The sequence below is a fragment of the Corylus avellana genome, chromosome 5 (assembly GCF_965113065.1).
Source record: "Corylus avellana chromosome 5, dhCorAvel1.hap1.2, whole genome shotgun sequence".
In the NCBI taxonomy this organism is placed as follows: Eukaryota; Viridiplantae; Streptophyta; class Magnoliopsida; order Fagales; family Betulaceae; genus Corylus; species Corylus avellana.
The window spans coordinates 22,897,358-22,969,446 of NC_142494.1; the positions used below are offsets into that span (position 1 = coordinate 22,897,358).

Sequence of the window (72,089 nt, forward strand, 5' to 3'; positions counted from 1 at the left end):
CTATTCACAATTATTTCGTTTTTTATAATGATTATAAGCATTTTATATTCATATAAAAAATTATTCTTGTTACAAGCATGCATGTAGTTGGGGTACGTTGTTGATGTTAGCCCCACACTTAAAAAAAAAAAAAAAAAAAAAAAAAAAAAAAAAAAAAAAAACAGGGACGATTTAAGTGACTATTAGATTTGTGTTTAGTTTAACAGTGTTTTTACTATAAAAAAAAAAGGCTTGATTTTAAAATTAAATTATTAGAAGATATTTTCCTAAAAACGTTGCTTGCTTATAAGCATGTTTAAGGCCCAACCAGATATCAATTTATCCTAAGTTAAGGCCTAACTCAATATATTCTAAACGGTGCCGTCTTATTTTACGTGAAACAACATCGTCTTGGGATTTATTAAATATATTCTTTGCTTTCAAATCCTAACCTTACATTTTCTTCTCTCTCCAATACTTTTCTATTACTTCAACACATCTCTTTCTTTCTCACTATCTCCCCTCTCTCTCTCACACACACATTTTGTTCTTTGTTTGACACATCGATTTGGTCAAGATACGAAGAACAAGCAAAAGAAGAACAAAGAGACTATCGTCAAGTAACACGAATTATTTTAAAGATTAAATGCTTAATTAGTGCTTGAATTTTAATGATATATATATATATTTTCTCCTATGTTTCAACTTGTATCACATCTAATACCTTTGTTATTGATAAAGAAGAGTTAGTACCTCCATAAATGAAACTAACGGATCGTCACGTTAGCCCAATCAAAACATGACACGTGTTTTATGTCCCAAAAAAATAAAAAATTTAATTTTTTTAAATGAATAAAAAGAACTTAAAAGAAAAATAAAAATAAAAATTGAGGGGTGGTTTGAAGCCACCCCTTTGTGCCTAATGGCCACCCCCATTTTTGGCCAATGGGGGTGGCTGACCACCCCAAATTTGGCCATTGGGGGTGATTCGACTTGCAAAATGGGGGTGGATCAACTACCCTTTGTTTGGCCTGGGGTGGTCTGGCCACCCCCGAGGGTAATTCACAATTTGTTTTTTTTTTTGTTTTTTAGGGTTTAGACTTTTTTAGAGGTGATTAAATCACCATATGGCGTGGTTTCGGCCACCCCCAAATCGACCATGGGGTGGCTCAACGAGCCCCGATGGCCAAAACGTGCATCTCGCTACTCTAACCTTGACCTTTATGGCCTCTCTGTTTCCTCCCTTTTATATAGTCATTTAGGGATATGTCCAAATTATCCCTAGGCCTGTGTGGTTGACCCATTTCTCCATCTGCTCATGAGCACTATAGTTGGTCTCTCGAGAAACTCTATGGGTGTGCTCTTTATGGGGTTGGTTTCTAGCCTCGTGGCTAGTTTAGCAAGTTGATCCACCCGACTGATCTATATTCCCTCTGGACTTGTTCCATTTTGATTTTCTTGAATTGGTCCTTCAACTCCGTGCCAAGGCCTTGGTGAGGTTCCTTTTCATTCGATCTTCTTTGGCTTTGTAGTCACCCAACACTTGACCAACCACCAATTTTGAATCATTGTGGATGGCCAAAAAAAAAAAAAAAAGCTCCACCTTGTATGATGAGGTGAGGACCAAGCCAACTCTATTAGCCCCTTGTTCGATTCCCTTATATGGCACCAACTGATGGTCCAATTGATTGCACGACTAACCACAAACCACAAATACCTGCAAAGAGGAATATAAAATAAGCTTGGAGACTTACCTAGGGAGCACCGGTGGTGTAAATACCTCTAATACTTAAGTTTGATAGGGATTTTGTGAAGAGAATGCTTTCTAGATATAAGGAGAATGCCCGATTGCTTTCTCATTAAAACAAATCAACCGATGAGGAGCCTAAGAACCTAGGGCAGAAGGATTGTTTTCCAAGCTGTTGAATATGGCCATGGAAGTATTGTGATTGCTGTTTGGTGATGGACAAAGCGCAGATGGCGGACGGTCTCAACAGGATGTGGGGGAATTTCTCCCTCTCGGAGGTAGAGGGGACTAACATGGAAATCCAAAATCAGGCGTGGAAGGAAGGAACCAATCGAGGGAAAACCTGTTTGGTGGGGAAACTAATTGCGGATCATCTGGTGAGCAAGGAGATTATACGAGCCACCTTACTCCGGGGTTGGAAGCCGTCAGGGACACCCTCTTTCAAAGTGTTGGGGGCTAAAGATCACTGCCATCTCATGAATTGGATTTTTCTGGTGGATTTTGTGAATGAGATAGATAAGAAAAGAGAATTAGAAGGGAGGCTTTGGGTTTTTGAGGGTAACCTTTTTGCAATTGAGGATTATGATGGATTAACACCTCCAGCGAAGTACCTGTTTGATAAAGCCGCCTTTTGGGTCCGGATGATGAACCTCCTTTTGGCTTGTATGAGTTTGACTGTTGGTCACCAAATTGGGTCATTGATGGGTTATGTTGAAGAGGTGGATGTGGATGAAGGTGGTATGGGTTGGGGTGAAAGCCTGAGGGTCAAAATCACTCTTGATTTGCATAAACCACTGATGAGGGGAAAAGTAATAACAATTAACGGGGCTGCCATGTTGATTTCTTTTCAATATGAAAGGCTCCTCAAGTTTTGCTTTCGCTGTGGTGTGATCAAACATAGGGTAACGGGGTGCTCGGAGAGAATTGATGCTTGAAAACAAAATGCCCTAACTGAATTTAGGCCATGGCTTCGTGCGGCATCCCTAAAAAGGGTGTTCGGAGGAAGACTTGGACAGGGACCAGATAGAAGAGACCCTTCCCAGCCTAGACGTGACAACGCGGGAGGATATGGCAGACAAGATTTCGGTCGGCGTTATTCTCCTAGTAGGAAGAGACCGCCGAACCGAAGACAGGATGTGGGTGGAGAGTTTTCCGGGACGACGGAGAGTGGAGGGGGTTCACCGATGGAAAGGAATCTGTAGTCAAACTTTCCTTCCAAGCACAACTCGCCCACGACAGCTGGAGGCGTGAGGGAAGGAAATTTGAATTCCAAAAATCTTGGGGGCGTGATGGGAGGAGAAAAAGGAGCTAAATCGCATGGCGAAATAAATGAAAATCTTTCTAACTTAATGGCTGGTATTGTAACACCCCAGTCCCATATTTGGAAGATGAGAAGAAGCTCACATAGAGTGGATGGTTTATAAAGATAGTAATAGGTGCTAAGTCCCACATTGCCTAGTTACTAGGTGAAACTAGGCTTTATAATGAATTCTAGGAAAGCTCCAAATTGACTAGTCATTTTGGGATAATAGCCCAGATGTGGCTAGTGATTTTACCTGGGTCGTTACAAGTAGTATTAGAGTCACCTAGTAACGCTAGGTCATGTGGTACTAAAGCACTACATGACGTGGCCCTGACGAGGACGTCAAGTATAGAGGAAAGAGATCCCCCGCACTCTTTTAGTTCGATTTCTAATTAAACCCATAAAGGAATTCATGGATGAGCTGGCAAGAAAAGAATCTCAACTAAAAGAGCAAGAGGAGGGGGAAGGGCAAGCTGGTAATTCTGCTGCATGGAAAGGAGGGAGTGGGAAAAGGTCCTCTTCAAGTAATAATTTTTTGGGAAAACTTCAGAAAACCCCCCTGAACTTCCAGCCAATTTGAAAAACCCCCCCTGAATTTTCAAAACTCTCATTTAGACCCTCTGAACTTTAGTTTTCTCCCACTTTGGACCCTTTTAACATTAAACTACGCCGTTTTGGATGTTTTATACCCATTTTACCCTTCCCCAAAACTATGTTGTTTTGTGTCCTAAAATTACAACACCTACCCAGCCCAAAACGTCTTCGTTTTAGACATTAATTTTTATTTTTTTTACAAAAAGCAAAAAAAAAAAATGAAAAAAAAAAGAAAAAAACCAGGGTGGCTGAGCCACCCCCTGGCCTGTCTGGGGGTGGCCGGACCACCCCCTTGGCCATGGGGGTGGCCGGACCACCCCCAAAAGGCCAAAAAAAAAAAAAAAAAAAAACAGGGGATGGGGTGCATTTGGGGTGGCCGGACCACCCCCAAATGCACCCCATCCCCCTTTTTGTTTTTTTTTTGGCCAAGGGGGTGGCCGGACCACCCCCTTGGCCATGGGGGTGGTTCGACCACCCCCAGATTGGCCAGGGGGCCACCCCATTTTGGCTAAGGGGGTGGCTGAAGCCACCGCCGATTTCCCCCCCCCCCCCCCCCCCCCTTTTTTTTTTTTTTTTAATTTTTAATTTTTAATTTTGCTTTTTAAAAAAAAATAAAAATAAAAGATTAATGCCTAAAACGACATCGTTTTGGGCTGGGTAGGTGTTGTAGTTTTAGGACACAAAACAACGTAGTTTTAGGGAAGGGCAAAATGGGCATAAAAAGTCAAATTATTTGACTTTAACGTTAAAAGGGTCTAAAGTGAGAGAAAACCAAAGTTCAGGGGGCCTAAGTGAAAGTTTTGAAAATTCAGGGGGGGTTTTTCAAAACAGCTGGAAGTTCAGAGGGGTTTTCTGAAGTTTTCCCTAATTTTTTTTACCTTGACGGAGGTGGAGAAAAAAAATGAAAAGTGCTACTTCCACTGAAACTCAAGTAACAAGACGTGCCAATGATGATACATGGAAAAACAGTGTAAGAATGAAGCCTCTTGCAGGCTCTAGTGGGGACAATCTTGGAAAAAAGAAAGATGAGGGATTTTAAGGGTGGGGAGGGGATGATGTGGCGAAAAAAGGACGGTTAAAAGGAGGGCGTTTTTCGAAGCTGAGTAGTGGGGTGCAAAAAAATGACAAAGTTGGATAGGGAGAAGCGCAGGCTATTATTCAGCCCCGCCGACTGCAATGAGTATTTTTAGTTGGAACTGCTGAGGGCTTGAGAACCTTCGGACAATTCGGGAGCTTCACCATTTGGTGAAGGAAAAGAAACCTACTATAGTTTTCTTAATGGAAACTAAACTACGCACAAACAAGATGGAAAGGGTACGAAGTCAACTTGGAATTGAGCATATGTTGGTGGTTGATTGTGTGGGGAAAAGTGGTGGATTGGCTCAGTTATGGATGTCAAACTTCGGGGTCGAAATCCAAAATTATAGCTGTTGGCATATAAATGCTAAGGTCTCTTCTTCACCGATGAACCTGCCATGGGCATTGACAAGTTTCTATGGCCACCCCGACCCAAGCAAGAGACCTAAGACATGGAGTCTCCTTTGATACATCGCCTGGATGGATCCCTCTCCTTGGATTTGTTTAGGTGATTTTAATGAGATCCTTAGCCTAGATGAGAAATTTGAAGGGAACGGATGACAAAGGAGTTGATAGAAAATTTCCAACATACCTTAGAGGAGTGTGGACTGTTGGATTTAGGTTATAAGAGACCAAAATATACCTGGAACAATGAAAGAGAAGGGGCTGATTTTACGAAAGAAAGACTTGATAGAGCTGTGGCCAACCGGGGATGGTGTGAATTACATCAGGGGGTGGAGGTCGTCGTTGGGGTGTCTGTAATTGGTCGGACCACTCTCCACTTATGGTGTTATTAAAGGACCAACGTGTTGGACGGAGGGGACCACAAAATTTTAAGTTTGAGGCTGGCTGGGAGGTGGATGCAAGATGTCGTGATATTATAGAAAACGCATGGGTGGGGGGGTAAATATGCATCCGACTGACCCGTGGCTCAAGCTATCGTGGAACATGATTGCATGCAAAAGATCTCTGATGCGTTGGCAGCGTGAGGAGCTGGGCAGGTCAAACAGGTTTTTTGTGGAACAACGTCATAAGTTGGCTGCTTTACAAGGAGAAGATGGGGATCCGGACGTCGGGCATGCACTTGAACTCCAAAGGGAATTAAAAATCCTAATGGAGCAAGAGAATTTGAAATGGAGACAACGCGCAAAAATAGATTGGCTCAAGTTCGGTGATCGAAACTCCAAATTTTTCCATGCATGTGCGAACCAAAGATAAAAGGTAAACAAAATTAATCAAATCCGAGAGGAAAGTGGTGGATTGTGGGAGACTCAAGAGGAGATTGGGGAGCTCTTGAAAATTATTTTGTAAGATTATTTTCTACAAGAGGTGTTACAAATTATGATGGCTGCTTGGTGCCTTTGGCTAAGCGGGTTACGGGGACAATGAACGAGTCTCTTATGAAACCATTTGAGGAAGAGATTCGGGCGGTTCTTTTCCAAATGGCTCCTTTAAAAGCTCTTGGACCGGACCGTTTTAACGCTGGATTTTTTCAAAAAAATTGGGAACATTTAACGCTGGATTTCATGGGTCGGATAGGCTTTGTATTGTTAACCGGTTTGACTTTACAAGAGACCATAGAAACATTGAAAGGCTGCCAAGTGAACATATAAGATTTTGATGCATTGGTGTGTAAAAGCGTAAGTGAGATGTATTACCCATGGAGAGACATGGTAGCTGATGTGGACTATGAAACCCACGTGGAGTATAGATGGCCTGGTGAGTGAGTATGTGAAGTTGATAGTGACAAGGCTTGCTAGGATAGAAGGTGAGGCTGAGGATGACATGGTGGAGTATGTGGATGCATGCAGCTCTAGGTGATACTCTAATTAATTATGGTAATGTGAGACCGGGAGCCAAGGTGAGAAAACTTCTGATGACAAGAAACTTCCTAATAAATGGAAGGTATTACCTCAAATAAAGCGTTTTTATTTATCTCATAATATTTCTAACTATGATTCCAATGTATATTAATGGCAGACTCGAAGGATAGATGACCTCCGCTAGAGACTACGAATGAGAGGCTTCCGATGCAATCTTGTGTATATAAGCGCAACATCGAGGTTAAATGTGGTGCCATTGTTTGCAACAAGAATACAAGCAATAAGGTCAGCCTCCTACTACTGTACTATATAATGTTGAACGTGTATATATGTGTGTGTACATCTTAATGGCATTCTATATATAAAATATAGATAAATCAACTTAACAAAAAGTTTGTATTACCAAAATTAAAATCAAAAGAGAAAAAACTTCCCGTGATGCTTGTGTGTGTGCAGGTACCTTTCATCAAAGCAAGTAATTTATTGACATGCGTACATATTGTTGAGTCAGTACCAGTTAACTTCTTTATAATATTTAAAAAATATCACTTCAGGAAGAAGAAGAAAAAAAAAAAAAAAAAAGAGAAAGAGATACTAGATCTAAGTAAAAATTAATATCCATATATTCCACAAAAGTGCATTCAGGAGAAGACTTAGGGCCTGTTTGCGATTGCGTTTAAGGGACCTATTAACACCCAAAAAGTCTGTTTGAAAAAAAAATGCTGATTTGGTAAAAAAAATTAAAAGTGCTTTTAAGGGTTCAAAAAGCCTAAAAATAGCCAAAACGCACTTTTGGCAAAAGCTTAAAAATAAAGCTTTTGCCTAAAAGTGTTTTTTGACTTAAAAACTCTATTTCTCAAATGCAATCTCAAACAGACTCTTAGTAAAAGGCACAATTTAGGATAAGATACCAGGGAAATCAAGAACAGGCATTCAGCAAATACAGAATCACAAGATTTTGTGGGCTTGTGGATACAACTATATATGCACAGGTATCACCTAAAGGATGTCTATTTAGTAGTACTATTTCAATGGTCCTCAGCCTAGTCTTCAATTTAAGCTTTCCCAAAAATCAAAAAGTGAGGCAGACTGTACAAAATGCTACTAAAGCAATTTAGAAAGAACTCCAACAAACATACTAGCTTCAGCTCTTTATTGCCTTCTGCTGAGTCCAATTGGGATCATAGCGGCCAGCTGAAAGCTATCACAAATATGATATAAAAGGGAAAGCAGGGAAAAAGAAGCGAAAAAAGTCTGATGTAGAGGAAAGTACCAAATCATGCTCTTCCGGTTCTCTGCTAGGTTTTTTGGACTCGACCCAATCCTAACAAAAATTTAAGGAGACCATCAATTGAAGGTTGGAGTGTTGAAATAGAACATTAAAACTTACAAGAAGAGAACTATCAGAATCAAACCTGTTGTTGCTGTAATTTGGCATTCATATCCTCTGCAACCTTGGCGTAGTAAGTGCTGTTATTGTGAACAAATTGCATTGATAATTGTTAACAATATTTCATGCACTTCAATTGCTGCAGGTTGTGCTTCAAATTACCTCTTCTCCATTAATTTGGCAAATAAGTTGGCTCTTTCTTGTTGAATAAGCTCAAATGTCTGTTTATTAATGAATCAGGTTTAAAACTAAGAAGATAGCATATAGGTACCAAACTGTTTGTCCAGTGACTAATCAATCTCGTGAAATACATCCTTATTTGTCAAAAAAAGAAAAAGAAAAAGCCTGTATGTGGTACCCCTTATATGCAAACCATTTCTACCTCTCAAAGCCTAGTATAAGGTTATTGAGTCGTTAAGGATCATGATTCTCAAATCAGTTTCTCTTGTTTAACACCCCCATTTACCCCTCTCGAGGTAGTCCACTGAAAAGTAACAAAGTAACCTTCTGTGAAACATGTTTATTTTTCACGTACTTACAAGTTAATTTGGGCTTTAGAATGCCTTGAGTGGCGGGTTGTCCTTCTCGTACAAAATTAAAGGATCTCTTTTTTTTTTCTTTGTTCTTTTTTCTTTTGGTACAATTGTTAAGTTCTACGGTACTCAAATGAACCTTTTGCTCAGATTATACAATTAACAGCTAATTGATAACTCTTCAGTATCTGTACTACAAAGAATCTAACTATGTACAGAAGAAGCAAATAATGAAATAATGACATTAAGAAGTAGAATATTACACTTGCATAAACATACCAGGTAAAAAAGGAAGTATTATTATGACAATCTTTCTTCTGACTACCAATCTATGAGCATCTTATTGTACAGTTGGTACATTGAAGGAAGGGTAGCTACTGAGCAGGTGCCTATGTTGCTAGGCGTATTAGCTCTCCGTGTACAAGCATGGCACAGATATTAAGCAAGTTAGTGTGTACACAAAATGGACAGCATCCCTAGAATGCTAAGCATCACTTTTTCCAGGAAAAGAGACAAGTACGTCATCACAAAATAAGAGGCTTTCTTTCAAATATTAATTACTTCTTTGTATATGTTTCTGAGCTATCTTGAGCAACACATGGATTTACGACTAGAGGCTTGAACATAGACATGTGTGCGCGCACACAGGGGAGGGGGGCACCTGCGTAAGCGAGGATGAATCAGACTCCAGAGAGGCAAACTTTCTCTGTTTTTCCAAAATCTTTGAGCATATTTGACCCTTCGCCTTCATCATTAGCTCAGTATCTTCTTTAAGTTGCTTTGTTTCAGATTTTGCTGCAAAATAATGATAAAAAGCTTAGAATGTTAGCAAACAAGGATAAAAATTAGACAGCTTTAACAAAGAGATGCATTTCATATGCTTTTCATTCCAGAATTCAATAAATTTATCTAACTCGAATGCTGAAATAAAGAATGCAGAATAACAACAATAATATTGATGATGATAATAATAGCAACAACAACAACAACAATAAATACAATATTAACAATAATAAGCATCGGAAATAACTGCAAAATTATAAAAACGAAAAATAGTACTCATTCCAAACTACTCTGTAAATAATCATGGCTTGAAAACCTTAATCATTGAGAAATAAAACAAGAAGAAAAATAAAATAGCACGCAGAGAGTACAGAATCAAGAAGGCCTCTAACAGTTCCAAAGAAATTAAACCTCTCCGTATTCCCTAGATTAAACAAGCCAAAGGAAGAGATATAGGCCACTGGCAAATTTATGTTTATTTTTCAAGATCCATAATATTCCTTACAAATCTTCATTCATTTAACCAGACGAAATACTACAAAATGTTCAGCCTAATATGCATCAGAATTTTCCAGAAAAATCAGTATAAAACACATGCACATACATTGACACTGTACTACATACATGTAGGAAAACAATGTGAAGATAATTAAGCAGGCTAACCAGAATTGAGATCGTTTTCCATGGTTTGAATAGTGGTTAACTGCATTTGCTCTTCGACAGAAATCTTCGCCGCTTGATCCTCCACATCTGTCAACATTCATTTCAGTCATTGTTACAAATCGCTGTAACTCTATCGAATCCTTTTAATTACTCTTCTGATTTTGAGAGAGAGAGGGAGAGAGAGACAGAGACAGAGGTACCGTTCATCTGAGAGCGCAAAGTCTTCATGTACTGCAAGTACTCGTCCATCTGCGAATTCACAGAGAAATGCAATTCAGATCAAAATTCTGTTCTTCGAATTGGAACCAAAATAGGTTTTACTGAGAGAGAGAGGGAAATATTCTATTTAATTTGATCAAACCAACCTTACGATTGCTCCACAGAGAGAGAGAGAGTTTTTAGTCTTTTAGGTCTTCGGGAAATGAGTAATAGTAGAGTGGAGAAACTTTTGGTGGGGAAAGCAGTTATAGTAGATTCACTACCGCTGCGTTGTATGGGTTATCAAGCTCTCAACGAAGTATGATATGGGAACAATGACTGTGGGCTGAGGAACAGGCTTCCAGAAGTACCGCATCCGTTGGGCCATAAGCCTTCAACAATAGCACATCGACTGGGCTTCCAGTGGGATGGTTCAAAAGTGCATAGGCCTCTCTGCAACAGCCTTCCTCCATTCATTTTTATAAGATAAATTATTGCGGTCAATATTTTCATTTTTAGAGAATATTCTCAATTTCTTACACCGACTTCTCTACACTTATAAGTAGCTTTTAAAATTATTATTGAATTTTAAATAAATTTTTATTAAATTTTAATATAATTGTAATTTTAAAAGTCACGTATAAAATATAGAGAAGTTAATATAAATAAATAAAAATATGTATAACATTACTCTTTTTTCCGAGCTAATTAATTAGGTAAAAGGATACAACCTCATTAAAGAGAATATGCAAATATACATCAAATCTCTTGGACGTCACGTCATAGCATTTATATCTAGATTAAGCATATCAAAAGAAGGCATAAGTGGAATTTAAAAAATTGGTAAAAAAAAAAGAGGTGGAATTGAAATTGTACTTCAAGATTGTATCTAAAACCTTTTGATTCGGGATCCCCTATGTTAACCATAATGTTGTAAATGACGCTACAGTTGAAGCTACAATCTTGTCCTCACCCAAAATAAGAGAAGCTAAGCCAAAGGATAAGATAAAGCCAGAGAATAACATTGATCATTAGATTATTTGATTTTCCACAAACATGATCCATATACATTGTCTGGTAAGTAATTCATAAAATAAATTTTAGTCTCTATAATTAGGAATCTCGACAATTTTCATAGATTCTGTATGGGTAGGGGATAGATCAAGTTCCTTTTACAACCTCCTACATTCCCGTGCACCTACAGCTTAGTTTGGAGGAAATTTCGTTCAATCTACTCTACTAAATGACAAGTGTCATTTAACATTTTTAGGTTTTTAAAAAATTAATGTTTGGGTTCGTAAATTAGTGAAATGACAATAAATAACTGTTAAAAAAATTAAAGAAAACATATAAAATATGAAACTTGGCACTTATTAAAGTAGATTAGAAGAAATTGAAACCAGTTTAGAGGTTATGCTGCTTTCTTATCAAGCAAAGAATCTTCTTAGAAGTCATTAAACATCCTCAAAACATGGAGCAAACTTGCCTTTTCATTTTATTTCCTTGTATATATATCTTTTCATGTACGCTTCTCCTTGTATCTTTCCCCTTTTGTATATCTCTTTTTCGTCCACCCGTTCCTTCTAATAATCTTCTTGTTAGTCTGTTAGATATATTACGAGATTTTTTTTTTCTTTTCTTTTTTGGTTTGTTTTATTGTATCTTTTATTCAAACATCAAGTGGTCGCCTTGGACTTTGTAGAAATTTGGACTTATATACAAGTAGATCGACGTTGATTCCTCGTCAATTCAAACTCCTTTGTTTAAAGGAGTTACTGATACATGTGATTGAATATATATATATATATATATATATATATATATATAAAGCCTGGCATGACTCAGCTTTTGTCCATGAAGCTTGGTCCCCTCCGCACCAAAGTTTCTTGAAAGCTAATTTTGACGTTGTCATTCGCCCATGTTCAGTGTTGCATTTGTGGTCCTCAGTGATCACACGGGTCTGATCATGGCTGCATGTACCAAGAAGTTACTCCATCTAGATGCCACGGCAGGGGAAGCCAATGTTGCCCTCTTGGCAATTAATTTCGCTGCTAAATTTGGTTGTTCCTCTATTATCTTTGAAGGGAATTCTTAGCTCTTCATCATTGTCATCAATAAAGATCATTTCTTCTAGGATTGGCTATGTGCCCTGGTGATAGCTGATATTCGCTTGCATCTTCTGCGATTTGTTAATTAGACTGCATCGAAAGTTTCAAGATGTGCTAACTCGAGAATATACTCAGTTGCTAAATGAACTACCTTCTATAATGTGTTTTGAAGCATTCTCGCTTATCCCCCTTTTCTCTCCTCCATTAGGATTAAGAGTGGGAAGGACCCATTTTGTAATCATTTTCCCTTTTCCTCCTTTGATATATATATAACTGAAAATTAAAGACAGTTGATAAACTGGATAAACAAAGTTTGATAAAAGCTGAAATCGTTATAGATTTAGATAAAGCTTACAAAAGCAAGTGATAGTGCTTACTGAAGTAAGTGACAGAGAAGAAGAAATGATAAAGCAGGGGAATGGCTAGAGAGCAAAAGAGCTTCAGAGGATGAAAGGCTCTGGTAAATTGTTTCTCCCTTACAATGGGGGAGTGGAGCCCGTTATATAGGCCAATTACATTGAATAAAACAAAATACAATCATGAACTAAACAGTAAAAGCAGATGCCGCGTTAATACGGTCAAAGGTGAACAGTAAAGGCACGTTCGGCACCAATCTGGAACAGTAGTTGTCGGCACTATAGTGTCGGCAGACAAATCTTGAACAGTGAATAGTGCGTCTGAACAGTAATCCTGTACAGTGTCGTTCGTGACAATAAACAGTAAAAGTGAACAATGGTTTTGTATAGTAACTTCAAATAGTAATGAATAGTGATCCGTTGAAGATCTTTAGATAATTGCTGTTGTTATGAATAGTGAACTAAGAACCAGCCGTTAATGGAATGGTAGCAGCTCTTTTTCGTCAGAACTCTTGGGAAATTCGTGACCGTTAAGGGGCCATTGAATCACAAGTCTTCTATCCCTGGGTAGGGATAATATTCCTGTGTGTCTTCATAATATGGGGGAATTTGAAGGGGTTTCTGAGACGGTGCAGATTTTTCTTTTTCATCGTCGTTATCTGAATTATCTTCAAGGGCGGCAAAGAGAGCTTTGATTTTCTCTTTCTTCTTTGAAGAAGATTTCTTCTTGGAAGAACTAGATGAATTGGAGGGGGAAGAAACAGGGGATATTTCCTTTTCTTCTTTTGGGGAGGAGAAAATACTGTGAGTAATTAAAAGTGGGGATTTAGCCGTTAATGGCAAAGCATGAGCCTTGGGAGCTTGAAACATTTCTTTGACAGAGATGACAATGGAATCAACTAGTGAGCATTTATCCCACCATTTGACAAACCACTGTCGTTGGATCTTATCATTTGAAAGGTGATATTGCCATTTCGGAATCCAAGGAATTTTGTATTTTTTGACAAAATAAAGCATAGTTGAAAACTTAGAGCCATAAGAATCAACTTTGTAGTTGTTCTTGAACAATTGGAAAGCTTCAACTAGTTGGAAAGGGAGGATATCAGGAAGAAGGCCAAATTGGTTCCACCATCTGGAAAGCCAGAGAGGAAGGATACCAGAGAAATTTTTTGTCAAAATTAACAAACCAAGAATGATCAAAAATCGAGGTTTGATAAAGCAAGAATTTAAACCAGGCATCGATATAGTCATAATAAGTGCAAGGGATAGAAAATCCGTTAAGGGATTTTGCGACAGAGGGATGATTACCCTATTCCTTTTCAGTGATAATCATTTTGAAATAAACACTATGATAAAATATCTTCTGGGGATTATTTCTGTCAGGAATAGCTTTGAAAGAGACAGAGTCAGTTTATTTTAAGACAGCAGAATAATATGCCAAATTTTTCTGGAGATGTTCAGGAATCCAGTGAAAATTTGGGGGAAAGTAGGAGAGGGCAATATCTCCGGCAGATTTGGAAGAGGAAGAACAATTTAATTCAACAAAGAATAAGTTCTGAGAATAAGGGAGAGTCATATAGGCAGACGTTTTATCATACCTAATGAAGGGAAAAGGGATCATAAGAGGAGGCAAGTGTACTTGAGTACGACATTTGAGAATCAGGGTAAAAAGGAGAAAATCTGTTGGTTATGGCAACAGAAGAAATTGGCAAAGAAGAAGCAAGGGAAGACTCTGATTTTAAGGTCAGAGCCTTGGAGTCAACTTTCTCTTTATCCTTTTTGCTGGCCATTATGGCACTGCAAAAATTCATAAGGAAAGTAATCAGAACCAAAATGGTTAAAACTTTAATAAAATATATGCAAAATAATGTCAAAATTCTTTTTTACAAAGCAGAAATAATAATATGCGCCATGTGCTAGGGATTGGTATGAACAATGAATTCTGGGAAAACACGACCGTCAGGGGGGTGTTTAGGCAAGATAAAACTTTGATGGTAACAGGGTCCTTATTCAACTCTAGATCTAAGGACTGTCTAAACTTAAACCTATTAACATCAATTTCAAATTTTGAAGCAAAAGGTATTTGAATATTAACATCAAATTTAACAGTTGAAACACCAATTTCGTCAACAGAAAATGGATAAAGTAAAGCTAGAAAAGGCATTTCAAGAATTACCCTTTCACTTATATTTTTGACAAGAACAATAGGAATATGAAAATGAATATTATCAAAACAGACATAAGCATTGTTTAATTCAAAATCAATGTGCAACTTGTTTCCACTCGTAGAGTCAAGTTTCTGAGTGGATTTTTCAAAATATTTACTAGGAATAAATCCTTCTTGAATGCAATTTAAATCAGAACCAGAATCAATTAAAGCAAAGACATCAAAAGCATAATCAGGGGAAATGGTAATTCTGACTTTGGAATACCATCTGGGAGGAACAATTTTACTGATCACACTGACAATCTTAACTTCATTAGACAAAGTTTTATGACTGGATTCAGCCTCATTATCATGCTCAGTTGTTTCGTTATCAGAAACACTTCCAGGAAAACATTGGTTAAGATTTAAAACCAAAAGCTTTTGTTGTAAATCTTTGTTTTCAATATTAACATTTTGCAAGGCAATTTGCAAGTTAACAATATCTTTCTTGATGATACTAATCTCATGCTGCAAATCTGAGATAGTAACTACCTTGGATTTTTGTTTTGAAAATCGTTTCAAGCTATCTTCAAGAGAGATTTTAGTGCCAACAGGTTTTTCAACATCTTTGATCATGAGTTTCTTAAGTTTTTTAAGATACTCTTCTTTTAAATCAGGATTATCAATTTTTGAAATCAGGGTAAGAAGTAAATCTTCTTGTTCTTCTGATTTGGTTAGAGCAGAACAAGTTTTTGGATTGCAGCAAGATTCAGTACAACCAAAATTGACACAATTTGCAGAAATATCAGAGGCAGAGTGATAATCAGAATCAGAGGAAGATAGAAAATCATTATCAGAAGAATAATCAGAAAATGCATTGTTTTGAAAAATTCTAAAGATTTTTTGCTTTTCATCGTCATTGATGTTTAAAGCATTAATCTCTTTTTTAATCTTTTTGGGAGGTTTTGGGCACTTGTCAGCATAGTGTCCTATTTCTCCACAATTGAAACATCTATTTTAGAAAAATATTTTTCAAATTTAGATTCTTTATTCTTTTTGGGAGGTTTTGAAAATTTAGGTTTATTAAATTTTCTTTTCTTGTGGCTATTGTAATATGGAGGGGGTGATTTCATGAAAGCTTTAGATTTCTTCCTTTGCGTTCTGGAAGGAGCAATAGGAGGTAATCCAAACTGTTCACAGAAATTTCCCATTTCATACTTAGCTTTCTTGGCGTTCTTAAGCTGCTGTCTGATCATCTTTTGATCGATGCACATCTTAATACCAAGTTTTTTGACAGTAGAGAATAAATCGCCATAAGTCAAATTTTCAAAATCAATAAGACCAGTGTCAGAACTGATCAATTCATCTTTAACTTTGTGAGCAAATAATGAAAGCAACCCATCAATAATCTTTTCTTTCCAATAAGGTTTTTGACTGTCAGGTCTAACCATAACACGAGAAAGAAAAACATCTTGATACCATCTATAGTCAGACATAGTAGGGCATCGAAGATTATTCAAATAATCAGAAATACGAGAAGTAATATTAGAGGGAGTACCAACAAAATGTTTGATAATTGTATAGATCAAGGAGTTAACACCATCAGGCTCACCCATACCAATTTGTTCATTGAAAATGGGTATTCCTTCTTCATCACTTTTTACTGCTTTCCTGATCTAATCTCTTCTTAGTTCAGTGAGATAATTATCCCACCAATTTCTAAGAGTACCAGAAAAACCAGTAGCAAGTGAATCCACAATATCAGCTTGGCTTTTATTGTGATTCGTGAGATAGGCATTAGCAACCATGGACATATGATTCATCTTATTAAGCAGTTCTTGCTCAGACAAACCATCGATATTTCATTCATACAATTTATCAGCAGAGACAGAGAATTGGGATTGGAGAAACCTTTCCTCAAATTGTAAATCAGGAGGAGTGGGTTTTGAATAAAAATTCTTTGTAAGATTAAAGGGCTTAGATCCGTCAAAGATCCTTTGGAGTTTTGGCTCCATCTCAATCTTACCAAAGTTTTGTTCAAGGATTCTAATATCAAAATCAGTAAAATCCTGGAAAGAAGTTTCAGAATCAGAAGAGGAAACTTTCTTAATACCAAAATTCTGACCAGAAGAACTGGCACGAACATTAGTTAATTCAGAAAGCAATTTGTTGACTTTCTCAAGGTTCATTTGAGAAGTCGTTTTCAAACCAGAAGATTTTTTCAAATCAGGGAGAGAAATCAGGGATTTTTCAATTTTAGATGAAACTTTTGGATCAGAAGAAAGAGAGGGAATTTTCTCTTCGATACGGTCCAATTGTTGTCCTAAAATATGAAGAGAATGAGAAACAAAATTATTTTGTTCGATAATCTTCCTATCGTTATTAATAGGATTCTTATCATCATGGGTTTTGAAAGGGGAACATTTCACAACAATTTTATTGACATCAAGAAGAGGATGAGAATATCTGATGACAGATTTATCTTCTTTGGTAAAATTCTTTTTGACAACATTCAAAACATTATCGACAGGGAAATGTTTTTGAAGATAATCAAAAAACAAAATGTGTTTTTGGGACTTAATCATCATTTCAGTCCATTTGACCTTAATGAGATTTTGTTCATTTTCAGAATATTTGGCACGGTAAGCATGCCGTAAATCACGATTTTCAGAAGATTTAAAATCTTTGTTCGAAGCTGGCCAATCAATAATAGAAAATAAATCTTTGATGGGAGCAGTAGCAGTAAGAACATTACACTGATGATGAGCAGTGGGAAGAGGAGCATTAAAATCAGAAGCAGAAGGAGAAACAGATCCACCTTCGTCATCCGTTTGGGGATGATTTCTAGTAGAGTAAAAAGCAGAACAAACTTGGGAATCGGTAGAAATTCTTTTGAGTTTCAAATCAAGGTTAACAACAGGACAAAAAGGAGGAGGAGCGTTAAGGGACTCATCCACATCTTTATCACGACGTCGGAGTCCTTCTGAGGTTGTAGAACCAGCAAAAGAATTCCTTCGTTCGTTAACCAACAGAGGCCTTTCGATTCTACCCGAAAGTCCTAGATCAAAGAAATTGATTTTGACAGATCCATCCATATATTGTTGGATATAATCAAGGCTAGAGGCATCATTCACTACTCGAGAATTTTTTGTAACACCTTCCAAAAGTGTTACAAGGCAAAACCCTCCCTTTGTTTGAAAGGTTACAAGGCAATCCTCCCCCTTGGTCTGATATTCATACTTCTCTTGTTCAAGAAATTAAGCTTCATGTCAAAACCCTCCCTTGCTTAGGCATCCCTTCTGATAACTCTTTCAAGATTGTTAATACTAACGCCTCTGAAATTGGATTTGGAGGTATTCTGAAACAAATTGTTTCCCAAGGATCTTCTCCAAATCTCCCGAACAAATTGTTCGATTTCGTTCTGGATCCTGGAACAGTGTGCAGATTAATTACAGTACTATTAAGAAAGAAATTCTTTCTGTTGTTTTGTGTATTACTAAATTTCAGTCTGATTTACTTAATCAAAAATTTCTTTTACGTATTGATTGCAAATCTGCCAAATATATTTTGAAAAAATATGTTGAAAACATTGCATCAAAACAGATTTTTGCCAGATGGCAAGCTATTTTAAGTGTTTTTTATTTTGATATTGAATATATTAAAGGGGCCAACAATTCAATTCCTGATTTTCTTACTCGTGAATTTTTGCAGTGCCACAATAGCCAACAAAAAGGGCAAGAAAAAGGTTAATACTGTTTTAAGACCCAAACCTACCATTCCTCTTTCTCTTGATGATCCCCTGACTGCTCAATTCTCAAAACTCCCCCAAACTCACCCTCAAGTTTCTCAGTCAATTACTTCTGCCTTTAGTCATTTCACTAAACGTGAAACTATGGCTCCTCCTAAAGAACCTTGTCCTCCTCCTCCTGTCAATATTTCCTTTCCTTGGGTTACTCTCCCCTTTTTCCCAGTATTTATTCTCTTCTGAAGATCATTCTCAATCCCCAGAGCAACTGGCTCATTCTTACTTTCCTTGTCATTTTCATTGGATCGCTGAACATCCTTTGAAAGACTTGTCATTCTATACTGATATCTTGATTCAAACCAAATCAGTCCGATTTCGACCCATTCCCAACCATGGCAATCCTCAAACGACTGTGGGTACTATTGCATATTTTGTTAATTTCATCTCTGTCGATGATTGGGGCTCTCACCCTTCTACACTTGTGCCTTCTTCCAACTCTCACATTCCTTATTCTTATTATGACTATGTGAATGCTTGGTTCCAATTTTTACTGTTCCATAATCCTGACGGTAAAAACTTTTGGTTTATCAGCTTTGATAAAAAATTTAATAGTTTTCTCCCAGCTTGGTTTAATCAGTGGTGGGCCCAGTTTGGTCTTACCCTAGATGTTCTCCCTCCTCTGCTTGTTTATGCCTATCACCTATTTTCATCCCATATCACCTGTGACGGTTGCTGTGATGATTATAACCCTATTTTTCCCACAATGCTTCATTTTGCCAAAAAATTCAGAGTTCCATGGTTTCTAAAATGGAAATATGTTAGGAACAATGAAAAAATTGAAAGACATTGGTTTTTAGCTAAAACTTGGGAAATGTCCCCCAAGATTGACCCCATTGTCAAAAAAGTTGAAATATTAACTCAAAGAGTTGCTGCTGCCATGCCAATTTTAGCACCTCCTCCTCCTCCAGTGCCAAAATTCTCTCCTACAACTGTTTCTAAAAAGAAACAATGGATTGAAGCCTTTCTCAATCCCACCTCTGATAATGAAGACTCTTAACGAGTCCGGGATAGAAGTCTTTTGATGCAATGGCCCCTTGATGGCCAAATTTCCCTGTTCTCAGTTCTGACCCATAACGGCCACGAATTTCTCTAGAGTTCCAACGAAAAAGAGCTGCTACCATTCCATTAACGGCTGGTTCTCAGTGTTCATAACAACAGCAATTAACTAAAAGATCTTCAATGGATCACTGTTCATCACTATTTGAAGTTACTGTGCAAAATCACTGTTCACTTTTACTGTTCATTGTCACGGACGACATTGTACAAGATTACTGTTCAGACGCACTATATATATATATATATATATATATATATATATATATATATATATATATATAATGTGTTTTTATAGTGTTTTCTTCGTTATAAATATATATTATTTTATAAAAAAATAAAAAAGAAACTGACTTTTATTTCTCTCATCTGATTTTAAAAAAATAATATATACCTAGGACTAGTAAAATACGTAACAATTCTCATAATATATATATATATATATATATATATATATATATATACACACACACACACACACAAACAAGTGGAACACTACAAGCCACCCACTCTCCGAGTAATGCTAATAGCTCCCAAATTGACTTAGTTTTTAAAATTGCTCATAGATCAAAATTCAATAATAATATTTTCAAATTTAATTGTAATTTTAAAAGTCAAATCATACTTATATGACGTAAAGATGACTCTAATCTTTCTACTAGCATTACCCTTTCTTTTCTTTTTTTCCTCCTATTCATAATTTTACTCATCAAGTGCATTTCACAACCTCCTATGATCTCATGCTATGTTTGAATTGGACAAAAATTTCATCCAAATCAATTTGGATGAAATATCTCCCAACCTATTTAAAATAGTGTCAAGTATCTATAAACATTTAAAAGAAACATTAAATTCGTAACATCGTTAATAACAGTTTGCTTACTTAGACTAAATTTAATGTGTCTTTTAAATGTTTATAGACACTTGGCACTATTTTCAATGGGTTTGAGGATATTTCCTCCATTATGGTTTGAATTTCTGTCCATTTGAATTATAGGGATCTAAATTGAAACCTTTTCATCTAACTTTTTATTGACTTGCGTGATTAGAGCATCTCCAGTAGTGTATTTAAAAGGGATATATTAGCTACATTTAGCTATTTTTGTCATTTTTTTTGCTCCAATAGAATAGCTTCATATTAGTTATTATACCTTAACTGCTGCAGTGAATAGCTTCATATTGTTATTCACCATAGCACACTAGATTGTTGAATATAATATTATTTCCACATTATTTTCTCTCTCCCTCAATGTGTCTCTCTCTTCTCTCTTCTCTCTTATCCATTAATGAATTTATGATACAAATTCAAGTCTTTTGAATTACTAAAAACTCAAAAAAAAAAAAAAATATTGAATAGCATGCATATAATTGACAAACTAAAAGTAGAAAAATAAAAATAACACACAGGTATGCTTCGTGAATCAATTCTATTGCAATTTACTAGATAATGCAAAAGCAGTAGCGGATCAAAAAAAAAAAAAAGATTAAAAAATAATATTTAACAAAATAAAAAATCTATTAGAGTTGATATTAAAATATGAGTAACTAAAATAGAGAATTGTGTTTTTTTACTAGGTATAATACTTCTTATTGTTGGAAATGCTGTTAGTGGGTGTGTTGCTTTCTTATTAAGCAATGAATCTTCTTACTCACCAAAAAAAAAAAAAAAAAAAAAAAAAAAAATCTTTAAAATATCGAGCAACTTGCTTTTTCATTTCATTTCATTTTCTTTTCTATGTATCCTTTCATGTACCGTGTACGCTTCTCCTTTTATCTTTCTCTTTTGTAGATCTCTTTTCGTCACCCCATTTCTTGTCATAACTTCTTTTTTTTTTTTTTCTAATAATCTTCTTGTTAGATATATTACGAGATTTTTTTTTTTTTTGAATTATTGTACGTCTTATTGATGCTTTGAGTGGTCACCTTTTGGACTTATGTAGAAATTTGGACTTACATAAAAATGGCCGTTGATTCCTGCTGTTTCGTCCAATAAATTCTTAGTAGGGGACCAAATAATCATTTGTGAACTGTAATTGTGACCTCACAAAAAAAAAAAACCTGTGACGAAATTTCTTTCAAAAAATATAATAAAATTATTTTTGTTCTGTGGTTGTCACAAAACATTTATTTGTATTATGTCATTGTCAATCGAATTAATCTTCTGCAAGCCAATTATTTTGTGTTCTGCATTCGACGACATATCTTGTGTTCTGTGATTGTCATTCCAATTAATTTACAAGCAAATTCCATCGCAATAACCAAAAAAAAGAAAAAAAGACATGCCTTTTTAGTCCATATGCAGAACACAACTTGCGTTCTGCATTCCACAACTTGGGCAGCTGGTCCCAATTTTTTTTTTTTTTTTTTTTTTTTTTTGGGTCTTTTTCCTTGCCACGTCAGTTTGTAAGACTTTGTTTGTAAAAGCCTTTGTAAGTATAGCAATTCTCATAAAAGCAAGTCTCCTGTTGGGAGACGTGGTCCGACAATATAATCAATACAATCAAAACTCTGACATCAAATCTAATTCAATGAGAGATAAAGAAAGCACAAGAGTGCAAGTGAACCCGGCCTATAAAATCTTCCAACGTAAAAGTTGAGTGGTCCTAATTCCTAAACGTCCTTTTAGGCCACCTTCATCTTCTGTCGGTTGAAATTTTAAAAAATTGTCCAGGTAAAAAAGGCTTGTCGCCGTATTAACATACAAACTCATTTAATAAATTGACATGTGTTCCTTAACATGTGAGAAGTATATATTATTTTTTAATAATGCACATATTATTAAAAAATAGCATGTACTTCTCATATAAAGAACATACATTATTTTATTATATAAGTTTATATGAATTATCTATGAATCGCAAATTTTTGTCAGCCATGGACACTGCTAGTTTGCATGATTACCATCATTGGTTTCGCTTTTGGTACCAATGGAAGTTGATTCGGCCCACTACCCTTTCCTAAGAAGGAAAAGCAATAATATAAGAAGTTACTCATGTAAGGACAACTTATATGAAACAGTTAAATGAATCGATGTAAGCTATTATTTTATAATTTGGGGTATTTAGAAACAAAATGTTTTCGAAGGGAAAAATATATAATATACAAATTTTTACATAATTTTTTCTGCAAATTAAGTTCTTAGAAATGTCAAGGACTTATTTCGTAATTTCAAAAATGATTCCGCTAGCTTTCTAAAGAGAGTTGTTCCGAAATATATCTAAGAGTATCTCCAATAGATGCTGTAAGATGGCTTTTTAGTTAAACGTAGTAATTTTGTCCCTCCAACAGTTATTGTAAAGTAGCATTTTTTTTTACAATTACTACATTAAGTTTTCATATTTGAAAACTGACTGTAGCAACGGTAAGACTTAGTTTATCATATTTTCTCTCTTTCAATTATTTTAATAATTTCTCTCTCATTCACTCTTTTTCCCCTTCTCTTTCAATAAGGATTGTGCATCTCAGCGCCTCCTTGATATAGATTGCGTAGCCGTCAATTTGTTTTATTTTTTAAATTGACTTTATGTTGTTATTTTATTGGGGTTAGAATTTTAAGAGTCTTTATTTTGTTATTTTATTAGGTTTAGAGTTTTTGTGGTATTTATATCATAATAAAAAATATTTTCTTTTTTAAAGATTTCCTTGAGTATGGTGTTTTCTAGAATTTCTACAATCTATAAAACTGAAAATAATAATAACAAAGAATGGAATAATCACCGGTGGTCAAATGCCAGATGGTACAAAATCCATCAATGTCAATGGTTGTTTTTTAGAGAGATGCAATTAATGAATGATGGATACCTTTCATATTTTACAAAGACATAGTAAACGTAGTAATAGCGACTGTTTTAGCATCTCAATCATGATTTTTTATTCATTTATTTGTTTTTTTTTTTTTTTTTAAGTGTTACATTCAAAAGAACATTAATGTCGTTGGTAGTACGAATTTTATTATGGGTTAAATACTAAATATTTTTTTGGGGTTTAGTTGTTTTATTTTTTTTTTTCTTAGGGTTTGATTTTTATCACAAGAAATCTCTGTGGTTTTAATAATAGACCAAATTAGTTATCTGTCAGTTGACCGTTAATTGACTTAACGAAAGTCTATGTGGACCAATCAAATGTTGACACGTGGCACCTACTTAATTTTTTTAAAAAAATGTATTTAAAAAAAAAGAAAAAAAATTGGGGGTGGCGCGCCATTTGGGGGTGGCTCAGCCACTGGGGGTGGCCGAGCCACCCCCATCCGACCAGATGGGGGCGGCCAGGCCACCCCCTTGGTGCCCAAGGCCACCCCCAAATGGCTAAGGGGGTGGCCAATTTTTTTTTTTTTTTTTTAAATACATTTTTTTAATTAAAATTTTTTTTAATAGGTGCCACGTATCAACATTTGATTGGTCCACGTGAATTTTCGTTAAGTCAGCTGACAGAATGACTAATTAGGTCTATTATCAAAACTTAAAAATCAAACCCTAAGGAGAAAAAAATAAAGTAACTAAACCCCATGGGGTATTTAGTATTTAATCCTTTTATTATAAAATTTTTACTAATTAATTAACATGATATGATTATAAAAGTGATTTAACTAATTCTTCTAATTGATTATAAGGGTAACTGAACCACTCACACAATTTTTCAGGTCGTGATCGCTCAATGCTAATGAATGGCTCAAAACTCAAAAGTTGCCGCTTCATCAATCCAGATTAAAAATTAAAAGCATCTCTCTTTCCCTCTTACTTCCCAATTACCACCGCCAACAAAAATATCTCCTTGATTTCCCTCTCTCTTTCGCTGTTGGGGGAATAACCGATAAGAGGACATCCATGCACCTTTGCCGTGAAGGTGGAGTTGAAGGAGTAGTCAGTCTCGATTAAAGAGGTGTGGCTAATGAGGATGTTAGCGAATTCGTCCTCATGCCTCTGGCAAAGTTAGACTTTTGGTTCATCGCGGATAAAAAAAATTAAAAATTAAAACTAAATAATATAACTAACAATAGATATAGCGAATTCGTCCTCATGCCTCTGGCAAAGTTAGACTTTTGGTTCATCGCGGATAAAAAAAATTAAAAATTAAAACTAAATAATATAACTAACAATATATATATATATATATATATATATATATATATATATAGAGAGAGAGAGAGAGAGAGAGAGAAATATTCGGCTTCATTAAAAAGTCCATCTTTTGGCCATTTTAATCCTAAGTGGCATGACTCATTTTCATTTTTTATTGTGGCAAGACCCATTAAAATCTACTAATTTTAAAATGGGTCATGACACTTAAGATTAAAATGGCTAAAAAATGGACTTTTTAATGAAGCCAACCATTTCTCATATATATATATATATATATATATATATATATATAACATCAAATGCGAAATTCACCATGTTTTACATTTATGTGGTTTCACGATACTGTTTACATTTATGAACTTTCATTCTCTCATTTGACAAATGGCAAGCTGTGGATGGTTATAACCATAAATACAAAAGCTGTTTTTTTTTTTTTTTTAGAGAAATACTTGGCTTCATTAAAAAGTCAATATTTTAGCCATTTTAATCCTAGGTGGCATGCATGGCTCATTTTCTAGAAATCTATTAATTTATTGTTTAAAATCTATTAATTTTAAAATGAGCTATACCACCTAGGATTAAAATAGCCAAAAAATAAATTTTTTAATGAAGCCAAGCATTTTTTTTTTAATTTTTTAATTTTTTAATTTTTTTATCCCGTGCATCGAATCTTGTCCATGTAATACAAGTGGACAAAATTCCAAATTAAGAGCATGCAGGAAAAGTAGAGCCATTTTATTTTTAGGGTAAGCAAAGAAAATAAGTAAAGATTATTCTAAGAGCACTTACAATAGGGTTTTTTTTTTAAGAGTTTAACTTCAATATGGTCATGGCACAAAACCATTGTATTGTGCCCACCATTTAGAAGCTGACACCTTATCTTAGAACAAAAAATCAAAATGAGAACAAAACACCAAATTATTCCATCTTCTCTCAATAAAAATAAAAAATAAAAATAAAAATAAAAATAAAATAAAAATTATAAGGGTGGTGGGAGAAGCACCGGCGCATGGGGGTGGCGCACACAGGGCCGACAGAGAGAAAGAGAGACAGAGGCGGTGGGCGGCGGCGTCTGGGCGTGGGCGGAGACGGGTGGTGGCTCAAATGGTTGTGGGAGAAATAATCATGTGTTTTGCTAGCATATATTTTTCTTGCAATTTTCCTGCAGAGCTAATGTGTCAAACTCTGAGCTAGTGGTGGGCATAAAACCTTTGTTTTGTGCCATAACCACACATAAAATGTGATGATCAAGGAAATGTTATAGCTGCCCAAAGCAAACGTATCAGTGTTATACAGGCTCCAGTTGTTGGTGAAGCTATGGCAGCTTTGGAAGCTGTGGAGTTTAGTAGGGAGGTGGGGTTGCAAGATGTCATCTTAGAGAGAGATTCCTTGCAAGTTGTCCAAGCCTTACAAAAAACAGAGCAGAACTGGATCCCCTATGGGCATATTGTTGAAGATGCTAGGTTGATATTAAACACACGTAGGAGCTGGTTGGTGCAACATGTAAACCACGAAGCTAATGGAGCAGCTCATGTTTTAGTGGTCCTTCTGAGCGAGTTTGGTTGGAAGAGATTCCTTTATGTATTTATGACATTGTTTCTATAGAGCAACATGCTCTTTCTGTTTAGAGCTTTTTGACTCTAGATGTTTCCTTATTCTAAATGAATGAAATGATATTCTCATTTACCAAAAAAAGATGCTCACTTTTTTTAATTGTTTTAAATTTGAAGAATATATATATATATATATATATATATATATATATATATATATATATTTTTTTTTTTTCTTTTCAAAATATAAATTTTTTACTTACCTAGTTACCTTCATATTTTTTACAAAATTCAATCACAATCTTCAATAAAAAGCAAAGAGATGAGAAAAAAAAAAAAAAAAAATTGTATTAGAATCATGGATAGGATACAATGGATATATAGCGGTAGCTCTATCGCATACTCAATATTTAAGGAAGTATAGAGAAGCTGCTGCAAATAGTTTCTTGTAATTTTTTTTTTTTTAATATTTTTAGGGAAGAAAATTAGCTATAAAGTAGCTTTTAAATGCTCAAGCAAGCCAGGGGGTCGAGAGCCAAATATTGGAATTTTTTTTTTCCTCTAAATGATTTTTTTTTTTTTTTAAAGAAAAAATTATGTATTCATTATAATTATCATTCTCTTATTGGGGATCGTATATATTTTTTTTCCCAACTTTTGGGGGCCATAAATTTGTTTTTGTTTTGGGGTTGGTGGGTTTGGTTGGCCACTGGATTGACAATTTGTTGTGAAGTCTGAAACACGTGGATTTTGTAGACGTTGGACATTGACGCAGGCGAAATGTGTCAATATATAGGAAGTGCTGCATGCTTGGGACAAACTAAAAAAGGTAACCGCTTAAAGGTACTTTAATCAACTATCAATCCGCCCTCCATGGAGCACTCTTTCGGTGTGAGAAAAGGTGCATGGACTGAAGAGGAAGATATCCTTCTCAGGCAGTGCGTTGAGAACTATGGAGAAGGACAGTGGTTTCAAATTCCTCACAGAGCAGGTAGTTCAGGAGAGAGAGAGAGAGAGAGAGAGAGAGAGAGAGAGATTAATATTCTTTGATTAAGCAAGTACTTATATATATATATATATATATATATAATCCAAGAAAAATGTAAGTTTTGTTTTCAATATTATAATGCAACCCTCATTGGAGCTTAATTAGAAGTTTAAAGGATTGGGTTTATGCAATTTGCAGGCTTAAATAGATGCCGGAAAAGCTGTAGAATGAGGTGGCTGAACTACCTGAAGCCAAATGTCAAGAGAGGAGGCTTTGCCGCAGACGAAGTTGATCTGATTATCAGGCTCCATAAACTCTTAGGCAACAGGCAAGTGTAGCTAGTTAATATAATATAATTCCAACTGATAATGCAGGATCGGATCAGCAGTTAGACATGCATGACCTCATGCAAGCATCAAATTAATAACTCTCAATGGCTCTTTCTTTTTTCCTTTTTCCCGAGAATATATGGAACATATATATGTTTATATATCAGAGAGAGGGAGAGAGAGATTGCTCAAGCTTGCTCTTTCTTTATACGAGCAGAGCATGAAAGCATTTATATATATGTTCTGTGTATGTGTGTTTGTCTTAGTATTATAATCCGAGGCTAGCTCTTGTTTGTCGTCCCTTTTAACGATCTTAGCAACAAAAGAGATTTTTTTTTTTTTTTTTAACTGGAAGGGATGAGTGTGACAATTGGTAATTTGTGGAGACAACGTATAAATGAGTGCTGGTTGAGGGCGAACCCTTAATTCTACCAGACATCATCATCCAAACCTCCTTCAAAACCAGAAATTCCAGTAGCTGGTTATAGCCATTCCAACCCTCCTAACAATTGTCCATGTTTCAAATGCCAAGATATTTGTCACATTGCTTCTAATCATCTTGTTGAGGTGCAACAGTGACACTCTTCTTACGTGAACAGCTCTTAAAACATGTTTTGCGGGGTGCAATTTTAAATGCAATAAAATGTTTTGGCTTTTTTCACTCGACTCCAATTAGTTTTCACATCAGATGGTCAAAGACTCGATTAACAAATGGTATCAGAGCTCGGGTTATGGGTTCAAGTCACGGGAGCATCACGTTGAGGTGCAATCGTGTTGCTCTGCTCACGTGGATGACTCTTAGAACATGCCTTGCAGAGTGCCCGAAAAATTATTTCTCCTGTGGACAAAGATGAAAGCGAAGACAAAGATTTGGGTGAAGCAATATATGATGAGGATGTAGACAAAAAGGAAATGGTATAATGCGGATTAGGGGATTCCTATGGGGCCGGGGTTGTAGGAGTTAGCTAGAGTGCAGTTGATGTAAAAGAGTCGTTTGACTATATAGGTAAGTAATATGCTTGTGTGCATGCTCAATAAATCCATATAGGCTTGCAAACTCAAGAAACAGTGTAAATTTAAACAGACAAACTAAGGTGGCTCTTAGCTCTGCCGAAATTAGTTCATTTACCACCCTACACTTGTCTTTTTGAGTTTGGTAAGAATTTTTATTCAATGTGAATGAGAATGGAAAGAATTCCAAACTTTCCTAAAAGCTCATTATAATTACATAACATGATCTAATTTTAGCAGGGGTGTCAAAAATTACCGGGGAACAGGAACCGGGTGCATTTATATATAATAATAATTTTTTAATATTATATATATATATATATTAAATTAATATACAAAAAAACCAATGCCTCTATAACAATGATTTTTCTTTGATGGCTCCAAATTATTATTTTGCCCTTTGGTATTAAGCTCACCCAGTTTAATTAGTAAGGAAATAATGAATTTGATTTGGAGTTATTTTGTCTTTTAATACACAAAGGTAAGAAAATAATGAATTTTAATTAGTTTGACCGGGTTTTTGGGTATTTCACCTCACTTACTTTTTGTATGATGGTATAGATTTACGGTTAGGCCTTATTCTTTCTTTGTCATAGTTAAATTAAGAGGGTTATTTGTGTCTTCTCATCATTTTTATTTTCCTTCTATCTTTCTTTCTTTTTTTTTTTTTTTTCTTCGTCTTCATCCTCCGAGAGCCTCCTCTCTCTCCTCATTTTTTCTTTTTCCATTTTCTTCTCTTCTCCCTCTTCTTTTCATTTTCTGAAATGAAACCTTATGATTTTTTCATGAGGTTTCAAAAAAAAAAAAAAAAAAAAACAAATTTAAAAAAAAAACCGGTTACGGGACCGGGTAAAAACCGGAACCAGCCGGTAACCGAGACCCAGTTCCTGGTTCCGGTTTCCAAAATCCAAGAACCAGGGTACCCCGATTCCGGTCTCTGTTTTGGCCAAAAATCGGGAAACCGGACCGGGTTGACACCCCTAAATTTTAGGAACTAGATCCTTTCTAGCCAGTTAGTTATATTTTATGGGTATTTTTGTCCATTCACTTTTTGAGGGGACAAAATTACTCTTCAAATATAACTAACTATATATTCTCTAATTCAAATGAACTGAAGACGATCCTAATTTCTAATGGACAAAGTTTTCTTCCAAACTGGGTTGGAGGAATTTCCTTCAACCTAGTCTATAAAAATGACATGTGTCTATTTTCTTAATAACATGTATGAGATGCACATGAATTTTTTATAAAATTTATTTCAACTTTGTCCTTACTATTAAAATAACACATGCATCTCACATGTTTAAGGGACACATGTCCTTTTTATAGACTAGGTTGAAGGAAATTCCTCCAACCTAATTTGAAGGAAAACTTTGTCAATTCCTAATTTTGTTAATGAAAACAAACGGAGTTTGACCGTCTACTTTCTCTCTCTTTCTTTTCCCCCCTTATTTTTTATGCATGCTAATGTGGTCTTTTTTTATAAACATGTCTAATGTATAGTTAATTGAATATTTATTGAACATTTTGGTGACGTTTATATGCTATGTTTGTGTAGATGGTCACTAATTGCAGGTAGGCTTCCAGGAAGAACAGCTAATGATGTGAAAAACTTTTGGAATTCACACTTAAGCAAGAAGGAAACTTCGAGCACTAAAGACACAAAAGAAAAGGCACAAGACATTTTGAAAGTGAAAGTGATAAAACCTCGACCTCGAACTTTGTCCAAAAATTTTACTTGGGTAAGTGGGAAACTTACAACTCCAGAAAGCTTTGAACCAAATGGCAATACGAGCAACATATCTCCAACATTAATGTCGTCAAAAAGTATGATTAAGTGGTGGGAATACTTGTTAGATGACAAAGAAGATGACAAAAGAGCCACATGCTCCGGAAGTGGGTTAGATAAAGAGCCCAACAAGGATCTTTGGGCTGACATAATAGCATCAGAAGCAAAAGTTTGGAACATGTTTTATGAGGATGATCCAAATTGCTTTGCTGACATCTCTTTTGACATGAGCTTTTGGAATTTTGTCAATGCTGAATAATGATTATAGAATTAGAAATCCTAGTCCTTTATTTAGTAGGATTATCATTATGAAAATTATCCATTAGGATTTAATCATTTCTCTCTCTCTCGCTCTCTATTTGTGCATCCTAATTTCTATAATTAAGAACATGGTTTCCTATAAATAAAGCCCATGGGGCATGTCAATAAACTTTTACATTGTATGTAAAAATTTGTTTAAGCATTTATAAACAAAGAAGCTCAAGATCATTGTATTTTTCCTTGATGCTAGTGAAGTGATAATTTTGATAAATTAGGAAATAAATTCATTGTCAATTACGTTTTGTTTTTCTATTCACAATTATTTCGTTTTTTATAATGGTTATAAGCATTTTATATTCATAAAAAAATTATTATTGTTACAAGCATGTATGTAGTTGGGGACGTTGTTGATGTTAGCCCCACACTAAAAACAAAAAAAAAAGGGGTCGGTTTAAGTCTATTAGATTTGTGATTAGTTTAACAGTGTTTTTACTAAAATAAATAAATAAATAAAATAAAAGGCTTTATTTTAAAATTAAATTATTAGAGGATATTTTCCTAAAAACGTTGCTTGCTTATAAGCATGTTTAAGGCCCAACCAGATATCAATTTATCCTAAGTTAAGGCCTAACTCATCTCGAACCCACTGCAGCAGAGGCACTCGCCTTATTTCACGCTGTGAATTTCAGTAAAGAGATGGGCATTGAGAATTTAATTCTGGAAGGTGATGCTATGAACGTGGTGAAAGGCGTGGCTTCCAGTTCTGTCCACATGGGTCGATACGGTCAGATATTTGAAGACATAAAATCCTTACTCCCTGCTTTCCCGGTATAGGAATGTCATCATGTTAGTCGTTCTTGTACTACGGTAGCACATGATTTGGCCAAGGAGGCCTGTAAACAAGTCGTGGAGAGGTCTTGGTTTCATGAGATACCAAGACGTATTCGTGATATTGTTTTGACAGATCAAACTTGAACTGTCTATTTGGTGATGAATGAAATAATAACGATTTCTCTTTTCAAAAAAAAAAAAATTCAATATGTTCTAAACGGTGCCGTCTTATTTTACGTGAAACAACATCGTCTTGGGATTTATTAAATATATTCTTTGCTTTCAAATCATAACCTTACATTTTCTTCTCTCTCCAATACTTTTCTATTACTTCAACACATCTCTTTCTTTCTCACTATCTCCCCCCTCTCTCTCTCTCACACACACATTTTGTTCTTTGTTTGACGCATCGATTTGGTCAAGATATGAAGAACAAGCAAAAGAAGAATAGAGAGACTATCGTCAAGTAATATGAATTATTTTAAAGATTAAATGCTTAATTAGTGCTTGAATTTTTACAATTTTTTTTTTTTTTTTTTTTTTTCACCTATGTTTCAACTTGTATCACATATGATACTTTTGTTATTGATAATTAAGACGGGTCAGTACCTCCATAAATGAAACTAACGGATTGTCACATTAGCCTAATCAAAACATGACACATGTTATATATCCCAAAAAAATAAAAAAAATTTATTTTTTTTAAATGAATAAAAAGAACTTAAAAAATAAATAAATAAAATTGATGGGTGGTTCGAAGCCACCCCCATTTTTGCCCAATGAGGATGGCCGACCACCCCTAATTTGGCCATTGGGAGTGATTCAACTTGCAAAATGGGGGTGGCTCGACTACCCTTTGTTTGGCCTGGGGTGGTTTGGCCACCCCAAGGGTAATTCACAATTTGTTTTTTTTTTTTTTTTAGGGTTTAGGGTTTTTTAGAGGTGAGTAAATCACCCTATGGCGTGGTTTCGGCTAGCCCCAAATCGGCCCTAGGGTGGCTCAACGATCCCCGATGGCCAAAATGTGCATCTCGCTATTCTAACCTTGACCTTTATGGCCTCACTGTTTCCTCCCTTTTATATAGTCAATTAGGGATATGTCCAAATTATCCCTAGGTCTGTGTGGTTGACCCATTTCTCCTTCTACTCGTGAGCGCTATACTTGGTCTCTTGAGAAACTCTATGGGTGTGCTCTTTATGGGGTTGGTTTCTAGCATCGTGGCTAGTTTAGCAAGTTGATCCACCCGACTGATCTATTCCCTTTGGACTTGTTCCATTTTGATTTTCTTTGAATTAATTGGTCCTTCAACTCCATGCCAAGGCCTTGGTGAGGTACCTTTTCATTCGATCTTCTTTGGCTTTGTAGTCACCCAACACTTGACCAACCACCAATTTTGAATCATTATGCATGGCACAAAAAAAAAAAAAAAACGCTCCACCTTGTATGAGAAGGTGAGGACCAGGCCAACTTTATTAGCCTCTTGTTCGATTCCCTTATATGGCGCCAACTGAATGATCCAATTGATTGCACGACTAACCACAAACCACGAATGCCTGCAAAGAGGAATAGAAAATAAGCTTGGAGACTTACTTGGGGAGCGTCGGTGGTGCAAATGCCTCTAATACTTAAGTTCGGTAGGGTTTTTGTGAAGAGAATGCTTTCTAGATATAAGGAGAATGCCCAAGCAATAGATTATTTAATGTGTGTACCTGGGATGGTTGCATTCCCTTTCTTAAGCATAGTATTTTCTCCTCGTACCCCCTTGGCTAGGTGTCATCCTCTAATACGGTATGAACCTTGGCCAATCATGGTGCTCAATTCACTTATTTTAGTGAACTAATTGAAGTAATGCATTTGTCAAGTACTGCCGGTTGGTGAGGTACGGTCCAAGCAGAGTAGTGACGCCAAATTCCTTCCCTTTGGACATGCTACAATTGTTTATTATTCATCGTGCAATGCCACGTGCCCGCTTGCAAGTTAAGAGTGTTGCGTGATTCTTTATGGTGAATAATGGGACAATGGTAATGGCATGGTAGGGTAATCATCCTCCCAATCGCACCCCACATAACATACTGATCTGAGCAGCTACTAGTAGGGGTGTTCAAACGGTTATAACCGTCGCCCGTCAGTTATTGGCTATAACCGCTAACCGCAACCGACTTTGGCAGTTATTGGTTTTTAATAACCGAAATCACCTAGGCGGTTAGCGGTTATTCCATCTAATAACCCGCGGTTATAACCGTTTTTTTTTAAATGGGCTTTTGGGCTTTTTAAGTATTTTGGACCTTTAATTTGCCTATTTTTTTGATCTTATTTTAAGGGTTTAAGGCCAAAATGTTCCAAAAAAGATTTTTTGGACCAGCTAATGTTTTTGAATAAAGCTTGACTTAAAACATCACATACCACAATATATATTTCACATACATAGTCATAAATAGCCCAAATCCATTAATCTAAATACAAATGAAAAAAATTAAAAAAAGACAAATCCCAAATCTAAAAACATATTACAAACCAAATGAAATCAAAGCAGTAAGCACGGCCAACAAGTCTGGATAAAATAAATAAATAAATAAATAAATAATAAATTTAAAAAAAAAAAAAAAAAAAAAAAACCAAATCCCAAATCTAGAATGAGAGGATGAGGGATTGAGAGGCAAGGAGGGACTAGGGAGAATAAATTCATCTTATTCTCTCTTCAAAACGACGCTATTTTGGTGTTTAACACCAAAACAGAGTCGTTTTGGATGTTTTATTTAATAGTATATATATATAAAGACGATTATTGGTTATAACTGCATTTTTCTACCGCTAAAATCACTAATCGTAAACGCCATAAGCGGTTAACAGTTTTTAATAACCGATTACCAAATCGGTTAACGGTTATCGGGTCAGTTATAACTGACCCGCTAGCACACCCCTCTCTTTCGAGTTTGCAGTTCGGGTCGACGACCCGACCCAGGTTTGCGTTCTCGGTTCTCTCTCCTCTTGGGATTGATCGGGCAGATATTTGGTATATGAGTAATTTTCAAACTTTAATAAATCCCCAAAATGTTACGCAACATACAATCGAATAAAAAGGTGTCTTTCAAAATAATTAGTGTAATATCGTATTTACAGCTCCAATTTCAGCAACTCTCTCCGTGAGAAAAAAAGAAAATGCAAGGTTTGTATGTATGACAGTGAGAGAGAGGGGGGAGAAAGAGAGAGACCAAAAATGGCTATCCCAATGAGATTGGGAAGGAGACAACGAGGGGAGCGAGACCTACAGAGGCAATTCGGTGGGCATGGTGGTGGATTCCTCCATCGCTTCAGATTAAGATTTTCTTCGCAAAGACTCTTCCGTACGATTATCATAAGCCTGGTCTTCATCGCTGTAGCCTGTCGTGCCTCCAAGGAACTTGCACCAGGTCTGTCAGTTCCTTCATTTACTTAAACCCTTCAAGATTTCCATCTTTGTTAATATTTCCTTAAATAGAATTTTGATTACTGAGAATGAATGAATGAACGATTTGCATTTTGCAACGTTTGCACACGCAGATGCAACAAAGAAAGTGCGGTTGGCTGAATAATCCTCCGCTTGTATGTGCTCACGGAGGTGACTCAACTAAGGCCATCCCCAACACGGTATGCTTCCACCATGTTACCAAACTCACCTTTAGGTCCCACTACTAATGTTGTCTTACGTACTTTTTCTCAGATGGGGTTTTGTTCGCGCTGCACGATAGGTATTTCTAGGATCCCATGTTTTTGCTTTAAGATTTCACCCACAGTCTAGTTTTGCTGATTTATCATCTTACTGCCATTGTACATGAAGAACCTCAAATCAATTAATCATGGAATTAGCTACCTTTGATAGCTGGGATGTTAAGCGGGTGGAACTGGGTGTGACTGAGATTCGAATCTTATGATGTTTTAAGTCGTTTTATTACGGCAACATATTGTGGTTGGTATAGCTCGTTATGCATGATCTGAATCAAAATATGGAAAATGGTGTAGAAAAAAATCAGAATATCAAGGATGTGTAAAAAATGATGAGAGCCATACGTTAAGTAATACAATGAGTTAATCGTGTGGGTTGAACACATTTAAAATCATTCATGCACTTTTGTGCTCTTCTGCTATCTTTTTGCATATTCCCTATTATAGGAGTAGTAAATACCATCTTAAAAGCATCCATATATAACTGATGAACAAAGGTTTACTTATCTAAAAGTGTCGAACATGTTCGTGCTTAATTAGCATTATTTATCCAGATTGTTTTCTATTGAATTAGCTACTTGGAGATTTGATTCTCACATGACAGGCAGAGATTTGCAGCGGATATCTGGAAACAGTACTTCTAAAGTAGGGCACTTGAGCATATGAAAGAGGTGATCGTGTGGGCTGAACCATAATCACGGTGATCCCTTTTGGAGGGAATAAGTGTCATTTTCTATTGGCAGCCTCAGTTTGACTTCAAAATTTTACTTTTGATAGCCATATCTGCTGATTCTCATGCAAGGCTTCTAGTATTAACTTTTTCATATGAACAGGTTTGATATGAAGAATGCAAAGTTTTCAAGTTGTCATGACATATATATTAATCTCTAGAGACAGCAAATACTTTCAGTTTTCTTTGGGTTTAATTCGGAGAAGATGATGTTGTTATTTAATGATTTTGGTTAATTGTACGTTATCCACCTGTGATCCGGGTTGGATTGAGTTTGATTTGCCAACCTGTGGTTTAAAAAATTTCATACCTGGGAGGACTCGAACATCCACCGTTTAAGAATGGCAGAACACTATCGAAACTACCTCTCCCACGTTGAGCACTGTCGGAATCCTCCTATTGGCAAGGTGGCATGATGCACCAATTATAAGACCGCATGCAAGCACCTTTGTGTTGATTATTGGAACATTGGAACATATATATTTCTTTGAAGACCGAGGCATGGATATCCCTGTATTCCTTTCTTTTGTAAGGGTTAGACCAAGTGCTTTGCCTTCAGGGTGGCTTATTAGCCTTTTATCATAGCAGTGAAGAATAAATTAACTAAAATAATGTAGAGTTTTTCCAATCCCAAGAGCTGCAATTAAATAAATTAACTAAAATTTGACCTCGTATAAAATCCCAACCATTGATTCTTACACACACAATCTTGAAAACACACACAAAAACGATATATCTGGATCACACAAAAGCATCATGCACACAAACAATGGGAACAAGGTGGCAATGGAGTCTCACCAAAGCATCTAAGAAGATAACAATGGTGCAAGCTGCACGATCAGGTCTAGGAGGCTTGGGTCGGATAGGCTTTGTATTGTTAACCGGTTTGACTTTACAAGAGACCATAGAAGCATTGAAAGGCAGCCAAGTGAACATAGAAGATTTTGATGCATTGGTGTGTAAAAGCGGAAGTGAGATGTATTACCCATGGAGAGACATGGTAGCTGATGTGGACTATGAAACCCACCTGGAGTATAGATGGCCGGGTGAGTATGTGAAGTTGATAGTGACAAGGCTTGCCAGGATAGAAGGTGAGGCTGAGGATATATGATGACATCGTGGAGTATGTGGATGCATGCAGCTCTAGGTGATACCCTTAATTATGGTAATGTGAGACCGGGAGCCAAGGTGAGAAAACTTCTGATGGCAGGAAACATCTTAATAAATGGAAGGTATTACCTCAAATAAAGCGTTTTTATTTATCTCATAATATTTCTAACTATGATTCCAATGTATATTAATGGCAGCTCGAAAGATAGATGACCTCCGCCAGAGGCTGCGAATGAGAGACTTCCGATGCAATCTTTTCTATATACGTGCAACATCGAGGTTAAATGTGGTGCCATTGTATGCAACAAGAATACAAGCAATAAGGTCAGCCCCTTGTTACCGTACTATATAATGTTGAACGTGTATATATGTGTGTGTACATCGTAATGGCCTTCTATATATAAAATATAGATAAATCTACTTAACAAAAAGTTTGTATTACCAAAATTAAAATCAAAAGCGAAAAACTTCCCGTCATGCTTGTGTGTGTGCAGGAACCTTTCAGTTAGAAGGGAAATTGATCTGTCTAAAATTTATTTGTTTGCGAGCAAAAGAGGGGATACAGATTATAAGCACCTACTTGCTGGCCTCCACAAGACTCTTATTCTAAATGGCTCCATGGAGTATGGCAGTGAGAAGCTTCTTTGCAGTGAAGACAGTTTTAAAAGAGAAGATGTAGGTCCACAAGATAGCCCTCACATCACCTTTGTAGAGGAGTGTTGTGGAGTCCATGATATCTCAGCAGCTCTAGAAGCTCTAGGGATCAACTGAATAAATTTTCCCTTTTCTAACCTTGTTTTCACTATCATCATTACTACTTCTATTTTATACAGTCTTTTAAACATATTCGTATAGATAACTCAAAGGTGAGAATGTGAATACCATATACTAGTGGAATATATATCTCAATGTTATGTAAAAAAGTTTCATCTTCTATAAGAATATACATGTGAGCTTTTCAAAAAAAATCATCTTGTGCAAATCAAATACATGTAACGAAAAAGTCACCAGCAAATCAAATACTCTCCACAAAACATTTATATGCATTATAGATTTGCTGTTGTGTGTACAGCTTTTTGGTCATTTTGGGCACTGAATGCAAGATGTATCCCATATAATCTTTCATAATATTCTAGGGTCATAAATTTAGGATAGCTAATGTCTACTTATGGTGAATGGATCAGTCATCATTGGCTGTGTGCATGTGAACCAATGTTTCTGCGTTTTATCAATCAATGAGATAATAAATTTTTCACTTCCCAGCAGTTAGGAAAAAATTACCACCTTACAATATAAAAGCATTTTTATGTGTTGAACTTGAACTATTGAATTATATTGGCCAGCAATGTGTACACCTTAAAAGAAAGGCATTCCCTTTGTTCAGTTTCACAAAGAAATTAACTACTCAAATTACTAAAACCATATTTTTTATTGGTAAAATTATTTAAACCCAATCTTGAACAAATCTTTAATATATAGTTTCATCAGATTCATGTTGCAACATTAGTCTTAAAAAATTAAATTCTTCTCTGTTTGTGGGATTACCTGTATAGAAAGTCACATATATATTCTAGTCCAATATTGATTCTTTGCTAATCCTTCCAAGTTCTCCAAGGTTGAAACACTTAGTTCATGTTTTGTCGCACACAAAGGTCCACACAGACCTTGTACTCTTCTCCGCAAGCACATTTAACAGGAAGTGAATCCCTGGAACAAGCAAGAGGCTTTCATGAATTGAAGGGCAATTATATATGGAAAATGCAAATAGAGTCATGAATTGCACAAAAAATGATTCATCCAAAAAAAAAAAAAAAACCCCAAATGATGGTGATTAATCTGACGCATACAGTCAAGCTAGACACTCAATTCTTTTAAATTATCATTAATATTCAGAGCCTTGACATTTCCAAGAAAGCACACATTTTTAAGTAATAAAAAAAACGTTGCAACCCAGTACACAGAAAATGAAAGAATTCATAATGTGCTAGCTAGATCCTAGATTAGTCCTATCTTTACCCTTAAACAAGGAAGAATCCTTCCATATCTGGACGGAGCTTTAGCAACATTTATAGGCCATTTTGCCAAATGATCAAATAGTTTCTAAAGAACTGCCTAATTTCAGTAAAATAAAAAGTAAAAGCTAATCACTCTATTTACCTTCAGTTTTTCAATTTGGTCTAGCAGAGACTGCAAGTACTCAGTTTCTCCAGCTTTATCTGATAAAAGTGCATTGTGTTCCTCTTCCAGGGTCTTTATATCCATTTCTCTGGCTGTAGTCACCCACACATTGAGAAAAAGGTTATAGTTGTGAACTTGCAGTAGTCTAAGAAAATATGAATATAGGAAGGATTAAGTGCCACTATTCAATTGACTTTAATTAAAAGGTTCAAATGCTCATCAAGTTTCAAAGAACGTACCTTTTGTTGAACATTCCAAATTACTCCATAACACAAAACAACTTATAAGCTGGTGCAGAAACAAAACGATGGTGGCATCTTCACAGTTGCACCCCTGTTTGTGCTGAGAAGACAACTGGCCTTAAAGTCACTTGCCTAGCACTTCACTTGCTCAAGAAACTGCTCCGCCTGAAACACAAAAGAATGCTCTTGCAAAGATTCAAAATGATTGGCCTTTAGTGAATAAGATTACTATAGGAAATATCCGCTTCCCTCTGAAATATTCTTCCTGCTATACTCTCTCTCTCTCTTTTTTTTTTTTTTTTCGTTTCCTTTTGTAGGAGGGTGGAGTTGGAGGGACTGTACAATGCTAATTCCAGAATCTGGAATTCCATCCAGATCCCTCTTAGGCCACCTCCATCTTCTGTCGGTAGAAACTTTCTAAAAATTGTCAATATAAAAAAGCTGTCGCCTTGTGGGCCATAGACACTGCTAGCTTGCATGATTACCATCATTGGTTTCGCTTTTGGTATCGATGGAAGTCGATCCGAATCTCCTTCAACCAGTCCTCAAGATTCAACCAGTCCTCAAAATTCAACCAGTTCTCCGGTTGTAGTCCATGAAATTTTGTAAAAAAAAAAAAAAAAAAAAAAATGAAGGTTGATTCGGCCCACTACCATTTCCTAAGACAGGCAAGGCACTAATCACACCCCAAAAAAAAAAAAAAAAAAAAAAAAAGCACCTAAAAATAACAAAAAAAAAAAAAAAAAACTCGAAGGAGAGGGAGAGGATAGGAGTGAGGAGTAGAGGGGAAAGGGGAAAGGGAAGAGGAGGAGGGAGCAGATCTTGTCCCTCCTCCTCTTAGATGTGTAATAGCGACTGTTTTAGCATCTCAACCATAACCTTTTTACTTTAAAAAAAAAAAAATCATGAACTTTTTTTTTCCTTTTAAAAAAAAGTGTTACACCCGGCCAAAAGAGCATTGATGTTGTTGGGGTACGTACTACGTCTACGAATTTTATTATAATTGTTTTACAAATTAACGTAATATGATTATAAAACTGACTTAGTTAATTCTTCTATCTATTATAAAGGTGACTGAACCACTCACACAATGATCTTAACTCTTGAAAATGTTCAACCACTTTCATAAGGGTGATGTTAAACAGAACGCTGGCATGCTATACATGCCAGCCAAAATTTTTTTTTTTTTAATATTTTTAATTATAAAAAAAAAAAAAAAAATTAATGGTCAGAAGAAGTAGTGGACCACTCTCATAATAGAGTTGTAGTAAAAATATTTAATTTGTCAACTGACGTGATAAAAAGTTGTAGTAATAGTTAGGTACCACTTTTCAATTGAACATTATTATCCTACTTCTTTTATCCCAAGAAAAAGATCATTGAAGTGAACATATCTTGTAGTAATAGTTAGGTACCCACTTTTCAATTGAACATTAAATTATCCTACTTTTAATATAAGAAGAAAAAGATAATTGAAGTGAACGTCAAGGGAGGCAATTATAGACGGTAGAAATTTTAAACACTTTTTTAAGTTCGACCAAGTTATAGCATGATTCAAAAAAATCACTTTGATAATTTTTTTAGAGTCATGGAAGCACCATCCTTAATAGTACTCATACTTTTTATTTATATATGAATGGACTATTTATATAACAAAGGTTGTGTTCGCCAGCAACAAATTAGATGGATGAATTATACCACGATTACAATCACCAATACTGTCATATGTTTTTTTAACCTATTAATAGAGGCAAATTAGTTTAATAATTTAAAAAAGTGAAAATGTCAGCTATTTTTGGTATAACAAACTTGAAATTGGATTAACTTTTTACTGTATATGTACAAATCATGTCCATCTAATTCTTTATTTTAACAAAAGAACAATGAAATTAGAAGTCGCTAGCTCTTTCATGGATTAAAATCCCCTATATATAATATCTAGTTATAATTTGTATGGTTGTGATCGCTCAATGCTAATGAATGGTCCAAATTAAAGTTGCCACTTCACCAATCCAGGTTAAAAATTAAAAGCGTCTCTCTCTTTCCCTCTTACTTCCCAACTACCGACATCATCATGTGAAAGACGCTATACCGACTTCAAAAACTTGTTTATCACAATTTATGCGGAATTAATACTATGAAACAATAAACAATTCAATCACCCAAGATATATAAAGCAATAAAGAGGCAGACACAAATATTTTGGTTACGAAGAGGAAACCTTTTAGAAACCGATTTAAAAGTAAAACCTCTCCGGGGTAGCCAAATCCAGGAAATCACTATTATTGTGCAAATATCTACCTAAATTAATAGGTAAATAATTGTACGTTTTACTTGCAAGTGCACAAGGTCAACATAGTAGTATATGATGCAAGTACATGATCATTCCCACGAGAATTGCTGAATTTTTGTTTAAAAATAAATTCCTTAAGTAAAACAAAGATTGATTGTCTAAATGATAATAATAAAAGGTAGGGCTTTGATATCCACCACTAATTATATTTAGCTAATATAACAATATGCCAATGCTTTGATCATATTATGCATATCTAATGCTTGCCAATCTAATGGCATGGTGTATACTCCTTAAATTATAGATTTCCCTAAGCAACGAGTTAGGCATGGCGTATACTCTAACTCTTTTCTTTTCTAAGGGATTAAGCATGATGTATACTAAGTTGTTCTTTAGGACAGCATATATTCTATGAAAATCGACAAACACATGAGGCCTAGGGCATGGCATATACTCCCGGTTCCCCATGTTGATTAACCCAAGAATCACGGTGTGGATTCTTTTGTTACTTCTATTAAACCCAGGACTCGGCCATCCAAATTGATTTAACTAACTAGTCCATACCACATGCATATGTTGATCAGGCACACACATATGAGGAATTCATGCAAGTAGGTATTAATCAAGTTAAATAGCACAACAAGATCATTACAAGGGCGCCAATATTGAAATATTAACTAAACATAACTAGGGCTTCAATTAAGCCTTACTAATTAAATTAGTTACACATAAAATTGATGTTAAACATCTTCATAAAGAAAAGAAAAGAAAGGAAAAGAATAAACCCGAGACTTGAGCTTGAAGAGCTCATTTTCTTTTCCTTACAAAGTATATCCATTCTAGAGGTTTAAGGGTTTATTTATAGGATTTAGAAGTCCTTGACAAAGTAGTAAACCTAGGGATTTCGTAAGGTTTCAAAACCTATTACAATTAGGAGTTGGAAAACCCTAATATGGAAAGGAAGACATTCTGGCCGCCACTTGATGTGTCTAATGCGCACGGGTGCGATCGATCACAACCCGTGTGCGCTCGATCGCAGGTACCCTGGGATCGATCGCAGTGTCAGAGAGCTCCCAATTTTTCCATCTTCTCTTTTTGAGCCCAAATCATCTAGATTTACTTCATTTTCTTCCAAAGCCTACAAAAGTATGAAGAACACAAAAAGGAATTAAAATGACCTAATTAATCAAAACCAAAGGATTAAAACATGCAAGTTAAGGGCTGAAAATATGAATATTTTAGCACTTATCACACCCCCAAACTTACATATTACTAGTTCCTTAGCAATACAAAACTAAAAACAAAATGGAAAAACAAAAAACAAAAGATAAATCCATCTTTCGTGGGATATACGATTGCATTTAACGTATACAACAAGCTTTTAAACCCATAGGAATCCCCTAGTGGACGAGTGAAGTCTCGTAAGGGTTTTCCAGAAATGTTACCCCTAAACATCATGCAAGAGTTCATGTTATTCCAAAAATTAAAGCATCACTTCAAGATTATAATTTTCATTCATAAGCAAGCTTAAAAAGATGAACTCCATTTTCACAATGAATTGGAATCTCAAAATTCAATTACTTACAAAGGACATGCTAAAACATCACAAGTTTAAAAATTTGTGTATAGTGAATTAGTACAAAATTATGAGGCTTCCAAATCTTTCCAATATGCAATGTCTCCTTATCTTATAATTCACTGAAATTCCTATTAGAATGACACAATGGCATATTTCTTTTTCTCTTTTTTTTTTTTTTTTGGTCAGGTTGTGCAATGTTGGTTCCCTTAAGCTTTTTAATTGACCCTTGTAGCGAGTGTTAAGTCAATGACTCACAAACCATATGGCTTTAGGGCATTAGGTGTAGAGACACCCCTAAGAACCTGCTAACTCAAGTCAAAAAGGCTACAAAATGAACTAACCATGACATTGATCAACATTTTTCACATTTTGACGTGAACACTCAATACTTTGAAGCAAGAGGTCCAGTTACTCAGTGAGAAGCCATCAATGATCATTTATTTCATACTTTTTCTCTTCTTTTTTTTTTTTTTTTTTTATTTTGCAAGTCAAAGTGTCATTTAATAAGTCATCCAATTTTATCGAAGATGCAAAAACACACATATCAGACTTCATGTCATACCTCACAAATTATGTGCTAATGTGCTTTGGGTGATCAGATCAAACATGTGATTTTTCAACTATCCTCAACAAGTAATCAAACTAACGGATTCACTCATCAAATCATGTGTTCAAAATTTTAAGCTCATTGATGAATTCAAGCCACAATTCTTTTAGATCACTTAAAATTTATAGGCAAACATGAGCATGCATTAACTTTTTTTTTTTTTTTCCCCCCATTAAACATAAACAAACAAACAAAACAATTAACTTGAAATTGGGACAAAGTGTGTGAACAATCATGTGTGCCCATACCCCCAAACTTAAATGACATATTGTCCCCAATGTGTCTAAGTAAAGGAAATAATGTACCCGGGAGATGGTCGATATGATCTTGGAAAGCATGGCTCATAGCACACCCTCAAACTTGAAGTGAAGCACACTTGTCCCTGCAAAATAAGAAAACACACAAACAAGTAAAAATGAACAAAATTAAAACTAAATAAAAATTGAATTGAAAACACACTAAACAAAAGAAAAGGATAAACAATGGGGTGCCTCCTATGAGCACTAAGTTTTACGTCTTCAGCCAGACGGTGGTCCTATCTCAGTGCTGTCCAGAAGTAGATGCTCTAGATGGTGGTGGTAAACGGCTAAGGATGGACAGCATCAATTCTTCCAAGACAGCTAATCGTTGATCCATCAGTGCTTTATCTTCCCGAACCTCCCTTCTTTGATCAGCCAGCTCTCTACGAAGGCCCACCATCTCTTCATTAAGGGAGCGGTATTGGGCGGCTCGAAAGACGATCGGGGCCTCCTCCTCTTCCGCTGCTACCGCCTCAGCTGCCAGTTCATCTTCTGCCATTGGCTTGGCCTCATCCGCTTCTTCACCAGCTTCTGATGCTGGAGGTGCCCGGGGCATATGGGCGCAACTCTTGTTCCATTGGCGAATGTCAAATATGGGAGTAATAGTGACTAGCTCATTAGCTGCGGTGCCCTTGATGCCTTTCTTCCGGAGAATATAGGTGATGAGGTATGGAAAAGGCCACCCCCATGAATGAGTGGACTCCGCTCCTCCAATGTGCACTCCATTCCAAAATTTATGTATTTGGTTCCAAATGATGTCGGGAATGGAGTACCAATGATGGTGGGCATCAGCATAGTGCCCTTGGCACATATCCTCAATGATTTCTGCCACATAATATCGGAGCGGTTGCTCGGCAAGATGTGTAGCTTCTGGAGGATGCTCATCATTGCATTGAAGGGCGGCAGCAATGTCGGCCCTAGTCACATCAATAACTTGGCCTTGCACCTTTGAAGAGAGAGCAGCCGAATTGTCACAGTCATGGGAAAGTTTGGCATAAAATTCAATGACCAACTTCCGGTAGGTGGTGGAGGTGATCGGTTTGAATAGCCTCTTGAGTCCCCTTCGCTTAAACTTGGCGACCGCCCATTGAGTCGCCTCGTGGTTTTGAAAGTCTTCGCGAATGGCAAAGGTAGTCTCAAACAGTAACTCCTGCTCTTCAAAAGTGGGGGAGGGAGAAATAGCTTGGGTGTCGGACCCCTGGGAGGATGAAGCACGGGTTCTAGGCATGTTGAGCTTGATTGGGGACTTTTGTCGAACAGGTGGTGTGCACTTCCGATGACCAAAATAACAAAATACAGCAAAAGATGCCCAAAACCCTCTGCAAAGACAAGAAATACCCAACACAGAGACAATGTGGGTGGATGAACACCCACAGTTGCAAGAAAATAAGAGAGAATCGGAGGTTGCATGAGTGTTCGGAGATGGGGTTATGGGTTAATGTGGTAGAAAATTTGGTGGTATAGTGGACGGAGATGTGAACCGTGTGGTGGTTGTGTGGTAGAAATCGTGAAAAATAGGAGAAAAATGGGAGGAAGAAGAGTGTGCCGGAGGTGGGTGTGGGGAGAACTTGTATGGCGCCAGGAGAAAAAGTTGTGGGGTAAGAGCATTCCCAATGGAAGAGCCATATTTTTATGTAAAATGGCTCTTCAAAACTCACTTTTATTTAGTTTAGCTAAGCCATTTTAAGTGTCTCCACATTCGATTAGTTATATTTCTAAAAAAAAGGTGAGAAAAGATTTGGGAAAAAGATAAAGCAGGAGAGAGAAACACTAAAAAATAAAATGGCTCCCTTAAAAAGTGCTGCTACATTTAACTTTTTTTTTAGCTCTTCTAATCAAATATCTATTTTACATATATTTTTGGCTCATCCAATGTGGGAGGTTTTTTGAACATTTGAAAAGCTATTCTAGATAAAAGTAACATTTAGCTCTTCCATTGAGAATGCTCTAAGGGGAAAAGTGACCTAAAATAGGTCACGTGCCCTGCTGTCCGAGTGCGCTCGATCGCATTCAGCCAGAGGTGAGCGTGTGTGGGTGATGTGCGCTCGATCGCACCCGAGGTGCGTTCGATCGCACTAATAGAATGTTTAAGGCCATCACTCGGTCAGTGCGCTCGATCGCATACTTGTTGCGATCGATCGTAGCAACAGAATGTCAAAACTTTTTTTAAGAAATATAAATAAATAAATAAAAAAGAAAAATAAAATAAAGGTCAATAATGAAAACGAAACACAAAGGATAATTGAGACATATGTAAAGTAAAGAAAGTAATATGAAGAAAACAAGAAGGGAAAATGTACCGCCTTCAGTGGCCTCAGTACCACTGTTTTGAGTAGATGCGCTTGAGGTTCTGGACTGCTCAAACGCGTCTACTTGTAACTGTAATGTTTCTAGTGTGAAGAGCTACACTTGAGCTCTTCAGAATTTGGCTCAAGTGCCCTTGGTGGTGTAGGAACAGGACATTTAAGAACTGTGGCTGCCTTCAACTACTAGTAACTCCCTAGGTTAGGTATTGTTTGAGCTGGAAATTCTCCCTGCTTCCTCTCACTCAGCTCCTTTGCCATCTGACCCATTTGCACTTCTAGTCGTTGAATAGCTTGATTAGTCTTTGTATTGAATTGTTTTTGATCAACCATGAATTGCTGTTGTGAAGTCACCAGGTTGTGTATCACATTCTCCAGTTGGTTCATCTTTGACTCTTGAGTTGGTTGGCTTGCTTGTTGGAGTCCTTTCTGCTGTCCTTGATTATTACTCCAAGAGAAATTTGGATGGTTGCGCCAACTTGAATTGTAAGTGTTGGAGTATGGATTGTTCTTGTGGGGGTAATTGTTTTGTCCCACAAAATTCACCTCTTCTTGCTCTGCAAATGGAGAATAAGGACACTTCTCAGTGGTGTGATCTATATGGGAACAAATAGCAGATACCTGGATTGGTGTGTCCTGTTGCAGAAGTGAGATTTTCTGAGTAGTCATGGCCTTGACAATCATGTCCAACTTCTTTTCTACAGCAGCCAACTGATTGGGTGATCCCCCACTGAGGTTTACTTCATACATGCCCTTGCTTTTGATTCATCTCCTTCCTCTTGAACAGAATTGCTGTGAATGCTTACTTAATGTTTCAAAAAGTTCCACAGCTTCCTCATTACTCTTCTCCATAAGTGTTCCTCCACAAGCTGAATCAACCATCCCTTTGTTAGTATCATCTAATCCTTCATAGAAAATTTGTATCTGCTCATCTTGAGAGATGTTGTGATGTGGGCACTTTAGAAGTAAGGAATTGAAGTGATCCCAGGCCTCAAAGAACAAATCTCCGTCTCGTTGTTGGAACATTTGAAGTTCCCTTTAAGTTGTTTTGTCTTTTGGGCTGGGAAAAACCTCTTCAGAAACTTGGTGGTTAATTCTTCCCAAGTACGGAAAACCTCTTCAGAAACTTGGTGGTTAATTCTTCCCAAGTACGGATAGAATCTGCAGGCAAGGAATTGTACCACAGTTTAGCATTATCTTTCAAAGAGAAAGGGAAGAGAATTAACCTGAGTCTCTCTGGAGTTAGGCCTTGGACATGATGCAACTTGCATAAATCAAAGAATTCTTTAAGATGCAAGTTGGGATCCTCAGTAGCTGTGCCTCTGAAGTGAGTCAATGCATTAAGGATTTGACGAGTGATATAATAGCTGTCATCCATCTTTGGTTGATATGCTATGCATGAGGGTTGATAGAGGTTTGTTGGAACGTATGCCTATTTCATTGGTCTCCTCACCCGTGGTAGATTTGCCTCTAATGGTCTTGGCCCAATTGGATTTTCTTGCAAATCTTCCATATCAATTTCTTCCTCTTCTTCTTTGTTTCGAGGTCGTTGTCGAATTGTCCGCTCAATTTCAGGATCAAGTGGAATAATGGTTGAGGCTTGAAATCGACGACCTTGCATCAACTGAATTACTTCTTCAGTCGAGCAGCTACAGTGCTGCTGGTCCGGGTGCTCCCTGGAACTGCGCTCGATCGCAGGTTGGTGCGTTCGATCGCAATACGCTCGATCGCAGTTGGCTGACGATTGATCGCAATCACAGAATGCCAATCCGCAACCTAAAACAGAAAACATAAAAGTTAGGGAAAACGAAAAATCTTTTTGATTTTTGATAACAACTAAATTTAAAATTGAAAATTAAAATAACACAGCTAAAGGAAAATAAATCTAAACAAAATTCGCCGCAATCCCCGGCAATGGCGCCAAAAACTTGTTGTGCAAATATCTACCTAAATTAATAGGTAAAAAATTGTACGTTTTACCCGCAAGTGGACAAGGTCAACATAATAGTATATGATGCAAGTACATGATCATTCCCATGATGATTGCTGAATTTTTGTTTAAAAATAAATTCCTTAAGTAAAACAAAGATTGATTGTCTAAGTGATAATAATAAAAGGTAGGACTTTGATATCAACTACTAATTATATTTAGCTAATATAACAATATGCCAATACTTTGATCATGTTATGCATATCTAATGTTTGCCAACGTAAGGGCATGGCGTATACTCCTTAAGCTATAGATTTTCCTAAGCAACGAGTTAGGCATGGCGTATACCCTAACTCTTTTCTTTTTTAAGGGATTTAGCATGATGTATACTAAGTTGTTCCTTAGGAAAGCATATATTCTATGAAAATCGACAAACACATGAGGCCTAGGGCATGGCATATACTCCCGGTTCCCCATGTTGATTAACCCAAGAATCGCGGTGTGGATTCTTTTGTTACTTCTATCAAACCCAAGACTTGGCCATCCAAATTGATTTAACTAATTAGTCCATACCACATGCATATGTTGATCAGTCACACACATATGAGGAATTCATGCAAGTAGGTATTAATCAAGTTAAATAGCATAACAAGATCATTACAAGGACACCAATATTGAAATATTAACTAAACATAACTAGGGCTTCAATCAAGCCCTACTAATTAAATTAGGTACACATAAAATTGATGTTAAACATCTTCATAAAAAAAAAAAAAAAAAGGAAAAGAATAAACCCGAGACTTGAACTTGAAAAGCTCCTCTTCTTTTCCTTACAAAGTATATCTATTCTAGAGGCTTAAGGGTTTATTTATAGGCTTTAGAAGTCATTGACAAAGTAGTAAACCTAGGGATTTCGTAGGGTTTCAAAACCTATTACAATTGGGAGTTGGAAAACCCTAATATGGAAAGAAAGACATTCTGGCCGCCACTTGATGTGTCTAATGGGCATGGGTGCGATCGATCGCAACCCGTGTACACTCGATCGCAAGTCTGCGATCGATCCTTCTTCTGTCATGCGCTCGATCGCTCCTGGCCTGATTTGTGTTTGATCTTCTCTGGTACTGCGCTCAATCGCAGGTACCCTATGATCGATTGCAGTGTCAGAGAGCTCCCAATTTTCCTATCTTTTCTTTTTGAGCCCAAATCATCTAGATTTACTTCATTTTCTTCCAAAAGCCTACAAAAGTATGAAGAACACAAAAAGGAATTAAAATGACCTAATTAATCAAAACCAAAGGATTAAAACATGCAAGTTAAGGGCTGAAAATATGAATATTTTAGCACTTATCAACTGTTAAAAGATTATCCAGAGATTACAGACACTAGGAACACTTATAACCCTTTGTAAGACCTTGGTTCTGTAAGATCGACAAGCCTACAACTTGTCTCCTTGCTCACAATCTTCTTCTACGTGATTCTCCTTTACTGGACCATTCCGATAGACTTCTCAACCGTAGATATATCAAAGGAATAACTAAAACTCTAAGAGATTTAATTTAATGCTCACAACATATGATCTTTCTTAGCACAGCCTCCGACGAACTCTTTGGGATGAAAATTCGTGTCTCTCTCTTTTATAATGATGTATATATGTCAGTACATCAAACCCTAGACCTGGGCCCACTAAAAACACGTTTTTTGGCATAATAGGTACGGGGTGTCCGGATAGGTTAATGGACTGTCCGAACAGGGCCTTGCGGAGCAAAAATAGAGTTTCTGGACAGCCTATCCGGACAGCCTAGCACCGTGTCCGGACATAGCCTGTAGTGAGTAAAAATAGCATTCTGAAAATGATGTCCAGTCTTGATCTACAGCTCTGATCGATGAGCATTTGTGGTCCGATTGAGCTGAAATTTTACAGAAAAGTTCATGACACATGAATTTACATTATGAACGGTAGAGATTGGATTCTGAGCATTCTATATCAGTGTTTGAGCCTATAAACTGTAGCCTCTACATTTTGGAACTGAATTAAGCCAACACAAGAACTAATAAACTTCCCCTTTGTCAATTCAGTGACAAAACCAAAATGCCGAGCCAATCCCATCATTTCCTCATATTTACTCCCCCTTTTTGTCACAGAATGACAAAAGGTCTTCATGTTTCGTGAAACACTTCATAAAATACATCAAAGCATATGTGGAACAATAAGACATAAATAAAACTCATGATAAAATAAATGATGTAGAATGCATGATCATAAAGAAACATCAGCAAAACTCCCCCTCAATGTATGACTCAATTAATAACAAAAAACTATAAATGCAAAACATGTTTTTCCCCCTCAAAAGTCAAATGAACACACATAATATACATATCAATGACTCACGTATTGCATAATGAATATCCCAAATATGCAAAATATACATGCGACTAGAAATGGCAAGAAACTCATATTGTTTAACCCAAGCAAAAAAAAAATGTTCCATTCAACCCATGCTTGTGTGGTGTGTGTGTAAGCCATCCAAAGAAAAAAAATTTCAACTTACAAAATGAGGAGAATGTTTCACCATCCTGAGGTTTTGACAAGTATATCAAATCAAAAGTCAAACCTTATCATACTAGGGCCTAACCACTCTCATCATATACATTTCTCTTTGTAAGACATTTTGCACAAGTTTGACACAGTGAAATAAATTCCTTTTGGAATATGATCTTTTGAATTTATTTGTTTCACTATTTTGTTTATTTTTCTCTTTGAGAAAGTGTTCTTAAACTTTTGGTGCTTATCACAAAAGAGAAAGCAGGAATATTAAGCCCTAGGTTTAACTAGCATATGGTCAATTTTAAAAATATGACTAGTCAAAAACTCAGATGGTTACTTAATAGACCTCACAAATAAAGTGAAACAAAATCTCAATTTAAGCTTAAATGTGCACTAGAGATAAAACATAGGCAAAACGTACCACATAAGCTCAGGTTTTAGGTAACCACAAGAACAAGTCAATTGAGCAAATTTTCATCTCATGCATATTAAGAACATTCCAAGATACAAGGAATTAAATGCATGAAAGAAACATGAGAAATTAATGGACTATCTAGGTGTATAAGACAAAAGAATGAAAAGAAAATAATCAAAGTAACATATTTTTGTCTTTTTGAAATTTTTCACAAAAGAAATGCACACAAATGAAAACAAATGCAAAACAAACAAAAATGTAATGAAAAAAAAAAAAAAATGCTTGAATTGAGATTACAACAAGCAATACATGAATGTTTTTTAGCATTAAACTTTCATCACATCTTATAGGTCTTACTACAAAATAATAATTTGGTTTAATAACTGCTTCTAGGTCTTCACAAGACATTACACATTCATGAACACTTGATTAGCAAGTAGACAAAAATCTTGGTGGTCCGCACACAATATTTCATCTATAAGTCTTTCAAATATCATAACATATGAATTTCTTGAAAAATCCTTTATGAATGTGCCTCATAACAAGAATCTCAAAACAATTATGTATACACTCTTCATACAAAAAGTGTAACAACAAAAACAATGCACTGCATAAACAAAAAAGCAAAAAAAAAAAAAAATGCAAAGGAAAGCAAAGAAAAATAACATGCTCTAGGATATTCAAAAATAGGCAAAACACTCAATCCTAGGCCTGTTATTGACTCACCTAACTCTAGGTGAGATCACTACCACTCCCCCTCAATGGGTGAATGTTATAATCCTTCCTAACCCACTTTTGAACAATCTTAGGACCAGATTTATGACGCACATAGGATATCAATTTAAAACAATTTGGTCAAATATGACAAACTTTACCACAATGATAACAGGTGGGAACAAACCTTTGAGAAGGATGTCTTTTATGAGGAGGGATATATTTAGACTTTGATCTAGGCAAACCCGACTTTATATCACATATTTCTTTCTTAGGAGAAGCCGAGTTTTTCCAAAGTCTTTGGGATTTAAACTGAAACCAGTTTGGTCTGATGTGACCAATAATCCCACAAGTCAGATTCGAGCATGTAGTGAAGGACGCTAATAATGTGGAGCATATGCTTGCAAAATTGGCTACCACCCATGTCACTATGTCTACTTAGTTGGAGAATGCCCCACCAAGTGGATATTGTACGAAGGGAACAATCTACTACACTTCTTATGTGATCTTTTATTGGATCTTTTGAGATAATGAATATTATAATATTCCTTCAAAAAAAAAAAAAAAAGTGAATGAGTTTAAAATTTTTCCCCTTCGAAAAAAAAAATGGTAAAACGTTAATAATTAATAGTGTCTAAGCTTTTATCCCGGGGCGCTTAATTTCTGATAATATTTTGGCGGCGTATGAGACGCTACACACTATGCATTCGGGTATGAGAGGGAAAAAGGGATTCATGGCAATTAAACTCGACATGAGTAAAGCCTACGATAGGGTGGAATGGAGGTTTTTGGAGGTCGTAATGCATCGTATGGGGTGTGATTCGAGGTGGATAAAACTTGTTATGATGTGTGTCACCTCAACACAATATAGGGTCCTTGTTAATGGGATTCCATACGGTCATATTATCCCCTCTAGGGGACTCCGACAAGGGGATCCCATTTCCCCTACCTATTCTTAATCTGTGCTGAGGCTTTAAGCTCTATGTTGAAAAAAGCAAATAGGGATGGGCTGCTAACGGGGGTACCAACCTCTAAAAGGGGCCCCCGGATCAGCCATCTCTTTTTTGCCGACGATAGTTTGCTGTTTTGCAGGGCCTCTACTACTCAATGGAATTCCTTATCGCAGATTCTGAGTTTATATGAAGCAGCGTCGGGCCAAAAAATGAACAATAATAAGACAACAATTTTTTTCAGCAAGAACACCATTGTGGCTGATAAGGAGTCGGTTTTGGGGCTGTCCGGTATCCCTGTTTCTCAACGATATGATACGTACTTGGGCCTTCCTGCTCTTGTGGGAAAATCGAGAATTGCAGCCTTTAGGAGCATTCGAGATCGTGTTTGGAAGCGACTCCAAGATTGGAAGATAAAATTTCTTTCCCAGGCGGGAAAGGAAATTTTACTGAAGGCAGTGATCCAAGCCATACTGACCTATTGTATGAGCGTGTTTCTTTTTCCAAAAACTCTAGGTTTGGAAATAAATTCACTTATGCAAAGGTTTTGGTGGGGCCACATGGAGAAGGACAAAGGGATTCCCCGGATGAGTTGGAGTCGAATGTGCGTATCAAAGAAACAAGGTGGTATGGGTTTTAGGGATTTCCCTAGCTTTAATAAGGCTCTTCTTGCAAAACAGTGTTGGAGATTGTGGAAGCAGCCGGATAGCTTGGTGGCAAGCATTATGAAAGCTAAATACTACCCGGATGGGTCAATTTTAGAAGCATCGCTAGGGAGGCGCCCGTCCTTTGCGTGGCGTAGCATTCAGAGTTCTTGTGACCTACTTCGGGAGGGATTAATATGGAGAGTAGGTAATGGGGAGACAATCCGGATTTGGCAGGACAAATGGATACAAAGCCCCTCAACTTTTATGATTTTCTCTCCCCCAGTAGTGCTAGACTCCTCGACCACAGTGAAGGCGTTGATTGACGCTGACTTAAAGAGGTGGAATGTTGGCCTCATAGATCAACTCTTCACCCCAGAGGAGTCAAGACTCATTCAGTCCATTCCTCTCAGTGCTGTGAACATGGAGGATGAACTGATCTGGAGAGGTACGCCAAAGGGAATCTTTTCAGTAAGGAGTGCTTACCACATGGTAAAGGAGAAAGAGGGTAATGAGATGGCAGGATGCTCATCAACTGGGAGGCATAGTAACGTGTGGAAAGTCTTGTGAAAACTGCAGATTCCCAACGTTGAGAAAAATTTTCTCTGGAAAGCCTGCAACGAGATTCTTCCTACGAGAGCCAACCTGTTTAGAAGGAAAATCATTGAGGACCCGGCTTGCCCCATCTGCGGTTTGGAGGCAGAAACAGCTTTCCACATATTATGGAAGTGCCCATCGGCTATGGACGTTTGGGGCGCTGGGCCTCGATCTATTCAAAAGAGTAGCTTTCCCGGCCCGAGTTTTCTTCAATTAGTGGAGCAGGTCCTACTCAGTGGCGATGGAGCTGACAGTCAGTTGTTCGCCGGAATTGCTCGACGGATTTGGCTTCGTCGGAATGAAGTCCTACATGGGGGTTCTTTCTCTCATCCCTCTGATATTGTGTCCCGCTCTACGGCGGCCAAGGAGGAATTCCAGCTCTCCCACACTGGTGCTGCTGTTTCGAAAGTCACTGCAGGAAATGCTACATGGTCCGCTCCACCCCAGGGTTGGGTAAAGGCGAATTGGGATGCTGCGGTTGATCGTGAGGGGGGTCGGATGGGTCTGGGAGTAGTACTGCGTGACCATACAGGAGGATTTATTGCAGCACGTGGTATCGCGAGGAAGGGCTTCCTGGAGCCTACTGATGTAGAACTGTTGGCTGCTTTGGTTGCTACTCAGCTTTGTCAAGACCTTGGCTTGGATCAGATTCACTTGGTGGGGGACGCGAAGGCGCTGGTGGATGCAGTGCACTCCAGGGATCAAGATTATAGTGGGAGAGGCCTCCTTATTGCAGACCTTTGGACGAGCTTAACAACCTTTGCAGATTGGAAATTTACTTATGCTAGCAGAGATGCTAATCGTGCAGCACATACATTGGCTAGATGGGCGGTAAAGCAGAGTATGGATCAAGAGTGGGTCTCCAACCCTCCATCTTGTATTCAGGAGCTAATTGTTTTTGAACAGTCTGTAATGGGTTCTGATGATTAATGATAATAGACAACTTTTTACAAAAAAAAAAATAGTGTCTAATCAAGGCCTCAATTAATAATTGTACAATAAAGGCTTTTCTAAAAAAAAAAAAATTAAGGTCCTAATATGATAAAATTTAATAAATAGCATCTAATTAAGGCCCCTAATTATAATATAGTAATTATGGATTGAAATTCATTATTAATATTCATGGAAAGTCTCAACATCCATAAATTTTTAGTAAGTGAAAAGTTTTCAAAGTATATAAAACTCCACTTGTTTGCATTGTGCATAACAGATAAAATTACAATGTCAGTGACTTTTCAACATCTTTTTTTTTTTTTTTTTTTTTTTTTTCACATCGTATTCCACTCTAAATTGCACTTTATGGCTTTCCATTTTTCTCAACACTTTTTTTCTTTTAAGTCTTATTATTTTATGTTCTTGAATCAAGTGATAAGTCATTCCATATCTAAAAAGCAATTAAAAAAAAAGTTTTAAACGAAATTTTACAAATAAAAGAAAGTGCTCTAATTGACATATTAAATTATATAAAAATATTTGATTATTTTTTAAAGGTATTGCTTACACATGTTACTCGATAATATCACAAGAAAAATTAAATGGAATATCCATATTTTCAATTGAAAATGAGATGTTGAAAAACTTGATTATAAAAACTCAATTAGTAATTATGCATCATAAAAAGTAAGAATAATGATTTAAATATATATATATATATATATATATATGTTAAAATAAATCTTCTTGTTAGATATAATACGAGATTTTTTTTTTTTTTTTGTAAGTACGTAGAAATTTTTGACTTATTTAATACTGGCCGTTGATTCTGCCGCTGTTTGCATCCAATAAATTCCTGGTAAGGGGGCCAAATAATCATTTGTGAACTGTCATTGCATGTGACGAAATATTCATTGTTGTTATGTCATTGTCACGAAATATTCATTTGTATTCTGTCATTGTCAATCGAATTAATCTCCTGTAAGCCAATTATTTTGTGTTCTGCACTGCGACGACCTATTGTAAATCGAATTAATCTACAAGCAAACTAAAAAAAAATGGTTTTAAACATTAGAAAAGTTGACTGAACAAGTACAATAAAAAAATAGTATTAAATTTTTTTAAAAAAATCAAATATAAAATTTTTATGCAAATTTAGGATCTAGTTATATGAAACGATTTTTTTTTTTTTTCATAAAACTGACACTACTAGTACATATTTCAAACACTTCTAATATTGAATAGAGTTTTCCTTCAAACTGGATTGGAATAACTTTTTTTAATTCAGTCTATAAAAATGACACATGCATATGAGTTTTTAATATTATTTATTCTAATTTTATTCCTGCTATTAAAAAATTATGTGCATCTTATATGCTCAAATGACACGTATCATTTTTATAAACTGTCTTCAATTCAATTTAAAAGAAAACTTTATTCTATAATATTTGTAACTACATTAACTTTTGAAATTTTAAATCTGGGATTTGAGCTTGTGTTCACCTCGAAGTAAGGCAAGTCTCCCGTAGGGAGCTAGGTATTGATATAGCGTAGCGTGGTGTTGTAGGTGGCAAGGACAAACAATAAATGTTGAGTGGTCCTAAATGTCCTTTGTTGAGTGGTCCTAAATGTCCTCTTCATCTTCTGTCGGTTGAAATTTTAAAAATCATCGACATTCCCTTCCTTCTGGACCATATATAGACATTTAGGGCCATGCTAGTTTGCATCATTACCATCATTGGTTTCGCTTTTGCTGGTTGATTTGGCCTACTACCCTTTCCTAAGAAAAGGAAATAATCACACCCAAAAGAAATATATATATATATATATATATATATATATATATATATATGATCACATTTTTTCAAATAAATAATTAACTTCATTTTTTTTTTCTTTTTTTGGTTCATTTAATAGTATTTGAATATAAATTTCTTAATTTATTCATATATTTAGTTAGTCTGACGATTTTAAATGTTGAAAATAAAATATCTTATTGATATGGATATTGGTGCACAATAGTATACATCTATTTATTAATTATAAATCCTGAGACAAAATGGTCGAGATCAATACAATCTATAAAACTGAAAAGTAAGTTTTTGCTTTCCAACAATAATAATAATAAAGAATAGAATAATCATCAGTGGTCAAATGCAAAAGAGTTCAAAATCCATCAATATCAATGGTATTTGCTAATGGATGGTCCTACAGGAGGTTTCTAGTTAGAAAAAAGGTCATGTTTGTGGCAGCCCATGTCCTCGTTAAACTGGCTACTAGGAACGTTACCTTCTTATATCATTACTCACCAAAAAAATCTCATGGATTTTCCTCTCTCTTTCCCCTTAATGGAGTTGTTGTGGGAATAACTGATAAGAGAACATGCACCTTTGCCTTGAAGGTGGAGTTTAAGGAGTAGTCGGCCTTGATTGAAGATGTGTGGCTAATGAGGATGTTAGGGAATTCAGAGTAATTCTAGAAGTCACTCGTGTGTCATTCTTATGCCACTCAGAAAATTAGGTGGTTTTTAAAATCACAATTTGATCAAAATCTAATAATGATCAATCACAAGTTCAATAGTGATTTTAAGAGCCACATTATTCTTTGAGTAATACAAAAGGAACTTGTAACATTACTCGAGAATTCATCCTCAAGCCGCCGGCAAAGTTGGACTTTTAGTTCATCGTGGATAAAATTAAGATATAACAAAATATATAACTAACGAAATAAATAACTGTATGCAACTATATATTTCATATAACATCAAATGCAAAGTTCAACCTGTAGCTTTATGACATTATTTATATTTACATTGATGCGGTTTCACGACATTGTTTACATTTATGAACTCTCATTTGACAAATGGCAAGCTGTGGATGCTTAGAAGGATAAATATAAAAACTGTTTTATTATTATTATTATTATACAAGTGGACAAGAGTCTAGCGAGTCTGTCCGGAGTTCCGAACTAAGAGCAAGCAGGAAAAGTAGAGCAATTTCTTTTCTTTTTAGTGGGTGGGTAAAGAAAATAGAGGAATGCTCAGTATACTCCTTTTTTATGCTCACTTTTTTATATTCATAGCTCACATGTAGCTTTTGAAATTATTATTAAATTTGAGATTAATGTCTATTAGATTTTAATTCAATGTTAATTTTAAAAGCCATATATGAATGTAAAAAAGTGATCATAAAAAAATGGAAATATGTATAGCATTACTCAAGAAAATAAGTAAGATTATTCTAAGAACACTCACAATAGCTTTTCCTATCCAAATATATATACCAATTTATTTTTTATTTTTTTATTTGTTACAAAATATAAGTTTTCTATTTATCTTTAAATTTTTATAAAATTTAAACACAATCTCCGATGAAAAGCAATAGATGAGAGATATGAGAGAGAAGAAATAAATATTTTGTATTAAAATAATAGACATATAAGATACAATGTATGGCAGTAGCATAGTAACATACTCAATACGTTTAGAGAATGTATAAATAAACTCCTGAAGTGGTTTTTTGTGCCTTTTTTGAGATAGCCAATTAAAAAAAAAAAAAAAAAAATCGGGTATTTGTTATTATTATCATTTTCTCTTATCACGGATCATATAAATTTTTTTTTTCCCAACTTATGGGGGCCATAATTTTTTTTTAATTTTTTTTTTTTGGGTGAGGAGTATTAGATTTGGTAATATCTGTTTAATCAGATTCAAGTTGGTAGGGGCGAACGTCCCCCCAAAAGCTTTCAGAAATTTTATATTAGCATGTGAAATTTTATATATATCCCCAAAATTTGAAATTTGTCCCCCAAATTATTGAAGATGTCCCCCCAAAACTCTCTCACCAAAAAATTCTGCAACAAATTGTCCCACCAATTTTGTTTTTTGTTTTTTTATTCTTTTTATCTTCAGCACTCTCTCTCTCTCACCGAAAAATTCTTAAATTGTCCCCAAAATAATTTTTTATTCCTGTTGAGCAGCTTTGGCTGCACTAGAAGACGGTGAATCCCCATTTTCACCAAAACAAGAAGGAAAGTCGACCTCAAATCATCACTGAAGGTGAATTCAAGCACCCATCACCCAAATGCTTCAAAATTAGCTTCTCAGCGCATCAACTTGATCTGGGTGTCTAGTTTTTGAAGCCAGCAGCAAGAGAGAGAAGACTCAGATTTGCTTCACTGGCAAAGTCCTGCCAAGTCCAAGATGACTCAAAAGAAAAATAGGCTTAGAAATAATAAAGAAAGAAGAGGAAGAATATAATGGGTAATAAAGAGAGAGAGAGAGACAGAGATAGAGAGAGAGATAGAGACAGCAGCTTGCTAAGTCACATGGTGGGGAAATGGGTATTTGCTGAATTTGGGTATTTCCAGATTCACGCATGGAGAGAGAGAGAGAGCCCTAGACGGAGTGGATTTGGCTTGTCTCAAACTCTCATATTTTTAATTTTCTTTTTTCTTCTAGATAATTAATTTTCACCACTTTTTTTTTTTTTTTAATGAATAATTTTCACGGCTTAGTTGTTAAAGATTAAAATTAACATTTTGACTTATCTAATTTGAGATTTCATAGGATTAAAATTTGGGTTATCTTAATTATTGCAAGCTGTAGCATTGTTTTGGCTTGTCTCATACTCTCATACTCAGCATTATCGTAGTTGGGAGCCTCACGGCATTTTGTTAGGAGAAACAATTCATGCTCAAAGGTACAATTTTTCTTGAATCATATAGATTGTACTTAGTTTATATTGCTAATAATTTATGCTAATGTGTGTTTGTAATGCCATAAGATTAAGATTTTGAATAAGTATTTACTGTATTTTGATGTTATACGAGTTTTGTTTTTAGCTTTCATTGTTGGTTAATTTGATGGGTTTTAATTCATTAATTTACTTGTCATTCTTTCACTTGTTAGTGGTAATAAAAATTATAATAAAATTCTAACAAAAATGACTTGTGATTTACTATGAAATTATATAAGTTCGGTATGTGCTACTATGTTCACGCCTAGGTAAGATGGTCACAATTGATATCTCTGGCCTACCCTTTTAATTTTTTTTTTTAAAAAAAATCATCCCCCACACTCAAAATCCTGGTTCTGTCCCTGCAAGTTGGGTTAGATGATGAATAACAAGGTCATAATATTTGAATATTTACAATTATCTAATTTGTAATATTTCTATTTGAATTCAAGTTATCTAATTTGTCCTATTTGGATTCAAACTAAGATGTGGTTCCCAATAAGGGGGTGGGTGGGTTTGCTTGGTCTCGGCCACTGGATTGATAATTTGTTGTAAAGTCTGAAACACGTGGATTTTGTGGACGTTGGACATTCACGTAGGCGAAATGTGTCTATATATAGGAAGTGCTGATACTTGGGGACAAACTAAAAAAGGAAACCGCTTGAAGGTACTTTAATCAACCATCAATCCGCCCTCCATGGAGCGCTCTTTCGGTGTGAGAAAAGGTGCATGGACTGAAGAGGAAGATATCCTTCTCAAGCAGTGCGTTGAGACCTATGGAGAAGGAAAGTGGTTTCAAATTCCTCACAGAGCAGGTAGTTCAGGAGAGAGAGAGAGAGAGATTAATATTCTTTGATTAAGCAAGTACTTATATATATATAATCCAAGAAAATAAAATGTAAGTTTTCTTTTCAATATTATAATGCAACCCTCATTGGAGCTTAATTAGAAGTTTAAAGGATTGGGTTTGTGCAATTTGCAGGCTTAAATAGATGTCGGAAAAGCTGTAGAATGAGGTGGCTGAACTACCTAAAGCCAAATATCAAGAGAGGAGACTTTGCTGCAGATGAAGTTGATCTGATTATGAGGCTCCATAAACTCTTAGGCAACAGGCAAGTCTAGCTAGTTAATATAATATAATATAATTCCAACTGATAATACAGGATGGTAAGCAGTTAGACATTGATGCAGCGTGACTTAGTAGGCTGCAGCAAATAACAACATTAACAGCGGATATATATTTTTAGATCTAGATTTTATCAATGATCTAATAAATCTTCTTAAAAATCTAGATATTCTCTAAATTTTGAAGGAAAACAAAGAAGAAACTCAACTCTGAGTAATTCTTATTAAAAAAACTCAATAATAATTCAAATCTACGTTATAGGGTCTATAGAGCATGTATATATAGGCCCTAGACTTCTAATCCTAAATAAGCACATAAATAATACGAAATTAAATGAAATTGAAACTCTACGGTGTCCATCCGAACGGAACGTAAATCTGTCCAGACAGCCACGTACGTAAAACATGAAAACCATGAAAAGCTACGGAGCTCGTCTGCAATCTCGTTCGAACAAGATTGCACACGAGCCATTCTGCCCAACTTTGTATTCTTCTCTTTATGGCCTGTTTTAACCTAGTAAACATTAGAATTAGTTGAACCTTGTGAAACTTGTCTTTGTAAATCTTTGAGTTAGCTTTCCAACAGCGCAAAGCTTGCTCCAATCAGAGGCCTAAAACTCTATATATGACATTTTTAGAAAAATTCATCACACAAAAATAACATAGGTGTCGGGACGGTCTCTGGTCGAGGCTCTCGAGTTTGCAATCGTTTGGACAGACTGCAGACGAGCTTGCTGATCTGCGTCATTTTTTCCAAATTGGAGAAAATTCGACCTTGAATTCGACCGGTTCTTTCCACGGTCCTTTGGATGCCCTGTCAACTCATTCCATTCTCCTATCCTCAAAATCACAAGAAGGCCACACCCCATAATATACATGATGACCTTATTCATCAGCAGACTGCGACGATTGTGTTGAAAGCCCGCACCTCACCTTACCGTGTAGGCTCGCCATGCTTTTCCCGTGCATTGCCCTTCTCACATACCATGAGAATTCCCAAAGTACTCACAAAGACCCTTTCACTCTTTGACAGAAAAGTCGTCTCCGCCCCATAGATCTCATCACAACTTTGATTAAAAGCCATTGACGAGATAACATCTACTCCAAGGAAATCAACTTCCAAATCAAAGACTTTTCTTTTAAGGTTTTCATCAAGCAATTGATGTAAAGAACTCACCTCTTCATCAGGATAGGTGTCATAGATTGGTGAAGAGGCCCAATCTTCCTCAATAAATCCATCTTCCTCCTCCACAACCGATTGACTCCTAATCTCCACCGCCTCTCTAGGCACCTTCTTTTTGTTGATTTTTTCTATCTTTTATGTTACAAGGAACACTTTGGATTGCAAGCAACCTTGAAATTCTGGTATCTTGAGTTTGAACCTGTTCACCCACCGAGTGGCATGAGCTTGCGGATGGTGCTGACATCTGTGCGTTCGGCGCTCCGCAGAAGGGTTCCTGGATCCATTCCCATTGTGACCACCCATGTTGGATAATTGGGTAATGAGGGTTTCGATGTGATCCCCCAAAGCCTCGAGTTGCTCCTCTAGGAGTTGCTGAGATTCAGTGATAAATTTGTCTTCCGCTCCCGCGTACCGCGGTCTTGGTTGATGATGACAAATGTTCGGACCACCCATGTCGGTTAAGTGATCGGTAGGGACCCCGTGTTGGGTGCGCACAAGCTCCTTCTTTCGCACGGTTAGACCACCAAATCTCTCATCCAAGTGTCGCAAACGAATTGCCGGTTGCTCCTTATGTGCTGCCTCCATGCGCACGTGCACTTTGTTCATGTCTGTCAAATGGTCGCTCCTCCCCATTCATGGAAAGTAACCTGAGCTCTGATACCAACTGATGTAGCGTGACTTAGTGAACTGCAGCGAATAACAACATTAAGTAGCGCATATATATTTCTAAATCTAGATTCTATCAATAATCTAAAAAATCTTTTTGAAAAGCTAGATACTCTTTAGGTTTTAAAGGAAAACAAAGAAAAAACTCAACTCTGAGTAATTCTTCTTAAATAAACTCAATAATAATTCGAATCTACATTCTAAGGTCTATAGAGCATGTATAAATAGGCCCTAGACTTCAAATCCTAAATAAACACATGAATAATACGAAATTTAATGAAATTGAAATTCTATGGTGTCCGTCCGAAAGGAACTTAAGTCCTTCCAGGCGGCCACGTACGTAAAATGTGAAAACCATGAAAAGCTACGGAGCTCGTTTGCAATCTCGTCCAGACGAGATTGCACACGAGCCATTCTGCCGAGCTTTGTATTCTTCTCTTTATGGCCCGTTTTGACCTAGTAAATATTAGAATTAGCTGAACCTCATGAAATATGATTTTGAGATATTTGAGTTATTTTTCCAATGCCGCAAAGGTTGCTCCAATCAGAGGCCTAAAACTCTAGATATGACATTTTTAGAAAAATTCATCACACAAAAATAACATAGGCGTCCGGATGAGGACTCCAGATGAGGCTCTCGAGTTCGCAACCGTCCGGATGGGCTGCAGACGAACTTGCTGATCTGCATCAGACATGCATGCACCTCCTGCAAATTATATAAAACCATCAAATTAATAACTCTCAATGGAACATATGTTTATATATTAGAGAGAGAGAGAGTGCGAGAGCTTGCACTTATACGAGCAGAGCATGAAAGCATTTATATGTTCTGTGTATATGTGATTGTCTTAGTATTATAATCCTAGGCTAGCTCTAGTTTGTCCTCCCTTTTAACGATCTTAGCAACAAAAGGGACCTTTTTTTTTTTTTTTTTTGCCAACTGTTGGTAGTTGAAAGGGATGAGTGTGGTGGCTAAAGCCACCTCATGGCCGGTTTGAGGGTGGATGAACCATCGCGATGGCCAAGGGGGTGGTCCGGCCATCCCCAACAGGCCAAAAGGGGAAAAAAAAAAAAAAAAAAAAAAAAAAAAAGATGGTTTGGGGGTGGCCGGACCACCCCCAAGGGCCTAGGGGTGGTTTCGGCCACCCTGATTGGCCGATATGGAGGTGGCCAAGCCACCCCCTTGGCCATGGGGGTGGTTTCGGCCACCTCCAAAATCCATTTGGGGGTGACTGAAACCACCCCAAAGGCCTTGAGCCACCCCCATTTGACCTGGGGGTGGTTTCAGCCACCTTCTACGGCCGGTATAGGGGTGGGCAAAAGCACTCCCAGGCCCTTGAGGGTGGTTTGGCCACCTCCAAAACCCAAACCATTTTTTTAATTTGTTTCTCTTTTGGCCTTTTGGGGTGGCCGGACCACCCCCTTGGCCATGGGGGTGGTTCGTCCACCCCCAAACCGGCTCTGAGGTGGCCAGTTTTTATTTTCTTTTTCTTTTATTTTTTTAGTAGTTTTAATTTTTTAATATTTTTATTTTTTAATTATTAATTTTTTTAATAATTAATAAATATTATATTATTGCGAAACTACCACATGTAAGCCTCTCCCAAAATGTATTGTGCTTTGATTAATATAAAAACACTAAAAAAAAAAATGTGGAGTTTGAGTAGACCGTCAGCTAGAAGCCTAGAACTCAAACTCGTTTGACTACATAGCTAAGTAATGTGCTTGTGAGCATGCTCAATAAGTCGATATAGGCTTCAAGTCGAGCTCGAAATACGGTATAACTTTAAACAGACAAATCAAGGTGGTTCTCTCTTTTTCCTCTCCTTATTTTTTAGGCATGCTAATGTACGTGGTCTTTTCTTTTTTTTCTTTTTTTTTTTTCTTTTTTTTATAAACATGTATAATAGTTAATTGAATACTTATCGAACATTTTGGTGACATTTATATTCTATGTTTGTGTAGATGGTCACTAATTGCAGGTAGGCTTCCAGGAAGAACAGCTAATGATGTGAAGAACTTTTGGAATTCACTCTTAAACAAAAAGGAAACTTCAATTCTAGCACTAAAGGCACAGAAAAAAAAGGCACAAGACATTGTGAAAGTGAAAGTGATAAAACCTCAACCTCGGCCTCTCTCCAAAAAATTTACATGGTTAAGTGGGAAACCTGCAACACCAAAAAGCTTTGTACCAGAGGACAATATGAGCAACATATCTCCAGCATTAATGTCATCAGAAAGTAGGATTAACTGGTGGGAATACTTGTTAGATGACAAAGAAGATGATAAAAGAGCCACATGCTCCGTAAGCGGGTTAGATAAAGAGCCCAACAAAGATCTTGGGACTGAGATAATAGCACCAGAAGCAAGAGTTTGGAACATTTTTTATGAGGATGATCCAAGTTGCTTGGCTGACTTCTCTTTTGAGAAGAGTCTTTGGGATTTTCTCAATGCTGAATAATAATTTTAGAATTAGAAATCCTAATCCTTTATTTAGTAGGTTTATTGCCATTATGAATATTATCGATCCATTGAGATTTAATCTTATTTTTTATCCATTTGTGCATCTTAATTTCTATAATAATTTGGTTTCCTATAAATAAAGCCCATGGGCCATGTCAATCAACTTTTTACATTGTATCTAAAAATTAGATTTATTTTTTATTTTTTATTATTATTGTAGGAGGGAAAAAGACTACAGGGAAGGATCTTTCCCGTTTCTAATTCGGATGGAAAAGAGAATATGAGAATCAAATCTCCAAGTAGCTAATTCAATAGAAAACAATCTGGATAGATAATGCTAATTAACCATGAACATATATGTTCGACACTTTTAGATAAGTATACCTTTGTTCATCAGTTATGGATGCTTTTAAGATGCATGGTATTTACTACTTCTTTATTAGGTAATATGCAAAAAGATAGCAGAAGAGCACAAAAGTGCATGAATGATTTTAAATGTGTTCAACCCACATGATTAACTCTGTTGGGAATAAATTCACACTACAAGCCCACCAAATTTTGAGCCCAATGGCCAAGGATAGGCCCATGAAGATATTAATTAAATAGCAAGGGCTATTTAATTAATTAATAGTTTTATATTCCAATTAGGATAATATTGAGATAAAGACGTTCTACTTATCTCTACAAGATGACTACTCAAGATTATCTCTGCATGGTATCTGTTGAAGCTGGTTTATCTCTGCAAGATAGCTGTTGAGTTCTATCTCAACTTTGAACTCTCAAATCAATTCAAATAAGAAGATCCAATCCAATTCTACTTCAACAGCCTAAGCCTATAAATAGGCCCCTACACAAGGTACTAAAACATCTTGAATTCTGAAATATCCTCACACATATTATTGAACGTATTGAATTATTGTGCGCGGAAGCATAATATTTCTCTTAGAAACTATCTGACTTTGGCATCGGAGTGTCCCCGGTCCTCCGGGGACCCCCTTGACAATATTACTTTTTTGTAGTGATTTGGAGTGCACGACGACGTATTGAAGACCCCGAAGAAAGCGCATCCACCGTGTTGAAAACTGTTCTAACAAACTCTTTTATTTTTTTAATTTTTTGACATGGCCGGATTAACTCATTGCATTACTTAACGTATGACTCATAATTTTTTACGTATCCTTGATATTCTGATTTTTTGTACACCATTTTCCATATTTTGATTCAGATCATGCATAACGAACTATACCAACCACAATATGTTGCCGTAATAAAACAACTTAAAACATCATAATATTCGAATCTCAGTCACACCCAGTTCCACCCGCTTAACATTCCAGCTATCAAAGGTAGTTAATTCCATGATTAATTGATTTGAGGTTGTTCATGTACAATGACAGTAAGATGATGAATCAGCAAAACTAGATTGTGGGTGAAATCTTAAAGCAAAAACATGGGAGCCCAGAAGTACCTATCGTGCAGCGCAAACAAAACCCCATCCAAACAAATCCCCTGTAGTACTGTCCAAACAGAGTAGCTACAGTTGTTTATTATTCATCGTGCAGTGCCACGTGGATTCATCAATGAAAGTTCCATATTTCTCAAAAAAGTTCGTTTGATTTATATATATATATATATATACAATAATGGTTATAAGCATTTTATATTCATGTAAAAAATCATTCTTGTTACAAGAATGTATGTAGTTGGGGTTGTTGCTGTTAGCCCCACACTAGTAAAAAAAAAAAAAAAAAAAAAGTTTATTTTAAAAATGGTTAGAGAATATTTTCCTAAAACGTTGCTTATAAGCATGTTAATTAAGGCCAAACCAGATGTCAATTTATCCTAAGTTAAGGCCTAACTCAATATATTGTAAAGGACAAAGTTTTCTTCTAAACGAGTTGGCGGAATTTCTTTCAATGTAGTTTATAAAAGTAACATATGTCCCTTGACATGTGAGATGCACATGAGTTTTTTATAGCAAAGATAAAGTTGGAATAAATTTTATTAAAAATTCATGTACATCTCACATGTAAAAAAGTGACACATGTCACTTTTATAGATTAGGTTGAAAAAAATTCTTCCAACTCAAATTTGAGGAAAACTTTATACAAATTACAATGTCAGTGACTTTTCAACATCTTTGTTTTTGTTTTTTTTTTTTTTTTTTACATCGCATTCCACTCTAAATTGCACTTTATAGCTTTCGATTTTTCACAACACTTTTTTTCTTTTAAGTCTTATTATTTTATGTTCTTGAATCAAGTGATAAGTCATTCTATATCTCATAAGCGAATAAAAAAAAAATTTTAACGAAATTTTACAAATAAAAGAAAGTGCTCTGATTAACATATTAAATTATATAAAAATATTTGATTATTTTTTAAATGTATTGCTTATACATCTTACTCGACAATACCACAAGAAAAAATAAATGGAATATCCATATTTTCAATTGAAAATGAGATGTTATGTTGGAAAACTTGATTATAAAAACTCAATTAGTAATTATGCATCATAAAAGTAAGAATAATGATATATATATATATATATATATATATATATATATAAAATGAGATGTTATGTTGGAAAACTTGATTATAAAAACTCAATTAGTAATTATGCATCATAAAAGTAAGAATAATGATATATATATCTTCTTGTTAGATATATATAAATCGTCCTCCCATTTCTTGTAAGATATATTACGAGATTTTTTTTTTTTTTTGTACGTCGTCTTATTGAAACTTTCAGTTGTAACCTTTTGGACTTAGTAGATTTTTTTTTTTTTTTTTTTGTAAGTACGTAGAAATTTTTGACTTATTTAATAATGGCTGTTGATTCTGCCGCTGTTTGCATCCAATAAATTCCTGGTAAGGGGGCCAAAGAATCATTTGTGAACTGTCATTGCATGTGACGAAATATTCATTGTTGTTATGTCATTGTCACGAAATATTCATTTGTATTCTGTCATTGTCACCAAATCTTCATTTGTATTCTGTCATTGTCAATCGAATTAATCTCCAGTAAGCCAATTATTTTGTGTTCTGCACTGCGACGACCTATATAATCGTTTGTATTCTGTGATTGTAAATCGAAATAATCTACAAGCAAACCTTAAAAAAAAAAAAAAAAAATGGTTTTAAACATTAGAAAAGTTGACTGAACAAGTACAATAAAAAAAATAGTATTAAGATTTTTTTAAAAAATCAAATATAAATTTTTTTATGCAAATTTAGGATATGTTAGGTACTGCTTGTTGATGAGGGTGGACAGATTAACCAATTACCGACCGTCTACTGACTACAACCGAATCAACATTAACTGCAACTGCTAGAAGTCGGGTGGTAATCAATTAACATTTTTATACCGATTTTCGGTTCGGTTTGGTAATCAATAAACAAATTTTCTTATCGGTTTTCGAACCGAACCGATAAGGAACAGATAATGGGAGTATAAAACAACATCGTTTCGTTTTTATTTTTATTTTTTTTACTAATATACAATTAATTGAAATCAAAACTACCTAGTTTTGGGATTTTATATATACATATCTTTCTTTCTTTCCCCTAACCCTAAATCAAATCATTTGGCCGTCCTCTTCTGCGCTCTCGAATCTGACAGTGCTCTCACTCTCAGCTCTCTTGCTTCTCGCACGCCCCTCTCAGTCTCACTCTCAGCTCTCTCGCAGCACGCCCCACTCGTCACTCTTAACTCCCGGCCGTCTCTCTTTGGCTCTCTAGTCGTTGTGTTCCTCTTCTGTCGTCAGTCAGTGACGGCCTGGTTTGACTTCAGTTGTCGATGGTGCAGCGTCGAAGCCTCATGGTTGTGGGTTGCGCGGTGCTGCAACGTCGGAGCCTCGTGGGTTGCACGGTGCTGGTCTGACGATAACCGATTATCCGAACTGTTATTAATCGATTAACGGTTTTAACTGAAATTTTCGGAATAATTTCTTATTGAAATGTTATCGGTTAATTAACCGATAATTTCAGCTAATTATCAAAATTAGAGTTACCAGTACCATTATAACCAATACCCACCCCTAAGTGAGGTACTGTCCAAACAGAGTAGCTAAACATAGTAGCTACAGTTGTTTATTATTCATCGTGCAGTGCCACGTGTGGATTCCTACAGAGGCAATTCGAACGATTTGCATTTTGCAACGTTTGCACACGCAAATGCAACAAAGAAAGTGCGGTTGGCTGAATGATCCTCCGCTTGTATGTGCTCACGGAGGTGACTCAACTAAGGCCTTCCCCGGCCAACACGGTAAGCTTCCACCATGTTACCAAACTCACTTTTAGGTCCCACTACTAATGTTGCACTTGGTTCTCATGTGGACAACATTGAGATTGATGCTTCTCGTTCCTCATATGGGGTTTTGTTCGCGCTGCACGATAGGTACTTATGAGCTCCCACGTTTTGGCTTTAAGATTTCACCCACAGTCTAGTTTTGCTAATTAATTTATCATCTTACTGCCATTTTACATGAAGAACCTCAAATCAATTAATAATGGAATTAGCTACCTTTGATAGCTGGGATGTTAAGCAGGTGGAACTGGGTGTGACTAAGATTCGAATCTTATGATGTTTTAAGTTGTTTTATTACGGCAACATATTGTGGTTGGTAAAGCTCGTTATGCATGATCTGAATGAAAATATGGAAAATGGTGTAGAAAAAAATCAGAATATCAAGGATCTGTAAAAAATGATGAGAGTCATACGTTAAGTAATACAATGAGTTAATCGTGTGGGTTAAACACATTTAAAATCATTCATGCACTTTTGTGCTCTTCTGCTATCTTTCTGCATATTCCCTATTATAGGAGTAGTAAATACCATCTTAAAAGCATCCATATATAACTGATGAACAAAGGTATACTTATCTAAAAGTGTCGAACATATATGTTCATGGTTACTTAGCATTATTTATCCAGATTGTTTTCTATTGAATTAGCTACTTGGAGATTTGATTCTCACATGACAGGCAGCGATTTGCAGCCGATATCTGGAAACAGTACTTCTAAAGTAGGGCACTTGAGCATATGAAAGAGGTGATCGTGTGGGCTGAACCATAATCACGGTGATCCCTTTCGGGGGGAATAAGTGTCATTTTCTATTGGCAGCCTCAGTTTGACTTCAAAATTTTACTTTTGATAGCCATATCTGCTGATTCATGCATGGCTTCTACTATTAATTACTTTTTCATTTCAAATGGTTTGATATGAAGAATGCAAAGTTTTCAAGTTGTCATGACATATATATTAATCTCTAGTGACAGCAAATACTTTCAGTTTTCTTTGGGTTTAATTCGGAGAAGATGATGTTGTTATTTAATGATTTTGGTTAATTGTACGTTATCTACTTGTGAAATGGGTTGGATTGAGTTTGATTTGCCAACCTGTGGTTTAAAAAATTTCATTTTAAAGCTAGGGAAACAGACATACCTGGGAGGACTCGAACATCCACAGTTTAAGAATGGCAGAACACTGTCGAAACTACCTCTCCCACGTTGAGCACTGTCGGAATCCTCCTATTGGCAAGGTGGCATGATGCACCAATTATAAGACGACATGCAAGCATCTTTTTGTTGGTTATTGGAACATTGGAACATATATATTTCTTTGAAGACCGAGGCATGGATATCCCTGTATTCCTTTCTTTTGTAAGGGTTACACAAAGTGCTTTGCCTTCAGGGTGGCTTTTTAGCCTTTTATCATAGCAGTGAAGAATAAATTAACTAAAATAATGCAGAGTTTTTCCAATCCCAAGAGCTGCAATTAAATAAATTAACTAAAATTTGACCACGTATAAAATTCCAACCATTGATTCTTACACACACAATCTTGAAAACACACACAAAAACGATATATCTGGCCGGATCACACAAAAGCATCATGCACACAAACAATGGGAACAAGGTGGCAATGGAGTCTCACCAAAGCCTCTAAGAAGATAACAATGGTGCAAGCTGCACGCTCATGGTCTAGGAGGCTTGGGGTCGGATAGGCTTTGTATTGTTAACCGGTTTCACTTTACAAGAGACCATAGAAGCATTGAAATGCTGCCAAGTGAGCATAGAAGATTTTGATGCATTGATGTGTACAAGCGGAAGTGAGATGTATTATCCATGGAGAGACATGATAGCTGATGTGGACTTTGAAACCCACGTGGAGTATAGATGGCCTGATGAGTATGTGAAGTTGATAGTGACAAGGCTTGCCAAGGTAGAAGGTGAGGCTGAGGATGACATCGTGGAGTATATGGATGCATGCAGCTCTAGGTGATACTCTAATTAATTATGGTAATGTGAGACCGGGGAGCTGAGGTGAGAAAACTTTTGATGGCAGGAAACTTCCTAATAAATGGAATGTATTACCTCAAAATTCCAATAAAGCGTTCTTATTTATCTCATAATATTTCTAACTATGATTCTAATGTATATTAATGACAGACTCGAAGGATAGATGACCTTCGCTAGAGGCTGTGAATGAGAGGCTTTTGATGCAATCTTGTCTATAGACGCGCAACATCGAGGTTAAATGTGGTGCCATTGTTTGCAACAAGAATACAAGCAATAAGGTCAGCCCCCGTTACCGTACTATATAATGTTGAACGTGTATATATGTGTTTGTACATCATAATGGCCTTCTATAAATAAAATATAGATTAAATTCACTTAACAAAAAGTTTGTATTACCAAAATTAAAAATCAAAAGAGAAAAACTTCCGTCAAGCTTGTGTGTGTG

The 72,089-nt window shown here is 36.1% G+C and overlaps 3 protein-coding genes and 1 long non-coding RNA gene across 5 annotated transcripts; 2 read left to right on the forward strand and 2 right to left on the reverse strand.

Annotated features, from left to right (window-relative positions):
• Positions 1-7,667: 7,667 nt before the first annotated feature.
• On the reverse strand, positions 7,668-10,275 carry LOC132182065 (uncharacterized). The gene is made up of 8 exons (XM_059595273.2): positions 10,258-10,275; positions 10,093-10,141; positions 9,893-9,979; positions 9,108-9,241; positions 8,076-8,134; positions 7,939-7,993; positions 7,797-7,847; positions 7,668-7,724 (listed from the first exon to the last, which is right to left on the reverse strand). Exons 2-8 carry the CDS (start codon positions 10,139-10,141, stop codon positions 7,668-7,670), a joined length of 492 nt encoding a protein of 163 aa, XP_059451256.2. The 5' UTR covers positions 10,258-10,275.
• A 16,787-nt stretch (positions 10,276-27,062) lies between these two features.
• On the forward strand, positions 27,063-30,565 carry LOC132182404 (transcription factor MYB1-like). Its single transcript, XM_059595642.2, has 3 exons — positions 27,063-27,180; positions 27,376-27,505; positions 30,076-30,565. The coding sequence occupies exons 1-3, from the start codon at positions 27,063-27,065 to the stop codon at positions 30,563-30,565; spliced, it is 738 nt and encodes a 245-aa protein (XP_059451625.2).
• Positions 30,566-36,155: 5,590 nt separating this feature from the next.
• LOC132183388 (uncharacterized) lies at positions 36,156-39,835 on the reverse strand. Of its 2 annotated transcripts, XR_015912066.1 has the most exons (4): positions 39,359-39,835; positions 39,099-39,211; positions 38,487-38,648; positions 36,156-36,404 (listed from the first exon to the last, which is right to left on the reverse strand). It is a non-coding gene; the product is annotated as an uncharacterized LOC132183388 (long non-coding RNA). The 2 variants fall into 2 exon arrangements; XR_009440408.2 differs by lacking the exon at positions 36,156-36,404 and having other exon boundaries at positions 38,268-38,648.
• Positions 39,836-60,603: 20,768 nt separating this feature from the next.
• LOC132182066 (transcription factor MYB1-like) lies at positions 60,604-65,341 on the forward strand. The gene is made up of 3 exons (XM_059595275.2): positions 60,604-60,721; positions 60,889-61,018; positions 64,846-65,341. Exons 1-3 carry the CDS (start codon positions 60,604-60,606, stop codon positions 65,339-65,341), a joined length of 744 nt encoding a protein of 247 aa, XP_059451258.2.
• Positions 65,342-72,089: the final 6,748 nt, after the last annotated feature.

Bases quoted from the DNA above. Each gene is read 5' to 3' on its own strand.
- LOC132182065 (XM_059595273.2), bottom strand. From the start codon at position 10,141: ATGGACGAGTACTTGCAGTACATGAAGACTTTGCGCTCTCAGATGAAC. The intron at 8,135-9,107 runs GTGCCCCCCTCC...ATTAATAAACAG, and splicing joins ATTCATCCTCGCTTACGCAG to ACATTTGAGCTTATTCAACA. The intron at 7,994-8,075 runs GTAATTTGAAGC...TCACAATAACAG, and splicing joins GCCAAATTAATGGAGAAGAG to CACTTACTACGCCAAGGTTG.
- LOC132182404 (XM_059595642.2), top strand. From the start codon at position 27,063: ATGGAGCACTCTTTCGGTGTGAGAAAAGGTGCATGGACTGAAGAGGAA. The intron at 27,181-27,375 runs GTAGTTCAGGAG...TGCAATTTGCAG, and splicing joins TCAAATTCCTCACAGAGCAG to GCTTAAATAGATGCCGGAAA. The intron at 27,506-30,075 runs GCAAGTGTAGCT...ATGTTTGTGTAG, and splicing joins CATAAACTCTTAGGCAACAG to ATGGTCACTAATTGCAGGTA.
- LOC132182066 (XM_059595275.2), top strand. From the start codon at position 60,604: ATGGAGCGCTCTTTCGGTGTGAGAAAAGGTGCATGGACTGAAGAGGAA. The intron at 60,722-60,888 runs GTAGTTCAGGAG...TGCAATTTGCAG, and splicing joins TCAAATTCCTCACAGAGCAG to GCTTAAATAGATGTCGGAAA. The intron at 61,019-64,845 runs GCAAGTCTAGCT...ATGTTTGTGTAG, and splicing joins CATAAACTCTTAGGCAACAG to ATGGTCACTAATTGCAGGTA.